The sequence below is a fragment of the Periplaneta americana genome, chromosome 12, assembly GCF_040183065.1.
Source record: "Periplaneta americana isolate PAMFEO1 chromosome 12, P.americana_PAMFEO1_priV1, whole genome shotgun sequence".
NCBI classification, from domain to species: domain Eukaryota; kingdom Metazoa; phylum Arthropoda; class Insecta; order Blattodea; family Blattidae; genus Periplaneta; species Periplaneta americana.
In genome coordinates, this window is record NC_091128.1 from 74561060 (window position 1) to 74633148 (window position 72089).

Consider the following 72089-nt stretch of genomic DNA (forward strand, 5'->3'; position numbering starts at 1 on the left):
TACCTAAAACTACTTGAATCATTTGAACATTTTGCTTATTTAAACATGATGACACAGATATTTACCACCTTGGATGCAACAAATACAAAAATACAAAGTGTAAACCTTGATTTCCATGAAGCAAATACTCTCATTCACAAATTTATAAAAACATTCCAAACTTTTCGTAATAACTGTGAAACATTATGGGACAAAATTACAAGAAGAGCAAATGAGCTGGATCTGTCAGAACAAAGGACCCCGAAGCAAAGGAAAGTGTCTCGCCGCCTAAACGATCGTCAACACACACAGCATGAATTTAGTAACGCGAAGGAATATTTTAGGGGTAAATTCTTTGAACTTGCAGACTGTGTCACAGCATCCCTTACAGGGCGTTTCCAGGAAAGCGAAATTTTAAGTACAGTGGAAAACTTTGTTATCGGAAAAGAAGACAATGTCCGGATTGTCAAGTGTGTTTTCGATGACGACATAAATGACCATGAGATCTTACGGTTGCAGAGAAATATGGCGTGTGGTAGTGCTGCAATGTTGTGTGTTGAATTAAAAAATTTTGGAGATGTAGTTAAATTTCTGAAATCACATGTTATTCGTGAAATAGTGCCTGAATTAATTAAATTTATAAGCCTGACTTGACTATGCCAGCCACAGCTACAGTCGAAATATCTTTCTCCGCGTTGAAAAGGCTAAAAAAGGTTCTGCGTTCAACAATGTCCCAGAAGCGACTTAATCACATTATACATCTTGGTTACACAACTTTTAACACTGTATCACTTCAGAATATGTATGATAAGAACTTTCTTGTGTTAAATATTATTAACGTACCTTGTTAACATGTTTCCACCTATTTTCGGTCATCTTCGGAACTGGTCGTTGTTGGTCTTGTTTCCTGTGTGGGTGCGTTCGTAGTGTAGAGCCAAACACTAAGAACGCACACACACAGGAAACAAGAGGCGCCAAGATCAACAACGACCAGTTCCGAAGATGACCGAAAATAGGTCGAAACATGTTAACAAGGTACGTTAATAATATTTAACACAAGAAAGTTCTTATCATACTTAATCACATTGCTATTTTAAACATACACAAGGATAGCGCTGAAAAGTTGGATTTAGAAGATGTTTGTGACGAGTTTATAGGAGGAAGTGCAGAGAGGAGAAACACATTTGCAACTCGTAGTGCTACATAGTGGTGAGCCCGTATATTGTTTTATATTATATTAGAAAGTCAAAACGTAAATTAAAAAAAGAAGTTGATTGTAAACTTAAATTTAATCACAATCTTGTTATTCACAGGGCTACACAACTCTTTTTACAGTTTAACTAAATTACTATCTGTATTGGGTTATTTTTATTGACCTATGAAAAAGATTGTCAGATCTCTAATTTTTCTGTCATTCTATTCTTATTTTATATCACTGTTATGAATAGACATATATCACGATTCATGTAAGGGAGAATTTGATATTTTATTGTAATTCAAAATTTTGAGTCCACCCACAATTTTTCAAAGGTTGGCGCCACTGCTAACACTTCTTTTTTTCCAATAAATTACCATCACTAAAGTCAAAATAGGCTACAGAACATAACTTTTGACTCAAGTATCACAAATAAAAACGACATAGGCCTAATAAGATCCACTTTTTACACCCCATTGTTATAAATTAACAGTTAAAACTTTATGCGATAAAATACCACAGTGAATATTCCTTGCATAATCATATAATATTGTTTCGTAAATCTAAACTTACCGCTTGAAACACAAAACTTTGTCCCTTTTGACAGACCTTATCCCGTATCCCAAATCTACTCTTAAACATCCAGTTCACCGTGAGCAACACTGCTATATTGATCATATGCATATTTTATGTGCAAGTCCCGTTACATAAATTGCATCAATAATTACACATTGTTTTCACTATAAAGAAACTTGATTATCGTAATTGTAATGTAGGCCTATGTACAATGCTAACAGTATTTCAAATGAAGATGGAGGGGATAAAAGAGGAGTATGGTATGGAAGGTGAAATTCCTCGGGTGAAGGAAGAGAAGCTAATTGAAATAAAACAGGAACCAGTACCATTCTGTGCAGTTACAGATACCAATAAGGTAAGCTCCTTTGTACAATCATTCACAAGAATACGATTTGCCTATTACAATTGCTATGCTAATCGACGACTCGTGGTTTATATATATAGGCGGCCGGGTAGCTCAGTTGGTAGAGCAGCTGGCTACGGACTGGACGGTCCTGGGTTCGATTCCAGGTGGTGACAGGATTTTTTCTCGTTGCCAAACTTTCAGAACGGCCCCGAGGTTCACTCAGCCTCCTATAAAATTGAGTACCGGGTCTTTCCCGGGGGTAAAAGGCGGTCAGAGCGTGGTGCCGACCACACCACCTCATTCTAGTGCCGAGGTCACGGAAAGCATGGGGCTCTACCTCCATGCCCCCCAAGTGCCTTCATGGCATGTTGCGGGGATACCTTTACCTTTTTATATATATATATATATATATATATATATATATATATATATATATATATATATATATATATATATAAGCCCGATCAATGGTGGTCGAATTCGGCCGGTATGAGCATGCCGGTCATTGTATAGACCAGGAGTCGTCAGCACAGAGCACGCTGGGGCTAGTCTCTTTTACCCGCGGAAAACGCAGTGCACTAGGGTGCACTCCGTAGCTGCTAGCGGGTATGCTCTCTATCTCTCCCTATTGCACGACAGTGCACACGGGTCAGCACCGCGTACCCTTTGCACATTTCAGCGAGTGCTGACGACCACTGGTATAGACTGTTGTGTACGACAGGAAAAAAAAGAAAAATCAATGAAGATTGGAAGGTGCTCTACCTAGGGACAGTTTTTACAAAAACAATTTTCATAGCCCCCCTTCCCAATATTTCAAAATAAATTAGCTACTGGCTCTTCTGAACAAACATAATTTAAACTGTAATTGAATATTTTTTCCACTTCATAATCTGTAATCTTTGTGGATCTAGATATGAATAAAATAAAGTAAGAAATTAGCCCTTAGGTACAACCATTAGGTAGGCGTACCTAAGAACTGGGATGGATGGACCAAGGGATACGAAAACCTTTTCTTTAATATGTTTCATTACAAACTTCAATATAATTTATTAACTTATACAGCCATTTATTAAAGAACATGGGCAGTGTCTCTGGGGAACATTTGAATTACCGTATTGTTATGTTACATAAGTCAATATTCTATAATAAGCTTAAAAATCTGCTGGAAACTGCAATTGTGACATTTTTCTTTTTGACGTCCCCCTTTCAATTTCAGGAGGTAATAATTTGCAAACAATATCTGCAGAAACAAGAATAAACAAATCTGAGTTCTCATCAATAACGAAACATTTTTCAGATTTTACCATCCTTTTAAGATATTTCACTTCAAACTGTTCTTTATTTTCACAAGAACTGAATAAACTTTGAACTTTTTTAACTTTAAGATCTTCCCTTCGCCTATGTTTTCACAATCAAATTGCTGTTGTAATTCACAAAGATATAGCAATTGTCCCTAGGTACACTGACGTTCAAAGGTATCTGACCCTACTAATCGATAGTGATCGATAATTTGTTGGTGTAAGTGTGGATTCTTTAGTTAATACACTGTAAAAATTGTAATTGTAACGTAAAATTTTTACTTGTTCCACATCTTAAAGCTTCATTGCTCATATAAGATCTATGGAATATAATAAATGAATGAATGAATGAATGAATGAATGAATAAATACACTAACGTTCAAAATATCTGAACTATGATTTTCTGATCGTGTAAGAGTACTTTCTAACCACGGGATAAGTCAGAACCAAAGATAAAAAAAAAAAAAAAAATGGACAAACTTTGAAACTATTCCGCTAGTGCTCCATAGGTGACACCATTATTGAGTGGTTAAAAAAGTGTCAGGGAAAATGATTATGTACATTAAGCATAAATTATTCTCGTAATTGACAATATCTGCGGTTTCCAGCTAAATCCACTGTTGTTTTACAATAAATAGAGTGGTATGAAAAATTTAATTCTAATTATGTGGGTATATTTATGTACGATTGGCAACATTGACTATTATCTTCGCCATCTATTCATAGAAGTAATAACTAAGAATCCACACTTACACCAACAAATTATCGATCACTATCGATTAGTAGAGTCATATCTTTGAACATCGGTGTACAACCTACCTTGGTAGAGCACCTTCCCCCATCCAAGAAAGTGTGCAACAATGTAGTTACATTTATTCTTCTTTCTAATCAAGGATTATTTTATTTTCCCATTCTGAAACAGACATGTTACTGCTTTGCGAGTAATTGGGTAATATATCAGGTTATTGGCCCTACATAGGGTAGTGTAATAGTGGTGGAGCTGCCTCCTTTTGGACCTTCATACATGTCCTCTCATGTATTATCCCCTGCGAGAAGGGTTGCCTTTTCTTTCCAATACTGGCACTAAGGACTTTGCTCGTCACAGCCCAGCATGGGCATCTATTGAAACCCGAACTAGGGCCTCCCAACTACATCTGTTCGCCAATCAGACTTGCCAAATGACTTGGGGATCACAAATACATCATCAACACGAATAGGATGGAATTGATATTTCACTTTGAGAACTATACTATGCATAAGCTTACATACCCTTTGAACTGGGACATTTATTTTTTTATTATGTCTTTTCTCTTTATTGTGCTTTCCAGCTCTAAACACATTAAAACTTATATTTAAATGAACAATAGTTCTGAGAATAAAGTCCATTCTGTATCATACATAAATGGCAATGTAGGCATTGTATTGCAAGATTATATACTGATTTCTAATTTAAATTTCGAAATATTTTTCATTTTAGATTCTTATTCTAATTGAGCAATATAAATGAAAATATAGTTTAATTAATGTATAGGTCTACTATTCGCTCTACGAATGCATTAAATTAGAGGTAAACACTAATAATTGAGGTATTCAATAATCGAGGTATAACAATTTTTTACGACGCTTTTTCAACTGCTATGGTTATATAGTGTCTGAATGAGATGAAGATGATAATGCTGCGAAATGAATCCAGGGTCCAATGCCGAAAGTTACCCAGAATTTCCTCCTATTGGTTGAAGGAAACCTCCAGAGAAAACCTCAACCAGGTAACTTGTTCCAACCAGGTTTTGAATCTGGACCCACTCGTTTCACAGTGAGGCATGCTAACCGTTACTTCACAGCGGTGGACTTTCCAGAATATATTGAATCCTTAATAACACATCTCCCTCCTGACGCAATGCTCTTATACCAGATATAAAATGTTTGATGCTCTGTATCTAAAACTCAAGATTTTGTAGTTAAGTTGTTGTTCCAGAGAACGCCTCAATTGGAATAGTTAGAATTCCCTTCCAATGCATCTCTCTGTGTCTTGACATTATGCGTGATTTATAATCTGTTCCTGGATTGTAACTCTGATTGGCCGGGAAATGGTAGGTAATAATTGTACCTGAGAGCTTCCATGTAAGGTACAAAGAGAAGAAAAACAGAGGAATAAGGAGGACAGATCGTCAGTTATTTATAAAAGAAAACATTCTTCACAATTGTGTAATTTCTACAAGTCATCAAAATTTCTCTCTTGTCCAGTAACTTTCCCTAACTGTAGGAAATTTCTTCAGAGATGGTTCGCTGCAGAACATGTAATGTAAGGGCTTGCACAAACAGAGTTAAATAGACTAGTTACTATTCCATTTCAGAATACATGCTTTTACCTTATACTTGCTGATTCCCTACCTGATGTGCTTTTCTTTGCCTCAGAAGGATTAATAAGTGAAATCAGTGGTGCCCGCTGATGGGTGGCCCTGAGAAATACTGAAAAGTCACATAGTTTTACTTTTTTCTATATTATGCAAATTAAAAAAAACATACAGTCTTTATGACTACTGTGTGAATATTTTCCATGTGCGTAGATTTCGTAAATAATACTCAGAGAGAGATAATTACCACAGAATATTACTCTTAAAAATTAACATCTTGAATATCGATTAAGTATTTTGCCCCCTCTTGAGATGAAAACTTGAGAGTGTCATGAGCGAAACATATAAAACCTACAAATTATTTCAAAATGTAACCACTGGTTAAGCGTCATAACAAATTATCATTAAAAATAACCTATGCCACTCTTAAAGAATTCCAACTATGTCAGTAGATTTAATTTTAAGTTTCTTATAATGTTAACCTTTATAATTTTAACTCTGCAGTTACGGAATGTCATTTTTATAGTACAAAAAGGTCTGCAAATAGGCGATATAGGCCTGCTTAAACCTTTTGTTAGTCCGGCAAATATTTATTTTGTTATACATGTATTTATTTTTTATTTATGTTTTTCATTTTTTTGGCTTAAGTGCATTATACCGGAATGGACGTATGTAACTTGGAGTACTTTTATATCTCGTAGCAGGAACGTATTTAAGATGGGGTTCAAGGGGTCTAGGCCTCCCCCAAATGTATTGGAATTTCAATTTTTCAATAAATACATAAAAATAAAAAGGGAACTAATTGCAGAAATACAGCGAAACAGCTTATTCAAGTTTCCCATATGGCAACCCTGCTCACATCAGTCATGCAGTTTCAAGGGCTGTGTGCGGAACAATGCAGTAATATAAGAGAAAGCTTCCACTCCTTCTGGCAGGCATCCTTCGTGTTAAAACTTTCTGACAATAACACCCCTACATTGCAATAAATACAACTTCTTTTCCTCAGCAGCTTCTAGTTCTAGCTTAAGAACGTGGTGCCACATGCCAGTAAGCAAATATTTCTCGTGTTGTGAAGTTGTTTTCGTGCTGTTTTAGTTAATGATAATTTTAAAAGTAGTTCTGAAAATATGAAGAGGAACACCAAAATTGATAGTTTCTTCAAACCTACAAATAAAGTGGCCAAGACTAGTGCTTTTAAGGATGCAGAATCTCTAGAAGTTAATTCTGTTGGTGATGAGTTCGAACATCACAGTGAAATGTGTCGTGATACAGTTAATGAGGAATTTAGTAATTCTCCACAGCATACTCGTACCAGTAGTGACATTGGCCTGTTGGTGCAAGAAACAAAGTGTATTTACATTTCTAGAAATGTTAGGTATGAAATGCTGACGTTTCATTTGAAGCCTGATAGCTCATATGTATTTCCTGTACGTTTGTATGAGTCTCAAAGATTTAAATTTCAAAATAAGTGGCTGAATAGGTGGGGGTGGTTAAAATACCTATTCAAAAGTGTAAGATGGTGCTTATTGCCATTATTGTGTTCTCTTCTGTAAGCAAGGCGTAGGTTAAGGTGGTCATCAGAACTTGGAATGTATGGTGACATAGCCATTTTGTAAATGGAAGGATGCTGGAGAAGTATTTAATAATCACCAGACAACTCTGCTTATCATAAGGACTGTGTCCAATCAGCTGAGCAATTTATGGCAATTGAGAATGGCAGAGAAGAGGAATAGTCAAAAGGCGAAAAGAAATTCAGGAAAATAGAGAAGTTCTTCTTCCAATAATAAAAACAATAATATTTTGTGGAGAACAAGAATTGCCTTTGAGAGGCAATGTGGATAGTGGTCCCTTAACATTTTCAAAATCTGAGAAGAAAGATGAAAAATTTCGGACTCTTTTAAATTTCCGTCCCAATGCTGGTGACAACCTTTACAAAATCATGTGGCTAATGCCAAAAATAAATGCCACTTACGTAAGTCCTGTAATTCAAAATGAAGTTCTAGGTATATGCAGGGAAATAATACGAAGAAATCTTACCAGTGATGTAAATGAAGCTAAATGTTTTAGCATCATTGCAGATGAAACTTTAGATATTTCAGGAACTGAGCAGCTCTCTGTTTGTGTATAATATTAACTCTAGGTATTTGTTGAGAGAAGATTTCTTGGGTTTCGTACCTATATGTGACCTCACTGGTAAAAACATTGCTAAGACAGTGATAGAAGAGTGCATCAGCTTAGGTCTAGATATGAGCAACCTGGTGGGGCAAGGGTATGATGGTGCGTTATCTATGGCTGGAAAATTCAATGGAGTTCAAGCTAAAGTAAAAGAATTATACCCGAAAGCTTTATTTGTTCATTATGCTAGTCACAGACTGAACTTAGCTCTGTTTTCTGCCATGAGTGTGACTCACATGCGTAATTGTTTAGGTGACATTTGTGATTTATTTCACAATCACACTTTGCCGGCATCACTCTGAAGAAGAATATTAATGATCTGTTGCCCTCCAGTAAGAAATCGAGACTGATTGGCGTTTGAAACACAAGATTTGTAGAGAGGCATGATTCTGTCATTGTTTTTGTGAGGCTTCTGGAGCCAATTGTTGCAAGTCTGCAATATCTGTCAGGAAGTGAAAAATTTGTTTCCAGTACTGCAGAACAATTACTGGCAGCCGTAGAGAAGAGTTCGTTTCTCATTTCAATGCGAGAAACTTCTGTCTTTCATTGTCCACCTCTCAACATACTTGCAAAACCCCGAGCACAATCTTAGTTCTGTTTTGGAATACACCAGTGATGTTATACAGCAGCTGGAAACCTTAACAAGGAATGCTGGTGAAGAATTTCACAAAATAATTGAGCGGTGTTCAAGCACAATGAAAAGCCTTTCTGATTCTGAAATCAAAATTCCAAGACTTGCAGGGAAGCAGACGAAGAGGAATAATCATCCAGCACGGACACCTGAAGAGTACTTCAGAAGATCTGTATTCATACCATGCACTGATGAATTGATTCCAAATCTCAAACAATGTTTTGAACAGAATAAAGATGTTTTCTTGCTTAGGAATGTCGAAGAAACTGCAGATGATAGATTAAATAAACTTTCTTTGTACTTGGGTGATATCAATGATACTGAAATAGAGGCAGAATACCGGATGTGGCATCAAAAATGGAAATCCACAGAAATAAAATTAAGACCAAATGATGCCCTTAATTCTTTAGCTGTATATCCTGTAGAATTATACCTATAATTCACTGTCTCCTCAAAATTTTAACTACCCTCCCTGTCTCAACCACCAGCGCCGAGAGATCATTTTCAACAATGAAACGACTGAAAACCTATCTGAGAAATAGAACCAGTGATGAGCGTTTGAATAATTTTGCTTTACTGTCTGTATATTGGGATCAAGACATCAATCGGGGGGAGATGTTAAACATAATGGACAGAAGAAGCAGGCGCATCAATTTAGTGCTGTAGAACTGCATACTGTAACAGTTTTGTGTAAATAGTGTAAATATTGCGAAATTTTGGCAGAATCACAAGGACAGTAATAACAGATTATGATCATCACTTCATTTTACATGCACAACATTTCCCAGGCATTTATGGTGAGTTTCCATATTAAGATTTTTTTTATTGTTACTAATTTTATTCTATGTTGTTTGTCTTGCATGCATAGGATATTGTATTCTGTGTATGTGTAGATGTTTTGGTGAAGTGTTGGACTACAATTACCTATCTTCATATTTTTGCAAACCAGTCAATACATCTATTAAAAAAATAGTGATGATAAGGAAAAATTCATACTAGCAAATAATATACTATTTTAGGTAGGTGTATTCTGGACTCCCCCCCCCTCTCCCCTGGAAACTAATTTCTAAATAAGTGTCTGTCTCGTAGTCATTACTGCTAACACTGATATGCATTATGTTAGTTTTTGACAGTTTAGACATAATATAGAAGGGTTTTGGGAAGATGTAACCGTGGGTTGCGCGGGGGCTAAGCCCCCACAGTATTGTATATTATAAAAAAACACCTTGCATGTTACACATAAAACTTACACTTTTTATTACCTCATTCCGTTGCCCGGATTTTTCTAATGACCATTCAACATACGCGTGTTTACGTAAAGAAAAAATAAACATTCAGATCATTGTAAGTTATAAGAATGTAAATAATTGATTTCTATACACCATGTTCCTTAACTATAAAGTAATTCGTGTAGACTTTACATTATAAATTGTTAGGCAAGTTGTTTACAGACGTTATTAATATTATATGTTACAGAAATATATGTGTCAAACGAAATTGGAACATGATGCAGAGGGGCAGATTGACCCATTGCAAGTATGCACAACATTCAGTGAAGACACATCTGAGAATGGAACGATTGTGAAACATGAAGAAGAGGTGATGTATCGTCTGTGTTATAGTTATACTATAGCAAGAGTGTGAAATCAGTGTCTGTAAAATGTGCTCACTCCAATCTCAATGTAAAATCTTGAAAAAGTACCATTTGAACACTTCAATTATCTCATCCACCAGCAACCTCACAAGTAGCGAGATTTAATGATGTGCTGTGAGAGTAATGGCAACGAAGTGGCCATTATTAATTTTATCATTGAAATTATAATAATCCCTTGTTTTTCAGTAACTTTTAAAATAACAAAGTGTAGTACACTGAGTCTGTTAGGTGATGGTGGACTGAGTTTAGAATGCAAATTATTGATTATTAAATTCTTATTAATGCGCTAATTGTGGAAGTTTTATCTTTTACTCACTCACTACAAAAAGTGTAAAAAGTAAAAAGGTAAAGGTATCCCCGTAACATGCCATGAAGGCACTTGGGGGGCATGGAGGTAGAGCCCCATGCTTTCTATGACCGCGGCACTAGAATAAGGTGGTGTAAAAGGTAATATTGCAAAATTTACGCAAACATTATGATGATAATTAAAATGAGTACAGGTTGTTGCAAAAGTCACATGACACTTGAAAACTGTTTAACTTTAACGAAAAATAGGGTGAAATTGATTACAAACAAATGCATAATCAGCTGACTATTCTTGAGGCAATACAGCCACCCTATTATGACAAAATTATCATTCCTTGGTGACACCATCTCAAAATACAAAATGAAATGGCTTACACTTCCGCATTGTCAAGTGGCTTTTACGTCACCCAGTATTTTAGTAATCAATACTTCAAAACAAAATGCTGCTAGTTTTAAGAAACTATGAATTTCAGAAAGTGCCAAGTATCAGTATAATGATGACTGTTCAATGAGTTGTCAAGTGAAGAGGAAACCAATTTCGGATAGACTCAAAGTCAGTAATATTGTAATAATAAGTACAAAGTAATAATTTGTGAATCTTATCCTGATACCTTTTAATTGCTAATTTCAGGACAGCATATACGATACACAAAGTAGCGAAGATGGTAGTAATCTTACATTCCAAGAGGATGACGAAGAAGGGTGAGTATAAGAATAAGTACAATACTTGTTTTAATACTGCAGTGTAGTACAATAGTTATTTATGACAAGTACAGTAAAATCTTCCTAAAACGAAATGCAATCATTCCAGAATTTTTTTTCCATTTTCACAGGTTTTCGTTTTACAAAGAGTTGAGTTTTGGCAAAACTAAGAATAGACTACTGCAATATGCTCACTGTAGGAAGAACACAATGAAGAAATAATTTGAAATAAAAGTTGCTACAGTATACTACATGCAAAGTGAATTTTATTTTTTATTTTCATAATTATTAACTTATGTAATTGCAGCCTCTCTGTCTCTCTCTCTCTCTACGCCCTAGTTTCTTGGACCCCACATTTCTTTTAAAGTGCATTGCTGCGACTTTTTTTTGAAGGGAACATTGTAGGATTTCCTTTGTGTCCTGCATCAATTCAGAGTGTGAATTGCGCCCTGATCCATCGGTTGTGTAACTGAAGTTGTGTTTGATGGAAAATAGATTAACATCACGTTAGACAAATTAATCCTTGCATAGCAGGTGGCATTGTCTAAAAACAGTATGACCTTACGACTTTGACGTTTCATTGCTCCATTAAAATTATGAAGCCACTCTTCTATGATAGAACTGGTCACCTAGGCTTTTTTATTAAATCGCACAGTTTTACTTTATTCACACTGTTCTTTAACACTGTATTGGCATATTAACACAGAACTCAGAATAAATAAACGGAAATGTGAAACTAAATTGACAGTACACGACAATTATTCACAGTTTTAGTCTACTCGCACTGTCCTTTTATCACTGTATTGGCTTGTTAGCACAAAACAGACTAAATGAAAGAAAATGCAAGAGTGTTAGAAGAAATAATGGTACAGGAGATTAGTAACCTGCCCGGGTCCTTGACAATAAGCACAGAATAGCGACATGGTTAGAGAAGCTTCACCCCCAATGTCTGACAAAGAATAGCGAAAGTCTTCCAGATCATTGCATGTACAGTCACATAAAAAAATTATGTCATGCTTCGTACAGTATTATCGCAAAATTAAAAATGGTTTGAAAGAATTTAGAAACAGTTATGCTTAAAATTATCCGTTTTAGTCACGTTTTTACCTAAATGGTGCCCGTTTTTGCGTTAGGCAGTTTTCTGTTTTAAAGTATTTTTACATAGGAAATCATTCCGTCCCCAAATTTATTTTTCGTTTGTGCAGGTTTCCTTTTTATAGAGAGTACGTTTTAGCAAGGTTTTACTGTATTAAAAATTTCAGTTTATATTGTGAATGGAAATGTTTGCAAAACGAGTCCACAGGCTAAGTAAAGCAAACCTACAAGTGAAAAAAAAAAAAAAAAAAAAAACATTTTTACATGTGTAGTCGTCCTGGGTGGCACAGTTGGTATAATAGTGACCTTCTGTGCCCGAGGTTCCGGGTTCGATCCCTTCCAGGTCGATGGAGGCTGATGTCAAATTTACTGGCATGTAGAAAATACTTCTGCAGGACAAAATTCCAGCACACCGGCAACGTTGATATAACCTCGGCAGTTGCGAGCGTCGTTAAATAAAACATAATTTAAAAATTACATGTGTATCATATGCCATTATTTAGATCAGTAATATGCAATCTTTTTTGCTAGCATACTTCCAAAACACATTTTGTTTTTACCTTGGCATCTTCAAACTGCATTATAATTATATGAGAAATAAAAAATAATGAAGATGTGTGAACTGCAATAATTTTATTATCAACAGATGTAATAAACATGTCAGCATTTTTACACACATCGTCAGTCAGTGGGATGCGTAACTCTTGATTCAAACCCACATACCCCCATACCATAGATTGAATACCACTGATTTAGATCACCATTTGCTCATGCTGTTTTTGAGAATTCTCGCGAATTCTCCACTGCGCTCATTGTGATAGTGTCGAGGGGTCCCCAGATGGAACCCTGGTTTCCCATCTTTTATATATATAAAATTGTATTCAATTGTTTCGTATAGTTACCAACATAATAGTTGTTGAATCAATTTTATTTTATTTGCGTATATTTCTTAATCAAAAATTCATTTTTAAAAGTAAGCCTCCTTATTGATTGGTTGAAATTGCTTCCATTTATCGTCTGGTGAGAAACAATTGACAGTCAGCCCAAATAGTTGAAACTCATATAATTTAGTCAATTTTTAATATGCTTGCCCAGTTTAAATGATGTAATTTAAAAAAACTGCTGTCTAAAAATTATCTAAAGAATGTTACTTACAGTTGCACTTTCTTCCACAGGAATGAAAATTCTATAAATCATACGTATTGCAGTAACTACCAGTATTGTATTGAGACTGCGGATAAAGAATATTTAAATTGTCCAAATAAACACGAGATCGATGAAGAAATAAATCCTATACAAGGATTGTCAAATTTCATACTTCGAAAGGATTCTATGAATGCAGAAAACGACTCTAGTTTTCAACAGAAAATTAGTGATGACAAACGGATTGTGAAGTTACCTCACAAGTGCGCTCAGTGTGATAAATTATTCCGAAGCAAAGGAGACTTAAATAAACACATCCGTGTCCACACAGGGGAGAAGCCGTACAAGTGTGTTGTGTGCTGTAAAACTTTCAATAGGAGTAGTACATTGAAAAGTCACGTACGTCGTCACGACGGAATTAAACCTTTCAAATGTGAAACATGCTATAAAGACTTCTATACTGCAATTGAATTAAAAGTACATTCTCACAGGCATTTAGGAGAGAAGCCCTATAACTGTACAGAATGCGGTAGGGAATTTTCTTCGAAAGAAGATCTAAAGCGCCATTCCAGCGTGCATACGGGTGTGAAACCATACAAGTGTGACAAATGTACGAAGGCTTTTCGGACAAGTAGCCGTTTGCGTATTCATTCTGTTACTCACAGTGGCGAAAAAGAATTCGGATGCGAAGTGTGTAAACACATGTTCACGACAAGAAATAGTCTTATTCGGCATATACGCATACATGAAGGCGTCAAACCATTTAGATGTGATGTTTGTAGCAAGACGTTTGCATCCACATATCATTTGAGAGTGCACTTTCGTACACATACGGGAGAAAAGCCCTTCAAGTGCTCTGTTTGTGATAAGACATTCATAACTAAGGATCATTTAAAGAGGCATAACCTTGTACATATTGCTAAATGACTGAAATGTTTCACGAAGCTGAATGGATTATGTATTTAGCTATTTGATTCCGTAAAAGATAATATATTAACATCAAGAAATGAATAAAAACTTACTTGATCAAACCTCAACCACTTTTGCCGTACTCCTTAGAGATTCTCGTAACATTGTGAACCAATTAGACATGTAAGACTAAATCGCGATCTAACAAGAAAGGTAAGCTCCAGATTCAGTTACTGAGATCTTAGATAAATTCTTTTCAGTTTGGTAAATGAATGTAAATATATACAGAGTCTTTCATAAGTAACTAGTCTATCGAAAAATCAACTATTTTGGATAATTTCTTGAAATGATGTTCATCCTCACGAGAAAGAACCCTTCCCGGTCCTGTACAGTCGATTTGGAAACAAACACCCTCTACCCCCGCCACGAAAGGAAGCTACTTATCCATGTGTAATGTGCATTTGATGCCAACTTAAAATGACCTGGAGCATGGCCTTCTATACGCCAAGGACTTAAAATGACCCAGAGCATGGCCTTCTATATGCCAAGAATAATGGCACATGGCCATGCTTGTACACATTATTGTTATAGACTGGACACAACCTCTTAACGTTATTGCAGAAGAGAACTGCTGCTGTTTTGAACTTGGCAACATTGTCGCTCAAATTAAGCGTTTATTCTGTAGGCGAAATGTTTCCAGGCAGGTGGATCGGTCGCACCGGTCCAATATATTGGCTTCCGTGACCACCTTATTTGACTCTCCTGGACTTCTCTTTCTGGGGATTCATCAAGGATCGTCTATGCGACTAAGCCACGCACTATTCCTGAATTAGTGGAACGAATTGAACAAACGACATAAATGGTTACGCCTGATCATCAGAGGCCATGAAGAGTTGATATGTCGCTTACATTTGTGCATTCAGCAGAACGAAAGACATTTTGAAAATTGTACACCATAATTTGTCAACAATTGAAACTATTTTTTCATTTGGGTATTTCAATAAAGGCTTAAAATACTATTCTTTCGTTTAACAGCTCTGGTGGGGAGGGAGTGTTTGTTTCCAAATCGATTACGGCTCCGCGAAGGGTTCTTCCTCGTGAGAATGAACATCATTTCAAAAAATTATGCAAAATAGTTAATTTTTCGATAGACTCGTTACTTATGAAAGACCCTGTGTAGTAATCTCTTCATATAAGCAGAATCTGTATTCGAAGTTTCAGTTATCTGCGGCTAACCTCGGCGATTTTTTGTTAAAGTAATACAATGTCTAACATAATTGTATTCATACACATAAACGACATTTGATCACATTTAAAGGAAAAGTACTAAACTATGAAAATATGCATATGATTTCCATTAGAAAACCATTTATTCTTTAAAATACGTAACATGGTGTCTATTACAAACAGTAAAAATCATTCCTAATGCTATATTCCTTGTATGGCTATTATGTATTTCATGTTTCCTGTATTAGTGTGTCAAGGCAATGTAACTATTTACATAGCTATATTGTAACGAGTAGTTTGTCAAGAAATTAAGTAACGTATCAAGACATACAATTGGAATAATGAAATAAAAATACATAATTGATTCACGTAATGTCTTGTTTTTTCATGTTGTAATTTTAATTCCCCAAAATGTTCAGACGTGAATTCTCTGGGAGAAATATTACCTCAGCCAATAAAGTAATTAATAAATCTCAGTCCGTTCTCGTCGCAAATGTCACATTTGAATGGTTTTTCACCAGTATGAATACGTTCGTGTTTAACGTAATTCGGACGTTATGCAAATCTTTTACCAGAAAATTTGCACCAGTATGGACTCCAGTACGGCTATGTAGGACTTGACGTCGCGAAAACCCCTTACCACCACAGACAGTGCAAACGAAAGGTCTCCCACTAGTAAATGTTCGTCAATGCGCATCTCTATATCCCTGGCCATCAAATATTTTTTCCACGGGTGCCACATTCGGAGATTTTCTTTATAGAGTGTATACTTGCATGTATAGGCCCTAATTAAATCTAAGAAATCCGTTACTTCGTTCACAAAAAATACACAATCCTGTAACTCATTGTTCCGCGTACACTGTTGCAGATTGTCAATTTTATCTCTCTCCCTCCTTCTGAAACAATGCGTTATTTGTCGTTAACTGTTATTGAAGCATTTAAACTTCTTTTGTAGAAACATATTCGAACTGCATCATAAGTAATTGGTCGTATAATGTCTAAAATGTCTTATTAAAGTATGCTCATATAACTATAAAGCATACATTTTATCTTTCCATGTTCACATGTGGGTAGCTGCGTTGTGGCAGTGGTTTACTGCTGCTTCCATTCTCCTTCCGCAAGCGTGGAAAGATAAAGGTAATTATTTACTTCAGCGATACCGTAATTGTCTCTTATTTATGGAAATAACTGAACAAGTGGTGGACGACAATATAAATAACGGCGTATGTGAACAGTCAGTGACAGTAACAGATATAACTGCAGCAAATATCCGCCAATAAAGTAGAGAAAGTGTTTGGAAGGTTTCAGAGCAAACATAACCTAAACCTACGCGAACACATAACCTAAACTAACCTAACTTCTGGAGAGCGAGGGATAGTCTAAAGCACAGATGGATTAAAATCACACAGAAAAAGTAGAAAAATTAGTGGATACGAACGGAATCGCTAAAGTAAATAATTATAAAAATAAAATATGTGCAGTATATGATTTATATGTATGAGTTTAAATCGCAACCTACGGCTTCAGTTTTTAACACGTTTCCTCTTCCTGTGCCTATAGTATTCTTTGCAAGGTATATAGAGAGTACTAATATCTTCTTTGTACCCAACCACATACGACTACCAGTCATAAGCAGAATAATATTGTAATCAGTTATTCACTAATGCTGTATCAAATGCGCAGTTACCGAACATAAGTGAAATTCGTGATAGGAGGTCGGTAGTGTCTTACATTTCGAAAAATGCACCAAACAACGGCAACTTGCCTATACTAGGCTATATCACGCTATATTCTGCTTTGAAATTTAGATTTCAGCCTACAGAGGTTTTATGACATATAGTACACATCTGTGTTTTAAGTCAAAGCATTACGCCAATCGTACAATTACAATGACAGCCTTCAGTTTTGTTACAGAAAAGCGTTAAGCATCACAATGTCAGTCAAATACATTCCTCAAATGTGTTGAAATAACTCACCTGCAATGTTTAGCAACAAGAACAATGCCGAACAAAAGAATGTACCTCCACCTAGTTTAACGTTTTTCGGAAGTTGTAACTTGTCACATTTGCTTTCAGCGCCTCCCTGATGCAGCACCTCTTCAATTACGTGATATTTATTTATTGTCGGTTGGCGGAATATATCCCGTAAAAGAGGAAATTTAGGTACATGGTTGGATGGTGTTTTTTTTTTTTTGCAACAATGCGATAAACGTTTAGGTTTTTTTTTAACAGTCAAATACCTTACTATAATAATACCGGACTGCTAGCAGTTCTGCGCGCGAACGGCGCTGGTGCTGCTACCTAGGCGGCAGGTGTGGCGATACTCACGAAACAAGCTGTAATCAACTGCAATATATAGGCCCTATTGTTGCTGGGCTAGTTAATAGTTTTATTAATTTGTGCTGTGTTAAAATGTCAGGGTGTCTTTGTGCTGTTTATAATTGCTACAAAATTACAGCATTACAAATTGCTCCAAATCGTACTTTCGATTTCCGTGGTATCATAAAACTGAGTCAACAACATTCCTTAGTAGGCCTAATTTCTCGTCTTTGTGTTGATAGAAAAATACAAATTAGCTTTTTTATTTAGACCTAATAAATGTATAGAAGTTAAAATGTATCGAACATTTTAAGGTTTTATCAAATTAAGTTTTATTGTTGTTCACATGCCTTTACTAATTATTACAAGCATCAGGTTACTATCAATTTTATCTTTGCAGTTGTCAGCAATGCGTAAATAAAGCATTATTGTAAATTCATTCCTAATATCATAATTGATTTTGTCTCACTACACCAAAGAAAAAATATATAATTACGGAAAGTAACATGAAGAATGCAATATTTCTCATAATATGCAGCTTTGATATAAGATAATAATTTTACATTAAATGCTATTCAACATTTCTTAAGTGTTTCATATATTACTCCACATTAGTAACTGACGTTTTAAACAATAGTCCGAATCCCGCTATGTTAATATTTGTATTTGTGGACGTAATTCCACGCCGCTCCGCTAGATGTCAGGACCGCGATATTTCGCACTCACGTCAATGCTACTAGTATACAGTTGTCCGGTATTATTGTAGTAAGGTATTTGTTACAATTGCCAATTACGATAATGCAGTATAAATCACTACTCCTAGAGCGATTCTGCATTGCAATCATAGGCGGAGATAGATTTTTTTTATCATAAGCATACGAATGCGCCCACACGCATAAAAAGACAAATGCATACTCTTTTTGTCGGAGGAGGCACCCGAAGGCTTGCACCGCAAACCGAGGCTTACTGTTCTTACCACTCTTGTTCTGAGTGATATTTGACGCCGAACGACCGCGCTCTTGTACAAATACAGCACGCTACACAGTGAACTTAACCCAGGTTATGGTAATGATGGCAATGCCATTTAAATAAATGATAGCGAAATGAATCCGAGGTTAAATGCCGAAAGTTGAGCAAAAATTCTGCTTCAGTGGACAGAAAATCTCGGAAGAACCGCAACCAGGTAATTTGTCCTAACCGAGATTTGAACCCGGGTCTGCTCGTTTCTCAGATATGCTAACCGTTACCTCACAGTAGTGGACAACACGTAGCTATACCCACCTGAACTGACCTGTCTCGTATAGATTCCATAACCGATAAAAGACAGGCGGGGAGACATTGAAGTCCTCGGCACCACGACGAAAAGTTCACCCTTCCTGCATCAAAGTGGCTGCTCTTGAGACTTGTGTTGTTAAGATGTCTCATTGTATAGTCAGATACTTTATAAGTCCCAGAAAGGAGGCAATGCACGTGATAAGAGGACGTGCGGCCTGGTTCACAAGAGAAGGACTAGTTGAGGTAATGAAATTAGTTTTGTTTGGTTTTATATCTGATTATATGTACTGCCTGCTGAAGTATCTGTGCGACAAAAATTTTTTCCTAAGACTGTACGTGTTAAATGGAATACGAACTCCACAAATGACAACTTCAATCTGTCTACCTCGCTACAACACATGGGTATTCACTTTGTTTTGAGGGGTCTCCTGACACTGCAATGCATGGCTAATACTCATAGCCTTGGTTTGACAAGGTTCTAACTGCTTTTTCCATACTTTCGAGATACAAAGATTCAAGGTTTCAATTTATTGTAATACGAACATTTAATTTCTTATAGCCTACATATGAAATGTTACGTATGACATCTTAAAGCATTGAACTTATAATTGCATACTTTCATAGCCTAATTTGACCACTTATTCATTTCATTTAGAATATTTAATTTTACAGTTAGAACTATGTCCTTCCATAATGAATTTTCAGAGTGAGACAAGGTTCTAAGTGCTGATAGAACTTTGTCAAACTATTTTTCTATTCATTACTTAAAACATTATTATTCGTTACATAAAACATTTAAACTATGAAAAAAATTGTTCTCTTTTAATTTATAATTGCATAACAATTGACATTAAGTAAATTACAGAAATTAAAATTATACTTTGTGAAAACAATCAGATCTTTGTTATATCACTCTTCATGGACGGCCACTCTCACTTGATGTTATATGAGGAGGATGTGTACTTCGAATATTGCGTCTGGCCGCGAAACCAGGTGCCCCGGGTTCGAATCCCGGTCGGGGCGATTTACCTGGTTGAGGTTTTCTCCAGGGTTTTCCCTCAATCCAATACGAGCAAATGCTGGGTAACTTTCGGTGCTGGAGCCCGGACTCATTTCACCGACAATATCACTTTCATTTCATTCAGACGCTAAATAACCTAGATTTTGATACAGCGTCGTAAAATAACCCAATAAAATAAAATCGAATATTGCATTTCCATGACTGCGGATTAGACTCTACTTTCTGTACCTTCTTTTTTGGTGTATTTTCTTCGTTATTTCTGAAATTAATAGTTACATAATATGAATTTTTTGTTGTTATTAGGCCTATTATAATTTAAATGTCGCTTGTATGATTTAAATGTATATATTTTATGTTGTTTATATTATATTTATAAATTAAAAAAAATAATTACACAATTAAAATTACTGGTTTAAGAAACAGTTTGTTGGAAGTGAAGGTAGTCATCAAATTTATTATTAAGAAATAAAAAATGTATGTTTTAAGTAATGGCGATGTGTAAGTGTTATGGACACCTGAAAAAAATGGCTAAGTGGAAAACAAAAGGATTTAATATAAAAATCATCTCACATATTGTTCGGCGCCTCTATATATGCGAAACTTTTTTCATTGTGTAAATCTTTGTCCATCGAAATGCTATGTGAAACAGTATGTCAGATCATTCCAACACAGCGTTTGAGGGCTAGGGCGCTCTGACCCTGCACTGTGTCTGCCCAGGGCGGACCCCCACTCCTCTTTGTCGCTGAGGTTGTGGCGGTGTGTGAATGCATGCGATCATCAATTATTCTCGTCTGTTCGATGATATTCTGCACGTATTGCTGGATTATGCGTTCCATCAGTCATTCATTCATCCATATGGTGTACTATCGTTTGTGGTTAACTGTTTTGAATAAGAATGAACAGAAGTGCGTCGACAGTCGACGATAACTCGCTGGTTAAAATTACGAATCAAACGCACCATTTTACCACAGTCTACTATATACAGTCGCGAAGCTCAATATGTAGTAAAAATGCAAACATGGGTAGTTGTCCACCACTAGGATCGCTACTATCGCATCATCGCAGATCTCTCTCCTAGTAGACGACAAAATATGTTACACTTTCGTTGTGTTCTTTTGGAAAAATTAACACCTTCCTTCCATTATTGAAATATTAAATGCATAAAGTTAATTTATTATTTTAATGAAGTATATTAAATTCCACCATAAACTCGAAGATACCTGCAAGAAATAGGTTAATATTATTTTTGTTTGTGCAAAACGAACTGAAATTTACTATAATAGCTTCACTCATTCAAGATTATAGCGATAATTAACTATGAAACCAATAAATATTAATTTGCATTTCTCTTTACAACAATAATAATGGGAATATGAATTAATGGAGTAACTTACGTGTACCGCTACTTGTAGTGTAGGCTTACGTAATTAACAAAGTGGGATGAGGTTAAGCAATAATAATCACACCAGAATTGGAAATAAAACGTGATCAATAAATTTTATTGTAACAGACTTTTTCTACGTCTCTAGTAAAGTAACAAATAAAAATAACAACAAAATTAACAGCTATAATTAAAAACATATCCTTTGAAAAAAAAAAGTAGGCCTAAACAATAATAATCCCACCAGAATCGAAAATAAAACGTGATCAATAAATTTCATTAAAACAAACTTAATTTTTCTACGTCTCTAGTAAAATATTATTATTCCAATTATTGTATTTTAGCCATTAACATTTTCATTACAACCAATAACGAACATTTCACAAGCATCAATGTGAAATACGCAACGAGCTATAGTATAGAATTCTTTAGTTGGCAGAGAAATTTAGACAGAGAAAGATATATTTCTTACCTCTCACTCACTCAGTGGCTGACCGGAACTCTGCGGGGGGATGGTGGCAAGAGACAGACACCCTCCATGAAACTGTTTGTATGTGCAGTGGCGGATTCTTCTACTTCTACTTCCATGTTGTCGTCACCGTCATCGTCGTCACTATCAGAGTCCAAACTTATTACGAAACGATCCACCGCCTTGTCAATCATTCCATCCCTTTCCCAATAAAAATCCTCTTCCTTTTTAATATGTTCACACGCATTTTTCCAATTCTCTGGCGTAACCTTGGACAACGCTTCTTCAAATAATTTTATAACTTCACTGGATTTGAAAGATACATTGCGTTTAGCGACATCATTTTTCACTTGAGCCCAGATGAACTCAATGGCACTAAAATTGCAGTGGTATGGTGGCAGTCGTACTACGGTATCCCGGTGTGGTTCACTTTGAGCTAATGTATCCAGTTCGTACCTTACCATTTTTTCCTTTTTCAATTTTATTATGTCGTACAGTACGATTTTTGTCGCCTTTGGGTCGTACTCTATGTTGTTCTGACGTAACCAAGACTGCATGTCTGATTTAGAAGATGCAGAAGTGGGAGCTTTATTTAACTGTACAGAATGGTAAGAGGCGTTATCCATTACTATAATGCTGTTTTGTGGAATGTTCGGAAGGAGTTTGTTTTCGAACCAATGTTTGAAATTAACGGCGTTCATTTCCTCATGAGGATCGTTGGTAGATTTGGACTTAAAACTGTGATAGGCTCCTGGTATAAATCCAGAAGAAGATCCAGCATGCACAATAATAAATCGTCCTCCTTTTCCTAGGGGCACGTTCAGAGGGATGTCACCATCTTCACAAATCCAAATTTTGCTCTTCGTGTGATTGATGTTTATCTATGTTTCGTCTAGGTAAACGATAGGGCGGCCGGTTATTCTTAAGTCGCGCATCCTCCTTAAGAAATGGAATCGCTTAGCAATTATGTCGGGTTTCTCTAGCAGAAGCTTCCGTCCGAAGTTATTCTTAGCGTAACGGAAATTAAGTTTTTTTAATAATTCCCGGACCGACCATTTACTGCCAGAAAATAAGCCAGACTTATCGAGAGCATCACGAATATCTTCCACACTCGAAATGAAATCAGCCTTATACAAAGAATAAATCTGCCTCTTGATGGCGGCAGCAGTGAATGAGTCTATATTGGTTTTCGTGGGCGTTCTTTGCGGCCGCTTTTTGCCCGGAGTTGAAACTCTTCTTCCTGATTCATCTGCTTCTTCTTTTCATTTAGGATACGGTAAACAGTGCGTTCAGATACTCCACACGCAACAGCAGTTCGCTTTGCTACTTCGACTACGCTTATTGTAGGATTTCCGACTTTCAAGGCATCGTACTCCTCTACGAAAAACTTATGTACATTGCACACTATTTCCCTGGCGTCAGACTGCAGTGGCTTTCCTCTTGTTCCTACACCAAGAATCACAAACACTAGGACAAGTAGGCCTAATATAAAGCACAATACTTCTAACATTTTAATTATAAAATGATTATAGGCACCTTCTCAAACTACACTGAAAAATGTTAACACACAGTTGTAATAACATCCACCACTGACAACGTCTCCAGATGGACTGGTTTGGTGAGGGAGAGGGAGGAAAGAAAGAGGAAATACTATTATACAAGTGTCTGTGTCCCAGGATTAGTTCAACTCACCCTCCCTGACCCTTCCCAAGGCATCAGGTAGCTCTGCCAACATAGACCTTCCCAAGTATAGCACTCGATAGAAATACGACACAGTCCAAAGTCGACCGTGGACAGTCTATTGTTTCTAGTTGCTAACCGCTTGGAGCGCTTTATCACGAGATTTGCAAAAAATCACCTCTAGCTTCGCGACTGTATATAGTAGACTGTGATTTTACTCTCAATTGAAAACAATGCTAATGCTGTCAGTCCAGAGTCCGTGGATACCCAGAGTAGCGCAATCGGCCGCCATTGTTATTCCTTTTCAACACGCTTGGGATACGAACATTTAAAGTAAAACTCAATTTAGGCCAGTGTTCATGCCCCTTAAAATTAAAAGTATTTGATTCTGATATAAGCTACATAAGCTACATTCATTCTCTATACAACTATATAGTCAAACAGCGCGCGCTGGAATAACAATGGCTGATTTCCGGCGCAAAGGATTGCGGTACTCTGGATATCCACGGACTCAGTGTCAGTCAAAGAGTTTGTAATATATAAGTATTACAAACTCTTTGGTGTCAGTCTTTCTTGGCGCGAACTCTGCTGTCGAAATCTAATTGAAGAGTCCACTGCAAGAATGATGGATGTCACTTTCTTGTCGAAAATGAACCAAGACTGTCAATGCATAGCTTAAGACATACAGAATGTACATACAAAGTTATATGGCATTAACATCCATATACCTTGGGCATTAACACTGAGAGTCATTGTCCAGTAATGATCGGAAAATCACAGTTAAGCTTTGAGCGCTAAGAATTTCAAACGTTCAATTGCTTTTCCTGCAAAATGTATCCCAAACGACATCCATCATTCTTGCAGTGGACTCTTCAATTGTCTTCGAATTAGTTCACTAACTTTATTCATATTGAAATTAACAAATACACAAGCACACAACGAACACTAATGTAACTAACTTCACGCTTAAAATAGAAATGAAGAGAATTATTAATAACACTCAGAATTTTAGTATTGCCGCTACGAATACAAACGCGTGAATCGATAACGTGTATTTCGTACGGTTGTCAATGTTGCCAGCACTCTTAATAAAAAAAGTAGCCTACCATAATTTTGAATATAGCTAAACTTCTATATCAACAATGTTAAACGGTTTAATTTTAATAGCTAAATTAATCGGAAAACATAGTAAAGCATTACCTCTTATATAAAATATAGCAATTATAGTAACTAATCTAAAAAAAAAAAAATAGATCTAGCTACAGAATAGCTAAGCGGGCAACTCAATTGGTTCTTCGGGCCATGACAGTGTTACCATCATACTTCTATACGTAACCCCTTCCTCATCGCGTTCTACGTTTTAAAACCATTTGCGCATGTGCACAGGATGACCACGCGAATGATTGAGCCCTGGCCGACGCTTCCCCTCTCATCTTCTCGACCACGCATCCATCACCTCACACCGTTCTTCTTGCATTTGAAACTCAGAGTTGCATGTGCAAAGGATGGGCACTAGAACTACGGTGCCCGAGCTATAATGTTTCTGCGATTTAACTCGCTCGACGTAGCTGAAAGCATTCACATTTCACAGTAGGTTTATAACTGAATGGAAGCTCTTACATCATGAATTTTGCGCCGATAATTTTAAGCAAAAATTGCTTTATTTTTCTGTGGGAAAATAAAACGAATGGGAGGGGACGTGCCCATGTGCCCCTTAATGCGAGCCGCCACTGTTTATTAGAACATTTGCACTCACCTTTACGTGACGGAACTGAGGAGATATTGATGCATTTATACCACATTGAGGTTTGCCTACACTAGGAACATTTGAACTTGCAATTAAGTTACAAAGTTGAGGGGGAGAGTTTAAGCAGTGGCGGCTCGTGACCAAATTATTTGGTAGGGTACAACTTAATACACTAATATTGCATTAATTGAACCCATAGGTTCCTCACTACACGAACATAGGCTTGCCATACTGAATAATTGCTGAAAATTTCAATAGCAAAATGTAAATATAGAGAATGCATTATACACTAATCCTTCTATTTATAGATGGAGTCCATTCTTCGATCCTTAGCTCGGACAAATACTTCGATAACTCGCTTGTTGAAGTTAGAAATCGAACGCACCATTTTACTCTCAATTGAAAGCATTGCTAATGCTGTCAGTATTTCTTGGCTCATTATATTCCTGAGGAAGGCTTTTATTCGATTTAAAGTAGAGAAGCACCTTTCACTTTCCACAGTTGACATAGATATTGTAACAATGATGCTTAGTAATCGAACACACTCGTGAAATGTTTCTTGCATATTGTTGCGCAAAAAGAGTTGCAAAAGTGCTGCAGCTCCTTCGGCCGCACGCAAGTCTAACCTGGAATATAGTACTTCAAGCTCGGTTCTGAGCCTAGATTTGTTCATTTTAGAATCTTTCTCTGGGAACTGATTACAATATTCTTGAAAACTAGATACGCGGAAAAGTTTGGCAGCCGCCAAGAGGCCTGTGAAACAAAATCGTTCTTCTGCTTGCGACACAATATCATCACACGTTTCCAATGCACTGACTCGTTTTTGTTGATCGACATTTCGATGTCGTTTAGTAGGGACCGGATTGTTATCATCATCATCATCATCATCATCATCATCATCATCATCATCGTGTTCTTCTAAATCGGAACGAATCCTTCTGATGTTGCGAACAAAGTTCAATAAAAATGCGGAGACTTGAACAGGATCAATATTCCGCTTCTGAATTTAGGAGAACAGTATGTCCACATGAAGCATCACTTCATGGAAGAAGTTCAGCCAATACAGAATCTCTAAGTAACCTAATGAAACCAGAAGCTAGCATTAGTGTGTTCTAATCTTGTTCTGTTTCACATATGGTTTGGAAACATTCAATTAGCGCGTCTTTGTTTTCAAATACTGTATTGACAATGCGGATCAGAAAATTCCAACGCGTCGGAGCTGCTTCAGGTAAACGCCACATTATAATTGTATCCCATACCTCAGTGCGCTTATTAGAGTGGCTGAAAAAGGAGGAAATGCCCTGGATATTACTAAAAAAACATTTTCACTGATGTTACATTCGATGTGGCATTTTGCATGATAAGATTTTCTGTGGGACTGCAGCATTAGTGGGAGTGAGTGAAGTTCTGTTGTCTCGCATTTCACGTAAGCAGCGAAGAACAGTCTTCATAAGTAAAATAATGTATACAGTAGCTGCGAAAGCTAAAGAGAGTGTATTGAATAAATTAGCTGATGGAACTTACATTCTACTAGAGAAACCTGGTGTAAGTCGGTATAGCAGTAGCCGGGAGAACTTCTGAGTAAGCACTTTATGAATCCTTGGTGCTTAAATTGTAGCATAGAAATTACGGAAATTAAGTCGAAATAATATTCCTCTTGTAATCATGAGATTTTATATTATTTTGAATGCTAAAAGCCATGGAGATACTTCACTTAAAGAATACATTGTAATTTATATATACTTTTTTTTAATTTCAGTTGGTAGTTCAAAAGGACACAAAGACTCCTGTTGGCTATGTTCAATGCCAACGAGAGGGTTGCACCAAATTGCTTATTTATAACAGTAGCACTTAGGGAATGTTGAGACATACATGTAAAGAAAACAGGCATTCATCAAGGAACGAAGTTTCCAAGGCTGATAGGATGGTGGTTAGAGACAAATGTGTGTGTATGTGTGCAGCAGATCTCCATCCCTTCAATATTGTCAGCGGTGAGGGGTTCATTAATCTGTCACAAGAATTAATTAATACAGGTGCCAAATTGGACAGGTCAGTGCTAAAGATGTTTTGCCTTCCCTGAGGACTGTCTCTCAACATATCCAAGATCTGGCAGACCAAATCAGAGATGCAATGATTCTTAAAGTAAAGGAAGCTATTAATAGAGGTCAGTGTGCAATGACATGCGATCTCTGGACTGACAATTATCTGAACACATCGTCCTATGTACAGGAGTGTGAGGATAAATGGAAGTTAAGGAACAATGTGGTCCTCACGAAAAAATTCCCAAAGGTCACTAAAACTGGTGCAAACATTCGCAAGGAAATATACGAGCAAATGGCGGAGCTAGGTATTACTCCCACATAGTTACAAAACGTTACCTTTGTGACAGACCAGCTCTGGAAGACCTGGAAAATCACAAAAGATGTCCCTGTATTATACATGCATTAATACAGCATTAAGACACACACTGAATGAGAAGTTCTTAAGTGATGAGGTTCTTGAATGTTATGTTTTATTTAACGACGCTCGCAACTGCAGAGGTTATATCAGCATTGCTGGATGTGCCGGAATTTTGTCCCGCAGGAGTTCTTTTAAATGTCAGTAAATCTACTGACATGAGCCTGTCGCATTTAAGCACACTTAAATACCATCGACCTGGCCTGGGTGGGTTCCTGATGTTTCATTCCATCTAGACTGCACGTAAAATCGTTGGCTTTACGAAATGCTCTGGTTTAGTCACTAGACTTGAAAAATAATCATTGCTTCCTGACATCGAGACCAGGTGGAATAGTGTGTATATGATAGATTCGTTCCATAAGCAGAGGGATCAGATAAAGAATATTCTGAAGGATGCAATGAAGGAGGAAAAGATTACTTTTTACCACGGGCAAATAATGGAAAAAATAATTAATTTCTTAAGATTTTCAAAGAAGCCACAGATGACTTGGAAGACGCAAAACTATGGACCTTGCCATTTGTTGTGCCATGGGTTTTTAAATTGTAAGATTCCTGCGAAATAGCTGCTGATGATGAGATCATGAGGAAATTAAAGAAACGGACAGAAAAGTTCATAAATGAAAAACTTCTGAATGAACTGCATGATATACATTACGTCGTCACTTTCCTTCACACTTCTTTCAAGGATCTTTTAGTTCTGAGTGAAGGTACAAGAGAGGAAATTCACCAAAATCTTCCAAAGATCTTAAATAAAGTAAAAGAAGTGGAAGTGAATGAGGATCCTTCGCCCTCTCCCTCAAAGAAATTCCGAAAATGGTGCTGTATCACATCAAATCGCAGAGACGAACTGAAAAGTACATGAGCATGAATACTACAGATGATGATTGCAAAAATCTTCTGTCTTTGTAGAAGTTTTCTGCATTCCCACAAGTAGTGCTGCAAGTGAAAGGAATTTTAGCAGGGCAGGACTGGTTGTATCGGAGAACGAAGTTCTATTGATCCTGATATTGTAAATGATACGTAATTATATTAATTATACATAATAATAAAAGAGTCAACTGAATGGATTTGAACAGTGTTTCAAAGTCTGATTAAGAAGATTATGCTGTAGGGGTAAGTACAAAAGTAAGGAAAGGATACATTTATTTATTTTTAATTTGTATACCCATATGTACAATAATATTAATACCAGTATTACTATCTAATAATATGTATTGAATATATACATTTCCTTTGCTAATTTGCATTGCATTGAATAAACGTTTTTGTTCTTACTGCACTGAAAGTGTATGAAGAATTAGTATTAATGTATGTGTGAAATTTGTTTCAATTGCCGTGACTTTCTATTTATGGATACCAGTACCTGTAATAATAACATTATTAATATTCATCATAGCTTGTGTATCCATACAACTGTGTGAATGTGATATTGTGCCTTATGCTTTGAATATAAGCCTATATATTACATGCAGGGTGCGAATTAAGATTTCTGATGAGGGGAGGGATAGAATGCTAAATAGAGAATACCATTGATCAAATTATTATTATTCTCATTTGATACAGTTCAACACTGGGTCACACCGAGTTGCTTGTCTTGCATCTTGATCATAATAATTATATCCATGAACAGGCTTAAGATAAGATGTGTAATTCCTAAGTTATTTATTGTTGTCAGCTTGCTGGTGATGATAATACATCAATATAATTTACTTTGGTTACTTTATACTTTGTAAAGTACCGAATACTCACATTAAAACAATAAAATTATATTTTGTGAGGGGGGATAGAAGTTATCCTTGGCAGGGATGTTAATAGGAATTTATGAGAGGGAGATAACTTTCCAACAGGGGGAAATCTCCCCATCCCCGCTGTTAATTCGGACCCTGATTACATGTAAAAAATTAATTAATTATGTAGTACTGTAAATAAAATGTTGTATTCCGACAGCACTAAACGTGTGTTTAGAAATTACAGCAATTTATTTCTTTCAATGTTTTATAGATTTATATTTCAGTAATAATAATAATAATAATAATAATAATAATAATAATAATAATAATAATAATAATAATAATAATAATATTAGTAAAAGAAGAAATATACATTCACTATTGAGAAATGTATGGCTTCGTACATACAGTAAAGCCTTTCTTGTCACCATATGCTTCAACTTTTCCTAAGTGGCACAAGCATTGCATAACTTCGTCCTCCATACACACTGTGAGAATGCCAGGACTTCTCATTGTCGAGCTCTTGTTACAGGTACATGAGTGTCTCGTGGCCAGCACTCCCCTTTCAGTCGCTCTCACATGAGCGAGAGGGAGTAAGACAGTGTTTGACCACCTTTACTTATCAGTATTGCAGGTATCCATTATACGAGGGTCATTTCATAAATAATGCACAGGTTGTTAGAACTGTGAAGTGGATGACACGACATCAATGAAAATTACGTCGGTTGCAGTTAAAGGCTTAAGGGACATAGACATGTGTTCGTTTCGTCCATAGCATACTCTGTGTTTAGGTAACGAGAGCTAGAAATGGAGTCTACATGTGTCTCGGGTACTGTGACGATTGATGATCAAAGATCGAATCTTTACATGGAAAGAATGCCACAGAAATTCACAGTGCTTTGAGTGGAGTTTGTGATGAATTATGGTGGATCGCAGTATAGTTTCTCATTGGGCTACTCGTTTTCGAGATGGTCGTGTCAGCATATACCAGGAATGCCAAAAACACCAACAAATGAACAAAATGTGAAACTTGTGATGGATGCTTTTGAGGGATGTGTGAGGAACTTTCAGAAGCTATGGGGATTCCACCAACTTCAGCATTCAGTATTTTGACAAATGATTTGAAGAAGAGACAAATTTCTGTTTGACTGCTGGACAGAAACATCTGAACATTGCAAACTTGCAGAAACAAAGAATCGACGTTGAAGGTCAGTTTTTTTTTTTTATTGTTGCCATTCATGAAACGTGGATTAGACATTTCGAATTTAAAATCACAATCAAACGAGTTTTTACCATGTAAATATTCGATCTTAACGTACGATCTTTGATCTTCAATCATCACAGTATCCTGACACGTATAGGCTCCATTTCTAGCTCTTGTTACCTAAACACAAAGTAAGCTATGGATGAAACGAACACACGTCCTTCTTCCTTAAGCCAACTGACGTAATTCTGTTGTGTTTGGTCCAAAAATGAGCTTTTTTTTTTAGCAGAAAGCGCAGCCCTATATAAAAATGTCCTCTTTCGTTTGGTATAGCTGTGATATCTCCATCTAATCTTATGTTATTTTCATTCACATTTGTATGTAAATTAGAATTATGATTGTTATAGGAAATAAAAATGCTTCTATTTCAAAACAGGTTTTCTGGAGTTGTCATGTTTTGACCAAATACCGTACCACAGAATGTTTGTTGGTATTGAGTCATCCACTTCACAGTTCTACCAACCTGTGCATTATTTATGAAATGACTCTCATACTAACAATATTATTGTTAATATTTTTCATATTAACTTCCCAAAGGCAGAGCGCGTAATAATTTAACAGTTTAAATGAAATGTTTAACCACAATATGCATACCTTAATATAGTATTATAATTATGGTTTTTGGTATAACAATATATGAATATAATGGTAGAACATTAAACTAAAAATCATTGACACATTCCATCTGTTCAAATCAATGACCTTTGTCTTTAATATTCAAACATAACAGGATCGCCAACATCTAATCATTGACCAGCTGAACAGAAGTGGCTAATATAGCTACTTTGTCTCCGACTAAAATTCTACGCATATGCAAAAAGACGATTTTATACTTCAAGAATAGCGGCAGTGGCAGTAGCAGTAGCAGTAGTAGTAGTAGTAATAGTAGTATCAATGTTATAAAACTAGAAAATTCTGTTAATAATGGGTATTCATAATATCAGTTTAAAATTGACACATTAATAATGCTTATAACCAGTTTTTTTCTGATCATTCCCAAAGGAACACAGTTAGCAACCTCCGAGCATAATGTGGTAAACTGACGAACTTGCATCATGAGTTAAATCAGTGGCGGTTCCTCGGGGGAGGGAAGGGAGGAACGTCCTCCTCACATTTTTCTTCTTTTGAAAGTAAATACCAAATAAAATATGTGCGTTGAAATTCGAGGAAGATTCGATAATTTTTAAGTTCTCAGCTATAAGAAAACCTTGGTTGATCGAGTTTTAAACGACTTGGGCTCATGTGATGCTAGAAAACTGTGAGAAAGATGCGAGATTGTTTGTGTAGAGGAAAGTCAATCCTTTCCTCCTTTACTGCAGTTAACACACATAGACAACAGCGTACTAGCGGCCAGAGAAAGAAGTAGAATTTTAAAGCAAGTGAATGAACGGTTAGGGAGGAGATCCTCCTCTGAAGCAGCGCATGGGCGGGAAATAGAAACCGACTGGTCGTGCAGCAAGCTCGATACCGCTGCCATCTAATGATGTAGCATTCAACCAGACTATAATACATCTAGGAGGAGCAGAATAAAAACAGTTTCAACACAAAGCTATGAAAGACACCATATAAACTTTTTTTTTATTATAAATCACAAATATTATTCATTGCACTTTAGATAGCCTGCTGTTCATGGTTTGAAACTTTTAAGGATATTTGAAAGTTAAAGTTGGGTTTGTATAAAGTTCTAGGTTAGTATAGCAGATCTTTTTGGTCCCTGAAATTCACTTCCATTCATTGTCTACTAGATAGGGCAACAGCCAAGTTGTCAGTTTCGTACAAATATACGGTATTTGAAATTGAAAGTAGGTACTCCAAACTGCATTATTTTTAATTTAAAAAATTAATCGGCCACCGCTTTGAACAATAATGGTAGTATGACTTTACAAGAACTGACATTCTTCAAAAGCATGTGATACTGAACTTGTATGATGTATATGTGGCAACACAGACCACGTGGGTGGGTGCAGTGTTCTTGCTTTCCTCAGATTATTTCCCATTTCGTAAAACGGTTCCGGTTACGTGCTAGTAGCTGGTCTCTTCCAACACAAGTGGTGCTGTAGTGTGCTCGAAAAATGCTGCGAGGTTGTAAATTTCCTTGTAATTGTTAATTTGTGCAATTATTCAACAATTAATGGAAGTGAAAACATATTATATTTTGGAAAATTTAGGAAACTCAGTTTACAAGAATAGATTACTGCTATACAGAAGGGAAGACCAACCCCAACGCTACCTGGTCTTACATGTATACATGTAGGCTAATTTGTAGCATGTTTCATTCAAGAAGGTGTCATTTCGTGCTGTTAGCTTTTTCCTCCTCTTAAGAAATACGCAGGAGCCGCCACTGAGATAAACCCCCTCCCAATTCTGCCCATACTTTAACTGACATTTCATGAGAAAATTCTGTATTTAAGTGATAAAAGGGTAGCCTACATAAAATAGAAGGAATTGTCCAGCACTATTGCTTATAGAAATATATGAAGGGCGCCCTGCTACATCTCTTCCACATCACAAATCCTCTATTACTTATCACATGGCAAAGCGTAAAAACAAATTATTGACTTTGTTTAAAGGAGTGCATTTGATTATTGTATACTGTGAAATACAGTATAATGTGACATGTATAACAAAGTCTTATTTTCTTTTTTTTAATGGCAGTTTAATTTATATGAAAACTGTTTCTATCCTTTCTTTGGCAACTAATGCCAAGATTATAATAATTCACATTAACAATACATGTTTATAAATACACTATTAAAAAATGTTTCCTTGCAAACCCATGTTGAAGTGGTGTAAGATAGTCATAATTTATATTATTTAGATGCGAAGTCAGCCTGTATCTTTTTCCTCTTTTGTGATTCCATGGCCTTTGCGGCTTAGCATTAACCTCGTCTTGTGGACCATTCAACTCTGTTAAGCACTTCTAGTCTCCATCGTATTATCTCCAGAATTCCGAGATGTTTCCACGCCATTAAGCCATCTTAAGTTCTATGAGTTTTTAGCTTTCACGGTGACTGTGATTAGAATTAGGCTTTTGAGTAATTCATCATGTCCTGGAACTTAATATTTCCAATGTTTTGAAACTACATACAGGTTTCATCATCAAGGTAAGAAGAGAGAGGTCACCTACTCTGTTGGGCTCTTGCACCAGACTAATCAAGACAACATTGTCTACCATCATGGAGTTTTGAATTTAGGACTAACTTTGGTACCTATATGGTTCCCTTTCATCCAAATAACATGTCCCAGCCACTCCACTCTTCGAGCTTTGACTTCTGCTGCAATATCTAATGATTTATATTGAGCCTTTAAATCAATGGCTGCCTAGAATAACGCTGTAAGTCAGTTTTTACAGTTTGTCAGGAAATTGAAAATATGTTTATTCCATACTAACATTGTTAAATATTACAAAATATGACAGTGTGAGGTCTGTATTAATACTTCAGTAAGTATTTACACCATTTATATATATATATATATATATATATATGTATTGCCTTCATCTCCCAAATAACACAACTTTTCGAATATTTACAGTAGAAAAACGTTGTATGTCAGTCCAGAAGAACAATGTTATAAAGCAAAGAAACTTAAATACTGTCCATATTTCCTGGTAAATTGTTTTTGGTTGTTACATTTGAACACGTTAAATAATAATAATAATAATAATAATAATAATAATAATAATAATATAATAATAATAATAATAATAATGACAATTTATATCATAAGAACTTGAAACAGATTACACAACTTAGATTATATGTTTAAGCATACAATATCAATATTACACACACAAGAATCCTTTTTTTCTTTATTCTGTTATTCGGCCATGGTAGAATTCAGAGTAACCATGAACAAAAGAAAGAGAACTTGACATTTCAATCAGAACTTCCTCCCCCCCTTTTGTGATTGGAACAGGGCCATGATAAAGACGAGGTAAGTTATCTTGTGAAATATGATTTACAATCTTATTTTTTGTACGCTAGCTTTTTTTTTTACAGAATACACTGTCCATGGTAACAATATATTATGGAATTTCCGCATTTTCAGAGACATAGGATCGTCAGAACTGAACTGAAACCAGGCAGCTGTTGTTATCTTGAAGTCTGGATCCTTCTTTATGTTTGCTCTGCTAGCCCTATATTCCTGAAGTATTTCTCTTGCATATGAACCACTTCAAATGGTTTGCTTGGCCTTGCATTGGCAATAACCTCTACCCCCATGTGACATGCTACAAGTATGATTGTCCGCCATTTTATTTGCGTTACAATGTTATTCAGCTCAGCAACACAATCATAATACTACAGCTCTCGAAGTAATGTGAATATCAGCAAGATGATGACAGTACATGATGCAAGATGTGCGACACAACATTTTTCAGCCGAAAACTCAGTTTGGTCAAAAACGGACTCACAACGTTATTCTAGGCAACCATTCAATTCAAGGTTATATCTGATTCTCCATTTACAGTTGTATCAATATTTCATACTGAGCATCCAAATATAAGAAACCCGATTTCATCCTTCAGTAAGTTATGGTTATAGATGTAACTCTGCAACTATAATAATTACATTACCGATCTGAACTTAAATACATGTTTACAAAAAACCGTGAAATGTTCATTTGCAAACATATATTAAAGTAACATAACATTCATATTTTCTATTATTTAGACACGAAGTCGGCAAGTATCTCTGATTAAAAAAAAAAAAAAGGACAACCAAAGACAAGGTTTCTAATGGATTGATTTTCTTGTCCACACTTATTATTTCAATTATCAGTAATGTTAAGAAGTCTTAAGATATTCACTAAATTTCACATATCCTGTTAAATACTGTGGTAGTGTATAATCTAAATTATACATATATTTGCAAGAGATTCTTGTCTTATTATAAGAAAAAATGTATTTCACTTCAATTATAAAAGTAATTTAACATCACTATTATTTATGCTTTTTCAGTGTTCGTTTCAGTTAAAAACAGAATATAAATACATAATAGGAAAACGACTAGGGACAAGAGTAATTCAATGCTTTATAATTTAATACATTTTCTAAATAAGTATAAATTAATGAAAACTTTCAATTGCAAACATACATAACATTAAAAAAAATTAATTTCTAGTATGGAGAGAAATTATTCGATATTCTTTTTATTCTTTGAATTCATTCATTAGATTTCCATAAAGACTTATTCCTCTAATAAAACAAACATAACTTTCTCTTAATAACATGGTATTAAATTCTATATTCCATGTTTTTCTTGTAGATTAAAGGCAGATGATACAGTTCTGTGGAATATACTAAGTTTCAATAATTGTTGTATTACATCAACTAATTACAAAGTTAAAAGAACTGGTCTTAAATAAAATTCCAAACTGTATACAAAGAATTAGAAATCACCAACCACACGAAGGATACATATTATAGTTACAGAATGATCCAACCAATGACCTCTCAAGGACATTATGAAAGGTTGCCATTTCTGAACAAAGAGATAGAAATGTATATACTACGCACATAAAGGAATTCAGTTCACAAAACATAGTTTTCGCGAATGCAGACTAGCATCTGAGAAAAGAAGCTTCCAGGAAATAAATTCCTGAGTATAAATATTTGTAGGCAGGAGGTGAAGTTTTCGGTGATGTCAGATTCATTCCGAAGTTTCCTTTTTGTCCTCAACCACAAATTCTGAATGTTACGTATATGAGTTTCAGGATGTGCAGGGTCCACATGAGTGGCAGCAGAATGTAGATACACACCACCTTGTATGTCGCCAATGTTATTGTATGCCTCCCATCCGTCTGATACAATTAGTGTGCCAGGCTGTATATGTTTTTCTATGAGTGGTGTTAATGTAGTTTCTGATCTGTCAGACACCTCCACCATAAAAAACTTTCCGGAATCGCGCTCCATGCCACCAAAGACCCAGTGACCTTTCTGACATTTTCTGCGAAAAAACTCGGTTTCGTCGATTTCTACAATTATTGGTCTACCACTGTCGTCAAAACCTCCAATGCTGATGGGGTGTCTATTCATATAGGATACACATTCTTCTCGAAGGATGTTATACCAGCCAACAACAGTGTCTAGGTCAATGCATGCCTCACGAGCAGTGTCCTCTTGTGTCCAACAATCAGTGGTCCAACAGTAAATTATTACGACAATAGTGTTTAAGGGCAGATGACTTTTGCTAAAGATACTTCCGACCCTGATGCTTTTTATTCTATTGCAGTGCGAGCAGCACCATCTCAATCCATCCAGACTTTCTTGACAGGAAATGGCAGAACAGGCCTCTTTACACATTGGACATTGATATGAGTTTTTCAGCAGTCCTCTCTTCACTAGCCATTGTGCTGCCATTTCTGGAGTCCATAAGACTAAGCATACATCACGTAAGGTAAGTTTCTCGGCCAACATGTCCTCTACTTGCAAAATTTCCTCGACGATCACAAGTTGTTTTGGACCAGTAGGTCCTTCTGCCATCCTAAAACACAATAAATTCAAATTCTTTCATTTTTCATTCTGTGATCTGCAGTATAACCAGTACTAACGACCATAGTTCAGGGTGACAACCAAACAGAATTATCCGGCAGCAAGAAAAAAAGTGCAATGGATGCATAAAAAGTACTGTACTAACTTCAGGAAGAAAAATGCTAACTGTGGATAAAAGTAGCATACTGGATACTTTTCTTTCTATTTTTACTATAATTAGACTATTTTATGACATTATAGTATAACTAACCACAGTATTTACATCTTTAAACTAATATAAAGCTATTCTATGAATACAATGTGCAATAACATGCAAATTTCATATGAAAACATAACAAGCCAAAAGTAGCATTCTATCCAGTCAATGAATATAAATCTAGAAGATGTGCTAGTTTACACGGTCTATATCATTTTTAGTCTCTTAAGTAATCGTAAATAAAATAAATATTTGTGCTGACATCGCATTCTTAGTCTGGAAGCATGTCTGTAAGACGTCCATTGTTGTGGGTTAAGAAATTAATGAAAAAAAAAAAAAAAAAAGGTTATATGATAAGTACTCCCAGTTATACCATGTGTAAACAGACAGAAAGCGGGAGGAAGATGAAGACATTAAGGTTCAACATCTTGCAATTTAAATTTTTGTGTTCTTGAAATTAGTACCGGTACTGGCTCTTGAGAGAAAGAAGAGCAATTCTATGAAAATGCCATACCGAGGTGAAATTTTTAAATGAATGTGGGAATCTTTCTGTTGAAGAAATATGTTTTTTTTTTTTATAGTTTAAGTTGCCTTATTCCATTAAATAATGCTTCAAATACTCTTTGTTTTAGTCAGTAACTTGCTGGAGATCTTGTAATATTCCAAACACTTTTAAAAAACACGTAAAGAAACGTATATTTCGTATCACAATTGAAGGATACACGGGAATAACGATCGAGGTCCATTTTAGAAAGTTTCGAGAAAAACGAATTTTAAAGTTTAAGCACTTAATACTTTGTTATGTGTGTACTTAATAGAAATTGACGTAGTGGAATGTCAAGAACGATGATTTCTTATCACTGGCTAGGCCACATGATAGTACTTCTTTTCCACTATAAGATAGCATTATTAAGTCAATTTCGATTTTTTATGGACCTTGATCGTTTTTCCCGTGTACCCTTCAATTTGGACATATAAATTTGTTTTATTTCAAGCGTTCTTTTTTTTTGTATACCATATTTCGGTCTTTTCTTCAAGTAAATATAAAATAGTTCGAATTTCCTAAGGTTCTAAATAACTTAAAAACACTGATTATTTGTACTATAAGTTAAGGTCAGTCAATCACGATAAACATACAAAAACTCTTCCATACAGCATAGTAACTGGCAGATTAAAATTTCCTTTGAGATTCTACGTTATCACTATATCGCTAACAAAAAAGGATTACGAAATTTTTTTCTAAACTGATTTCATTTTTTGCTGCAGCATCTTGACTGACTGACATGTCGCGCTCTCGATTATACTGTTCATTCTCACCATGTACACAGTTGGTAGGGAGACCTTAGTAAACTTACACGTGAACTGTGGTAAGTGGAGGAATATATGGGGAAATCCACGGCAAAAAGACAACGTGAATATAAACTCCATCTGAAGAAGCAAGGACAGTATAAAGAATGGCAAGAAAAAGGGCCAGGTTGAAAAGAGTTCAGGGAGGAGAACAGGCAGTTATTGTGAATGTATGTTAACAGTCATGGGCATTAAGGGAAATATAAACTGTGACCTGTGTCACTGTATCGTAATCGCTAAGGTGATCAGTGGCGGATTGTTAGGAACGCGCCTGGATAATGTAATATTCTCGAAGCTTTGAACAGATTAATTTGGCAGCTTTAGTCATACATCTTTTTATTGTTTCTCCATCACAGAACTGTTTTAGATCACGGGCGAGTTCCGAAGAAATTGCATAACTAGTAAATAATATGAATATGGTTTACTGTCACCCAACAACATTTGGTCCTGCTGGTTCTTCACATTCTTGTATTCAAGCCAGCATTCCCATTAATTTTTTAGTTAGTTATTTAACGTCGCTGTATCAACTACTAGGTTATTTAACGTCGATGGTATTGGTGATAGATTACCTGACATTTACCTTACGGTTGGGGAAACCACGGAAAAAACCCAACCAGGTAATCAGCCCAAGAGGAAATTGAACCTGAGCCCGCACACAACTCCGGATTGGTAGACTAGTGCCTTAGCCGACTGAACTACAGCGGTGGTTTCCCATTCTTACACTACTTACATCATTCATACAATAAGTGACCAATGCATATTCTCTTTCTTTATTCATCAATGTGTCCATTCTTTTCCCTTGCCACTTCCTTAACTGTGCCAGTGAAAATAAAACATTCTATTCTATATTTCTTAATTTATCTACCACTAACTATCGTACTACTTCTATCTTATTTTACTTCCCCTTATCCCAAATAAATTCATTTACTATTTAATTCAGTCTCTATTTTCTCTCCAATTCCTATTCATTTACCGTTGCTCTTTGTTTTACTCTTAAGACCTATATTAACTTATTTTCATGTTTCCTATTCCGCATAATACTTCCCTTCTTTCTTTATTATTTCCTAGTCCCTACTGACATATACTGTATATTGAAAAATCTCTACTCCTATCTCACTTTACTCTTTAATTCATTATATTACACACTATTCTTTACCTTCTTATTAAATATAAACAACATGATGACCTACAAATTACTCAATTCCTACTCTCTGTCCTTCCTCTGTATAGATTCCTCTGATATATTTTTCCCTCACTGACGTACCATTTTCTTAAATTATATAGTGTGTCCGCAGAAACATTCCGGGGTTATAAACTGCTATAGCGTCACTGTCAGTTGCTGGATTTATACGAAACTGGTATCATTAGAAAGAGAAACTCAGAAATTTTTGTACCTATCTTAAAGACCTCGATGTGTGCTCCACGTGTCATGCTGCAGACATCAAAGTGATATTTCCACTCATGCCACACACATTCCAACATATCTATAGGGATGGACTTGATGGTGGCAGTGATACAAAGTTGGAGCTCTTGCAGGTAGTGGAGGTATATAAACAAGATTCTTTATGTGACTCCATAAGAAGAAGTCACAGACGGTCAAGTCAGGGGACCACGGAGGCCAGCTGCAGAAGACAATATCTTGGTTCCCAGCATGCCTAATCCATCTTCCTGCAAGTTGTTGATTTAGAACATTCCATACATCAATATACCAGTGAGGTGTTCCATCTTGTCGGAAAAGAAATTCGTTGCCTTCTTCTTCCAATTGTGTAAACAGCCATTCAGTAAGGATATCAAGATAACTCATACCAGTGACAGTGTTCTCTTGGAAGAAAAATAGGTCATACATTTTCCGTTTCGAAATGGCACAAAATACATTTAGCTTAGGGGAGTCACGTTCAACCTCCAAAATGAAATGTGGATTCGTGCTCCCCCAAATCCTAACATTGTGCTTGTTTACTTTTCCATTGATGTGGAACGTTGCCTTGACATTAAAAATTAATTTGGCTGAAAGATCTTCATCATCCTAAATAACCCTCTAAATGCTGCAGAATTCACACAGACTTGAAAATTTAACATTCAGATCATTTAATACAATTTGCTATATCCAACAATGCCTTAATGACAAGCGAAATAGTGGAAACGGCGTTTTTTCTTTCTTGTGCTGCCATCTGTTGTTTCAGTCAACAATTATCAATTACGCATTTCCTGAAATTCTTTGAGCTGTTCTTTCTAATGACACTGGTATGAATTTCGTAAAACCCATAGTGACAGAATTAAAACAGTTTATAACTCCGGAATGTTTCTGTGGACACACTGTATATTGGCTTTTCTTTGTTACTACCCATTTGTTTGTCACTATCTGATCGATTCACCTTCTCTTTATTTCCCCTTCTTGTCACTACCCCTCTTTTATTCCCTTATCTTCTTTTCTGGACTCATCTTTCTTCTGTTGTGAGTTAATTTCGATAATTGCAAAATAGTAATAAAATTATTGTTAATTATTTAATATGAGGTCATCATTAAATGTGTATGACGGAAACTTACGTGCTGGTTGAACGCTTCATAGTGGATGCATGGCGAGAAGCAGCTCAACTGGAAGTCACAACAAGTTTACAATCTGCGTGTGGCCTTACGTGAAAAGAGTGGGTGGTGTGGGGTGAACACTAGATGATGGTGGGGGTGTATTGAGAGAACACGAGTTATGGAGGTTTATGTTTATAATTGATAAGTTTAAATAAATTAAATACAGGGTTGTGTCTGTTAGAAGTTATTCGTTAAGTAATGAGGTTCCTGAAATTAATTCCTTAGCCATGTAATATTCTTCTGTGGTTTCAATTTCAGAACAGTTATTTAATGATTTGATGACGGATAAAGAATCATTAATATTTGTTAATTCATGACCTGTTTCTGTGAGATGTTGAGCACATTTGATTTGTTACGGTTGAATTTAAAATCACACAACAGGCTTTCACAATAATAACTTTCGTTTGACTTGCAGTTCATAAGGCTTCACTGAAACACACAACATATAACGTACTTCCCAAGAAAGAGTTTGTATTGCTTCACATTACCAAATCAGCAGTTTATACAACAGACTTGCATTCAATTGTGGTGTTTCATTGCTTTATATAGTTTAAACTTATGTCATATGTTAAACGAACAATCTTATACCGCTTGTTTCAACTTCAATGCCATATACCATATGAACAAGTAGTCGCTCAATTTTAACTTATTTATTTTAATTATCATATGGCAATTGTTTATAACTATGGTATTTTATTCATAATAATTGTAAAGTGTTCATATCTTGTTATTAATGGTTCTTACAATCTGATGATGGTATATCATGTCGAAAATGTTCATTTGTTATTGCTTTCTATGTGTTGTGATGTATGTGAATAAATAAATCATATGTAATTTTGATAAACTAAATAAGACGGCAAACATAATCTTAACATATCTAACTTTTAACAATTCAGCTTGTCGGAAATCCTACAAACATGACTATAAAGACCAGTTAAGTCTAGAGTGTTTAAAAAACTTTGCGAGTCTATGGGGGCCGAGCATACCAATTTATTGTTGCACATTGAAACCCATTGGCTTTCTAGGGGTAAATCAATGATGCGAGTGGTAGAACTTCAAGACGAGCTTTTTTTTTTCCTTTTTCTTTTTTTTTTTTTTTCTTTTTTTTTTTTTCTTTTTTGAAGACGAAAAGTCATAGTATGCTAATTGGAAGATAATTTTTGGTATGTCAAACTAGCATATCTTGCCGAAATTTTCGAGAGATTGAAGAAAACAAAAACTATTACTTAAGCCACAAACAAAATTAAAGAGCCTTAAAAACCATCAACCAAGTTTTCACAACCACGAAAACCCAAAAACATACCAGGTTAAAAGCATATAAAGTTCTAGCAAGACCTGTCCTCAGGTATGGTAGTGAGGCCTGGACTGTCCGAAACTCAGATGTTCAATGCCTTACAACTGCGGAAATGAGATTTCTAAGGAGGACAGCTTGCTTGACCACAAAAGGAATGAACTAATTACAAAAGAATTGAAAATTACATCTATTTATGAACATCTCATCTATTATAGACAAAAATGGCTTAACCATGTCAATAGGATGGATTGTTCCAGACTCCCAAGACAAATTCTCCGCTATATACCATATGGAAGATGATCTTTGGGACATCTCCTGAAAAGATGGACGGAGACTGTAACAAGCCACTAGGCCTAATACCTGCAAGGACGATGATGATGATGATGATGATGACAAAATTAAAGCATTTTATGAAAAACTGAAGTGGGGCATTTCTTTTTTCTGGTACTGCACATATTTTTAGCCTATGTAACACCTTTATTTACATCCTATAAGCTATTATACTGTATTTGAGGATTTCTCTCTTGTTTAGCATACCGTACTTGGACTTTAACATTAACCTAATCCAAGATAGGCTACTTCCGCCACATTCTTCCTGTATGAATGTAAAACATGCTTTAGAGGCTGTTAAAAGAGGCATATCTTTATGCTAGCCATTTGTTGTTACATTTCGAAAAAAATTTTAAAATAAAATTATTTGATCACTTCACAATAAAGTATTATGTTGCTGTAGTTTTGGTGTCAAAACATCTTCTGATAAAGTCACTTAGTTTCCTTGCATTCCAATACTTTCAGGAATAATACTGTGCTCTGCACATAAACATAAACCTGGTAAAGCATAGACAGAATTACTTTTTGCCTGTTTTCTGAAATGCATGTTGTGAAGCCATATGCAGGATAGCCAACATTATATTGATAAATTGTACTATGCCAGTACAGGAAAACACAAAAAAAAAAAAATTACAATGAGAAAATTAAGCTGAATGCTGGTACAAAATGAAATACATAAAATTTAACTAATTTCATGTTGTGTCTGACTTGATAACAATACAAATAGTGAATTATGCTCATTCATACACGTTTTATCCCACAACAACCTAGATATCACATTTTTATTTACACTTTAAAAGTGATGTTTTGAAATCACATCTTTACTTGCTTTACTTTTCACTTTCACAGATGGAACATAAAGATTATAGATGTTAGGCACTGTAAGGAACATTTGTGCTCTTCCACACAGAATAATAATCTTCCATTTCTTGTGTTTAGCGATATATTATGTCACTTCTGAATGAATCGAAATTTACTTTTATTTTACAGAGTGGAATGAAGGACTTGGGTTATAATTATGTAAAATTCTGGTAACTACTTTTTTTGCTAAGAAATCTGCTGTTTCGTTATCTCTTATACCAAATGAAAAAGGATACACTCTAGGGCAGGCATCAGCAACCTTTTTGTAATGTAGAATTCTGGTAACTATCACCTGTATGGCTGCATATGAATCTGAGAAGATTACAGAATTTTCTCCACCAAAATTAGTTGTGTTCCGACCCGCTGAGTAATAAAAGGAGAAAAGAGTGTTTGTTCCATCAGCTCCTCTATGATTTGATAAAATACGAGGCGTGTTCTTAAAGTAAGTTCCAAAAGGGTGTAGTAAGTAAACGGGAAGATATTTACAAATCATTTTTGTTGCATTGTATTCCCCACACTTCAATTACTTCTCAACATAATCTCCACCATTATTGAGGCATTTATCGAGTCGTGGAACAAGTCTTTCTATCCCCTCATTGTAGAATTCGCCCGCCTGCGATGCAAACAACTCCCGCACTGCTGTTTTCACTTCATCGTCGCCATCAAAACGTTGACCACTGAGGAACTTCTTGAGGTGCAGGAAGAGATGAAAGTCACTCGGAGCCAAATCTGGGCTGTAGAGGGGATGGTCAATTTGTTCCTGTCCTCATGAATTTTTTCATCGACAGCACGCACTAAATCGTCATTGATCAAAGATGGCCGACCGGTATGCTGCTCCTCATGCACAGAGACGCGGCCCTCGTTGAACTTCCTAACCCATCTCCTGCCCATTCCATCACTAATAGCATCATCACCATACACCTCAAAAAGTTGATGATGAATGTCAGCTGGTTTGATGTTTCTCGCATTCAAGAAACGGATAACAGACCGCATCTCACAGTCGGTGGGGTGCTCGATCACTTTAAACATTTCAACTGATCACAACTAACCACACACACGGACTGAAGCTCTGAAACTGCATGCACAGCTTGCCTGAGGACTGAAGAAGAAAACACGCATGTGCAAAATAACGATTGCAGCAATGTGACGGCTATAATTGAAAACGGAACTTACTTTAAGAACATGCCTCGTAAATCCACCCATTTACATTTGCATCCAGTCTTTGTGTGCAAAATGTAAGGTAACTGAAGTTTTTAATGTTAAAGTTTTCATAATTACTTTGTCATGTCGTATTTTCTGGATTTTTAAAGCTATTGGTAAGCATAAATAAAATTACGTCTATTGGAGGGAAGTGTAAGGGGTTTATATTTTAATATTAAATTTGCTTTCATATGGGGGAACATTAAATTCTTCTTTTGTATTTCGTACTATACATGTCAAATTGTTCTGTGTTTTCAGTCTATTCACTGGTTTTAAATTTTCCCACTGATTAACTTGGCATTACTAGTTTTTCATATTACTTGTTTTTTTAATTCCTCATATACAGAGTGGAAGTGATATAACCCTGCACATTAAAAGGAGGGATAAATCACATGAAAATAAACAAAAATCTATTATAAGTTTTGCGATTAAATGTATGGTTAATTAAATAATTGCATCAAAAGTTTAAACTAGCTGGCAACATCACAATGTCCAAGATTCCACACAGACACATTGAACTCATCACATGTCAGATGTAAACAAAGTGTTACATATTGCACAATTGACTACTTCAGCCCAGTTTTTCTCGACCAAATTTAAACCCTCCCCTTCCCTGTCAACAATTTCTTCAAGTCGTCAACTCTACTGCGTAATGTTGGAATTACGCTGTCCATGTCATGGACCAGCTAGCAGACAGTGATGAATATCTCTGCAGTAAGTACTATCCTACCAGAAATCTTTCTGCATATAAGCATTGAGCGAGTTGCATTTCGTCTCTCTGTAAATTAAAATCATGTCCAGACATTCCGAATTAGAAAATCTTGGCATTGTGATACACTAAGCTGATTGCAATACAAGCTTCACTTAAGATTGAAAAACTCAAACACCTGCTTTCACTCGATATTCATGTAACACTGAGGCAAGATGACCTGACTACCAATTATGTCCTACCCCTATTCAAAGAAAGTTGAGAGCAGCTGATCAGTGCTGCCATGTCTAGCCATGTTAGTCAGTCAACAAATTTGCAATGTATTTTATTCAATTTACACGAAAACCGTTCATTATATGGAAATATTTATTATTTATTTATTCAACAGGGTCAAAAGAACACTATAGAGCTCTCATCGAGCTAATACAAGAAAAAAAGAAGAAAGAAAAACAGAGATAGCAATGATGTTAGTGATAACTAATAATAATAATAATAATAATAATAATAATAATAATAATAATAATAATAAATACATTACATATTAACTGTCAATTTTACAACAGCATAGTTACAATATTTACTATGTCATGGGTTCGTTTTCAACATTTGTCTTCATATCACGAAATAGATACTCGCTCACAACACCATATCACACTCTCCATTCCTAAACACAGAACATCCTTCTACTCTTCATCTTTCACCGTCTCTGCAGCTCATCTCTGGAACTCTCTACCACAACATGTCAGAGACTGTCGGACATTGTCTAGTTTCAAAAATAAATTAAAATGGCACTTTTTGAAATAGATTCCTTTCAGTTATAAGCCCTTTTCTCTGCCATAGTTTTGTAAAAATATAGGCTATATATTTCTTTTTTCCTTCCTTTCCCCTTTTTTGTTCTCTTTATCAGCCGATGAATTTATTATCATAGCCTTTTTATCGTGAATTTTATTTAATTTTCGTATTTCTTTTCTTTTTTATTATTATTTTATTACATTCCATTTTGATATATTCTTCCTTACGTTTTTCCATATTAACCATTTGTACTAAGTGAGTTGCTTTCACTATATTCCAATGTATTTTACTTTATTTTTTTTTTCTATTATGGTATTATTTTCATGTTGTTTAATGACGATTTTATTATGCTATTATTATTATTATTATTATTATTATTATTATTATTATTATTATTATTATTTTTGTGACATGTTAGTATTCTGTTCTTTAACTTTTTGTTAAATTTTAACTGCTTGTATACTTTGTGACCTGGTAGAGTGTAAGAGAAGGCCCTATGGCCTTAACTCTGCCAGTATAAATAATAATAATAATAATAATAATAATAATAATAATAATAATAATTATTATTATTATTATTATTAATATTAAAGTTGCGCAACCTGACAGGTGTTCAACAAGCAATTCCATGAACTAGAATGTGATTTTTTTTATTTAAATTTGAATTTTGATATTGTTCGACAGTCTCTGACATGGTCAGGGAGAGAATTCCAGAGGCGTGGAATCAATATGCTGAAAGATGATGAGTAGAAGGATGTTCTGTGCAGAGGAATAGAGAGAAGGTACATGTTCTGGGTTCGAGGTAGTGAAAGGTAAACAAAACGAGATTCTAGATAAGAGGGTGTGGAGGATTTTAAATAGTAATAAGAGGCAGTTGAAGAATCTTCTTTCTTTAAGAGGATTCCAAGACAACAATTCTAGTGACGGTGTTACATGATCGAATTTTCTAAGGTTACAAACGAAACGAATGCAGATATTGTGAACATGCTGTAGTCTATGGGCAAGATCAGTATTTAGATTCGTGAATAGAGAATCACAATACGACAAAGGAAAAAAAAAAAATTCTTTATTACATTCTCTATAAACATTGACTGAAATCAGGATCCTAGCCAATGTAAATTATCCACGATGACAACATTAAACTTTTCGGAAAAAAACATTTTTTTTTTTCGAAAACTATGGCATTAGACTATTCTGTTATACTCTAAATGAACAATTTGTTCTGCCAATCTGCAGGGTTATTTCACTTTCACCCTCTATACCCTTTATCTCCTGGCTTATTGTCTCATGTGTTGTCTTATTGGTGACACTTAAGAGATTCCAACCAGTCTTTAGACTGTTGACTAAATATACATACAACGTACAGCTGTCAAAAAAAAAAAAAAAAGTGGCTGCACTCGTGAACAGTGAATATTTTCCAAATCCACTTCGGATCACGGTGATGTTACATGATGCTCGCACTTGTAGAAGCAGTTTCGGAACTATGGAGTCATTCGATATCTACGTCTCCTAGAGTAGGGGTAGATTGCTCGCTTAATGAGTCGAAGGTTGTGAGTTCGAGCCTTGTTCAAGTTATCACTTAATTTTGTTACCATTCTTAAGCAGTATAAATAATATTCAAGTTATCATTTATATTGTTATCATTCTTTAGTGATATAAATAATATTCAAGTTATCATTTATATTGTTATAGTTCTTTAGTGTTATAAATAATATTCAAGTTACCATTTATATTCTGTTATCATTCTTTAGCGACATAAATAATATACAAGATATCATTTATACTGTTATAGTTTGCTAGCATTGTAAATAATATTCAAGTTATCATTTGACTGCCTCTGTGGTCTCGTCAGCATGCTGGCTTTCCAGATCTGGAGGTCCCGGGTTCGAATCCCGGGCTCGGCTCTCGGTGAATTTTTCTTGAAGAAAAATTATCTGGGTGTCTAGAGTCTGGAAATTTGTGTGAATGTGAGTGTGCCAGTTTAATATAGCCAATTAAAAAATAAATAAATAAATAAATAAAATGCATCAGGACTGTCGCTGGGCAGTAACCTGAACACACGTTTCAGCATCACATTGTTGACATGTAACTCCATCTGTTAGCACAACCATAAATCACTAATAGATGCTATAGAGTTACCAACAACGAAAAAAAAAAAAGTTATCATTTGTATTCTGTTATCGTTCTTTAGCATTATAAATATTCAAGTTATAATTTATTATCATTTAGGCCTATATTCTGTTATAGTTCTTTAGAGTTATAAATAATATTCAAGTTATCATTTATATTGTTATAATTCCTTAGCATTATAAATAATATTCAAGTTATCATTTATATTCTGTTATAGTTCTTTAGCGTTATAAACAGGCAGAGGGGTTTTAGTAAGTATGCCATCAAGTTAGAAATGCATGGATGCACAGTGGCGGGGAAGGTGGACGCGCCCCGCCTGTGACCTTGCAGTGTTCTCTGTACACGAATACCTACGATATGATGTACAGATGAAAGCAGTACACCCTGCTTCGAAAGCAGGTAGACCAAAATTAAGGAGTTTTGGAAGAAAGAAAGCAATGTATGTGTAACTTTCTTTTACATCTTGAGTACAGGTATTACACAATAATGTACATCCTAAGTGTATGAAATGTAAATTGCATGCGATTAGCACTTAGACAGTTTTCATATTTTGAAAAACTACATTCCACTTCACTCGACGTAATAGGAGCAAATAAAAAAAAAAAAATGAAATATCAGAGTTGCTTGAGATTCCCTAACTGAGTAACATGTCCCTCGTTTTACACATTTCTACATACCCAGTATTCTTCTCTAGAATACTTTTAAGTTTATTGGTCACCCTTTCTTTAACAGTTCGTGGTTGTACTTGATTCAGTGTTTCTGAAATCTGTTTTATTGCCTCAAGAGCTTCTGGTATTTTGAGTGTAGATGATTGTAAATATGTTAGTTGGAATATTACTGAAATGATTCTGAATATATGAAAGATCAATAAAAAAAAAAAAGGTGGTGAAATTTTCTTCCCTGCATGTATAGCAGCATTTTTCTCCTCGTTAACGACATTAATTATGTTAACAATTTTGTCGTAATATTGAGCATAGTATATTGCAGCCTATAGCCATATCCCCCACCAAGTTAGAATTGGTTGTGGAATTCCAGGGCCATCTCCATAAATAGTTTGATTCTTGAGGGTGCCTTGTGAAATTTCTTCACATTGGCTATCAAAGTATCAATGTCCAGAAAACAGGTTCTAATTTCTTCCGCAATTCGATGAAGACCATGTGCCAGACAGGTTAAATGTGGATATAGCACACATAATATAATGTAATTAGTCCAAATGGGAATCGAACCCACACCCCAGCGCAATTGCTCTTTTGCAGTCACTCATATAAAACTTACAAAATACATTTTCAGAGACTTACAAGCTTTACCTCATTGTTACTACAATAATTTAATTTTCCCTCGTAGTAGTCTTCATAATTATTATTTAAATTTAGTGTCAGATCTTTTCAAAATGAGTTTCATTTCCAGTATTTTTTAAATATTTGTCTTAAATTATTGGAAAGTAAAGGTATGTAAGAAAAGGAAAACATTTAAACAGTAATCTTTTTTATCATTCATATACCATTGTGAATACCTAATTTAGTAACTCACGAGCCGCCACTGTTTCCTGCTAAACAACTATGTCTTGTTTTCTGGTACTGACGTTTGAAAGTAATTTTAGTGTTTTATTTGATTGGTTCTCGTATTTTCACGTCTCTTACATGTAAAATATATTACAATTTGTATTACTTTATATTTTTTCAATATTGCCATTACTGTATTACATTATTTATAATACAGTAGTTATTTATGATACAAGTGTTAAGAATTACATTTTAGTTTGCAAGCAGGAATGTTTGTAAAATGAAGCTGTAAGCCGAGTGAAGCAAGTCTATGAACAAAATAAAATCATTTTTAACATGTGTACCATATAACATATTTTAAAAGTCATTTGTGCTAGTATAGAGACAATTATTATGACTTCTCCACTGCACTCGCTGTAATAGTGAACGTTAACACACTACAACTAAGTGGTGTTGTAGCTCAGTGGTATGGCATTGGACTGCAGATCGAGAGGTCTCTGGTTCAAAACCAGTTGCCCCTTAATTTATAAAATCAAATTTCATTCTTAATAGTTTTTGAAGCACTTGATTGATCAGCTGCGATTGTTCCCATGTGACATCTGATGGGGAAACAATTGACAATAGTTGCAAAACATTGAAAGTCAAGTGTTAAAAGCACTTTTTGCACGCTACTGTACAGGGTGTTTCCGGGCTGGTGTTAGTAACTTTCAGGGATGATGGGGAAGGGCACATGTATCAATTTGAGATAAGGAATCCTGATCCGGAAATGACTGAGTCGAAAGTTATAAGCAAAAATAGTTGTGTGAAAATGGAATTGTAATTTGGCACCACGTACCCTCCTTCCCTTAACCTTTGGAACAGTCGTGGAAAGATGGTACGGGCCGGATGTCTCCTACGTGGGTACTTGAGCCGATACAATCTGTGAGCTTGTCTACTGTTCCCATTGGCTCATCTGTATTCGAAAATCATGTCTGCATATTCCACTCTCGTGTACTCCTACATTTCACCAGGACTCATCGACTGAACACTGCAACTTGTACACATACACTGCTGTCTACAGACGTGCATATCAGGACTGACCATGTCCGTTACACATTATGTCATCTGCATTGCTTTAGTGTAATTTTCTGCCCCCACCCCTCAGATAGCACACTGAATGGAATACTGTAGGTAGACAATGTAAACAATGTCAGATGAATACAGTATGTGTAAAATGTACAGATAAATACACATAAATAAGATGTACAGAGGAATAAAATTATTTCATTTCCACACAACTATTTCTGCCTATAACTTTCGACTCAAGTCATTTCCAGACCAGGGTTCCTTATCTCAAATTGATACATGTGCCCTTCCCCATCATCCCTGATAATAACACCAGCCTGGAAACACCCTGTATAAGTCTATTTTTAACACACTAGCATAGCATTAAAAACTGTAAATTTAAGAAGGGTGTCTAAAAACATATTTTATATTTGGCCAGCATAAAGCAACAACTCAATAAATAGGTACTTTTTCCTACATATAATTTTTTTGCATATTTTTTCAAATAAATGTCAAATTCCATATAAAAATCTTTGTGTTTTTATTGATTTTAATATAAAACAAAATACAATATCAAAATTAATTTTTTTTATTGTTTATAAACATGGTAACTATAATCATTATCAACATTACTGACACTGTTACAAAAATGTCAATTACCGGTATCTCTAAATATTAACACAGAACTTCTACAAAAGAACTCCGAAATTAAAAAAGCATCATAACAAATATGAATAAGTGGGATGAATGTATTCCGTTATTTTAAGTGTGTTTAATAACTCAAAAAAGTTTTGTTTATACATGAATGCGTAATCAGTTGCCACTCCTGTTGAGAACAGACAGCATCATGGTCACAGAAAGCACTGTCTGTGGTTTGATTTATTGAAACTAGATTGTAACAGCTCAACTAAACTTTCTGCTGCGAATATGGTGCTGACACAGCAATAGATAAGACTATTCATCAGCAGGTACAACATTTTAAAGAAGAAAAATAAAGAATTCAAGCTTCCAGTATTCGAAATTAAAGAAGTCATTAAAATCACGCAGCTTAGAGTTGACAATCCCTATAAGTACATTGTATGTATAAGTAGCACATAAAAGACTTTGATTACATGTATACAGGATCAAAATTGTCCAAGAAATCAAAAACAATGAGAAGCCTACGAGAATTGAGTTTACACAGTCCATTTTTTTTTAAATTTTATTTGGTTATTTTACGACGCTTTATCAACATCTAGGTTATTTAGCGTCTGAATGATATGAAGGTGATAATGCCGGTGAAATGAGTCCGGGGTCCGGCACCGAAAGTTACCCAGCATTTGCTCGTATTGGGTTAAGGGAAAACCCCGGAAAAAACCTCAACCAGGTAACTTGCCCCGACCGGGATTCGAACCCGGGCCACCTGGTTTCGCAGCCAGACGCGCTGACCGTTACTCCACAGGTGTGGACTACACAGTCCATTTTAAGCAAGATTGAGAAGAATGAAGTTTTCTTGAAAAGAGTAATTTTTACTGATAAGGCAATCTTACATATTAATGGTTCAGTTGATCATAATAACTGCCGAATTTGGGGGTCACAACAACTGTGTGAGATCACTCAACAAAAGCATGACTCCAAAAGTGAATTTGGTGTGGACTGGAGCACGACTGTGTAGTGAAATCATTCCTTTTTTGTTGAAAGAAACGTTAGTGCTTGTTTATTGTGACATACTAGAACAATTAAAATTTTGTGTTTTCCACAGTTGCATGACATTGAGGCACAAGCAGCAATGATTTTTTCTAACAAGATGCTGCTCTATTCTACTACAGTGTTCATTCTCGAGCAGCATTAAGACTTATGAGTTCCTAACAGATGGTTTGGAAAAGGAAGTCCAATCCCATGGCCATCACTAAGTCCAGACATTACACCCCTGATCTTTTATGTGGAGATATGTTAAGAACTTGGTGCAAGCTGAAAAGAGACCATAAATAACTTCCGACATTCTAGCATGGATGTGGGAAGAGAATATTATTTGGATGTATGTGAAGCTACGAATGGGGTGCACACTGAAATGTATTAAACTACAAAAAACTTAAATGTATGTTTTTCCATGTTGTCTATAAATGTAAGATGACGTTGCTATTTATCAGTGTATTAAATTTCGCGTAAATCCCCAGAGTTCTTTTGTAGAAACCTTGTACAACATGCCTCGATACAATTTTTGAAATACCACCAATATATACTTCTCAATATTACCTTCCTTTCATTAGTATAATCCGAGCATCACATTAATTCCCAGGCTTTGTGTTGGATATGTATTTTTTTGTAAGAGTCAGTAATTGTAATCTCAAGCAGTGTTGTCACATTTTTGTTCCAAAGATAATTCCTGGTTACAATAAATTATTTTTACACCAACATCAATACATTGATTTCCACCACCACCATTCACAGTAAATAAATTTTAAGCTATAGGATTACTTTTTTTTTTAGTTGGTTATTTAACGATACTGTGTCAACTACTTAGCATCGATGAGATTGGTGATAGTGAGATGGTATTTAGCAAGATGAGGCCAAGAATTCACCATAAATTACCTGGCATTTGCCTTATAGTTGGGGAAAACCTCGAAAAAAAAAAAAAAACCTAACAAGGTAATCAGCCCAAGCGTAATCGAACGCATACCTGAGCGCAACTCTGGATTGGCAGGCAAGTGCCTCAGCTGACTGAGCTACATCAGTGGTAAGATTACTTTTAATTAAAACTGTAATTTAAATTACTAACTTTTTTGTCGTCATCAATCAACTCCAGATATGACAATATTGGTTTTTACTCCACGTGGAGTAGATATAAGAATATCAATTACAATTGCTAAAGCATCATTGGTGGACATATGTTACCAGTTCTTGCTACTGCAGTGGCATCTGGAACGTCTTATTAATAAATGAACTCCTATCTTAACAATTCAAAAGAAAGTGCCCTCTTTGACATTGCCTGGGTATTAATTGGATGTTCGGATTATACGAAAATCTGTATATCTCTGTACTAGATGCAAGAAGGAGTAATACTATTAATAGTTTTGTGGAACAGTAAAATGAAAATGCCACTTGTAACAAGTATGGAGTAATAAAGTATAAAGTGTACACTTTTTTTATTTATACAGTTATGTTCTTACAAGTAAATTCACCTGTAAAGTATTAATTTATACCTTTGTGGCATAGGCCCCAATATAAATGTAATTCAAGCCGATTGTTAAAGTATTTTAACAATATTACACTAAACTATGCTTTATCAACAAACAAACAAAAGTCTAAATGCACCAAAATAGCCACGAACGAAAGTGAATCAATTCTTAAAAATGTCATTTTTTAACAAATACAAATATTTTGTCTCATAATATCGGTTTTGGCATTTTGTAAGTTTATAACACTTTTTGTAACATTGTAATGGAATTACACAGACGACTGTATTTATTATTGGGTATTGTGAGCATATGGGAATTGTAAACTATTACTTTAAACAAAATAAAATAGAGGTAACAAAGTTCGATATTAAAGTCTTTCTTAAGCACTATTAAGCTCCAAAATCTGTGAAGCAGAATACAAAGGCATCATGAATGAGTTTGTAACATAATAATGAAGACCTATCACATCCTGGAAGGACTCAGATATGGAACACTGAGAACATATGCAGAGATATGGAAGGAAATCCATTAACAAGCACTCGTACGCTGTCAGAACTACTTCGTGCATCAAAAGATACAGTACACTGCCATATGATGATTCTTAGAAAACCATGCAGATGTTGCAGATCTGTACTTCAGGATTTGACGCCAGAACAAGCTCAGTATAAAGTAGATACTGTCTTCAACTTATTACTAACTCTATGGACGATACATCGAGAGAATATATGCAATGAAAAATTACATATTATTGCAATCGTGACACCTCAAAACAGTGGCTAACTTCCTGTCCCCTGCTAGGTGAGGTAGTTCCAAAATGCTCAACAGCTCCGATCAGTTTGTGCAGTTTTGACTTGACATCCTGCACTAGTGAATCAAAAGTGAGTTGTCTTGCAACAGAACAAAGTGAAACCTCGCACTGCTCAAACCATTAGGAGAAAAAAATCAGAAAATGGTTGGAATTTAACTCCTACCACACCTGGCATATAGTCTTATTCTTCTTACTCCTATGAATTAACATATTTTTTATTCATGCATGGTCCACTTCTTTCGAGAAATAAATTTGCAAAAAAATTATTATTTGCATTAAAAGCAAGAATATGAGAACAAGGCACCAACTGAAAGTTGGCTCAAAACCACAGAATATAAATCTTTACTTTGAAGATAAAATACATTCCATATCAGAACATATCCTGAGTAAAACTTTGTTTAAAAAGCTACATTACTTAAGAAACAATATCTTTATGTATGAAGTTGTAACTACTTTCATAAATACCAGAGGTTCTTAACCTTTCCATAAAAAAAAGTTCAACAGTGCTGACTGTTAGTACTGGATAAGTAAATAATGTAGAAATTTTATTATCATTATAGCTATTTTTATGTGGAGACCGACATTATTGTGTTTTCATTACTTTTATGAAGAGGTTTAAATCTTAAATGAATTAATTTAACATCTTTTTAGTATAATTATTTTTTGGGAAGCTATGGCAACCCATCCCAAAAGCCATGACAACCAATGTTTGGTTTGGAACCCATAGTTTAAGAACCCCTGATGGATTTTAGGTGTTTTCATCACAATCAGATTCGCCACAAGTATGTTTCATCACAGGTTTTGTAACAACATCATGTTTTGTCACAGATTATGTGTGGTCACACAGTTTTTAGTAACAGAACACGTTCCAACAGAGCCTACTGAAACAAATCATAGGCAGAAGCTTGTAAATTTGCCAAAACTGTCGCTGCATAGTGGGTTATGCCTGAAGTATCAGAATATGCCAATAAACTTTACAAGAAGTGCCCAGGCAAACTGTGACCAATGATTTGCAGATATGTAAAACGTTATCTTTGGTTTTCTACTGTTGATATCTTTCCACGATTCGATCAATTCTGGTATTGAAATCAGTTTATTTCTTCTTTTATGTGATAGTGATTGACCACAATCCATCTTTTCCATGTCCTCATGAATTTTAGCAGTTTCATTCTGCAGCCACTGGAGAATGTGATATAGTGAAGGATGATGTTTTCCAATTAAGGTGTTAAGACATGTGTGCCATGTCTCACAGGTGTTTGTTGTTCCCTGCGGGTTTTCTAATGTCCGAGTGTAAGAATTCCAGGTGAATGTATGAAGATGGGAATGGGTACCTGTCTTCCTGTGCCATACCTCCATCCCTTTAAGTAGTTATTTTCGACGTGGTGAAAACCAGTAATGAAATCATCTGTGATTATGTCCTGAAGCAGTTCAAAAGTGGTGACATCTTTCTCAGGAATGAAAGCTAATTCAACTGACAAGTGGAACATGCCTCAGAAGTTTACACTGTCTTCCTGGCAGTATTCGTCAGACAGTTTCTCAGACTGGCATCATCTCCAAAATGAGTGTCCAAGATGAAACAAAAAAACTGCCAGCTTCATTTGTGAAAATATATTTGAAACTACCATCATGAAAATTATTTCATACACATGCCTTGTTTCCCTCTTTGTAAGTGCAACAGAAGTTGGAAGCCACTGTCTACGGATATGAATGGTGTGTAACTTGTGGAATATTCATGAAGCAGACTTAAATGTTCCGTCCATAATCCAGTAAATATCTTTCTGTAATTGCTTGATTTGCGAATATAACATTTGTTCAAGTGCATCATCAAAATGTAGATGCCATCTCACACTGTTTATTGTTTCCTTATATCTCTCTGCAATATCTTGCAGGCCATCTTGCTGTTTGGCTCATGTGGTAAATTTGCCCTGTTCATTGTTTTCAGTAACTGGTAATATGTTCCATGAAAAAAATAAAACAACTAAATGTGTATCAAAATCTAATTTGCCCATGATGAATGTGTATTCTGTGACAAAATGTATTGTGCCGAAAGTGTAAAGTATGACGAAACATACCTATGATGAAAAATGTGACAAAAACACCACATCTCCCAGGCAAAGAGGGATAATTCAAGGCATATGAAACCAGTCATTTTAATAAATCGCTCTTTTTTTTTTTTCGTTCATGCATATTAATGCTTGTTGTCGTCGCACTAGTACAAAATTTAAATGCTTGCTGTCCGCAAGGGTTAAAGCACAACAACTCACCTTAAATGAAATTTTAAATTGTATACAAAGTCCAGATGAAAAGAGCTGCACACAGCCATACAGAGGCTACATATTACAATCTTACTAGTGAGTAGACTTCGGATTTTAGGCTAAATGTCTATTTTATCTATAGAGATAAACTAAAACTAATTAAATATCTTAATGCTTTATAAAGTATGGACGTTTGCAAGGAGTTTTATAATGCCTAAAATGCCAATTTCTATTTTGTTAATATATGTTTTTAATTCTTTCATTCAGCAATGAAACAAAGTTTTCAATATCATGGAGTGTATTTGGTTCAAAGAACTTGTAGTAGTTTGGTTGTAGGTACAAAGAAATTTCTGGAAAGTGACTGGTTTTGTTAAGTACTTCAACAGGCAGCAGCAATGTGATGATTGGGGAGGAAGTATTTCTCCCTAAAGAAATCAACATGAAAAATGTTTCTGGATTTAAATGTGCACCCATTTCTTTGGTATCATTGGAATTATCTTTTTCCACTTATAAAAGGTTCTGTCTAAAGGTTCACTGATCAGCATCGCACATGTTGCAACATCTGCAAAAATCGCAATATATATCTGAACTGTGTTCACTGATCAGCATCAGCATCAGTAACACCCGCATATCTAGTATTGTTGAAATTAAATTTAAAATGTATGCAATTTCAATTTAAAATTTCAATATCTAAAGCTGACACTTCAATATCATTGCAAAAATACACTACAATGCCATCACATTTATTATAATTACTGGTACAAGATTTAATAAATTTATTATAATTTTGTATGTAAAAACCTATATCATAATGAAGCCACGTTTCAGTGAGTGCTATTATGTCAAAATTGAAAGAAAAGTATTGTAAGAAGGCAAAAAATTCAGAGAAATTCTTTTTTATACTAGGAATGTTTAAATGAATCAGTTTTAAATTAAAATGTTTACAGTGAGCAATACAATTATCAAAGTTAAGTATGTTATTAAATAATTTTGTTGAGTTACACTTGATATAATAATTACCTACATTGTTATATAGCTTGCTGTTGTTATTGTTGTCAATGATGATGGTTAAATATAATATAATGAAAATAATCAAGAGGTGTAATTGTCTAACAATGACAATTTTTCAACATCATAGTAATCACTCTAGTCACTTGAGAATTTTCATTTTTCCTAACAAAAATTTTGCAGTCTTTAACCCAAGAGAATTTGTAACCTTTTTCTCTAGCAGTATGCTTTGTCTAACGCAGAACTGCATGCTTTGTATTTTTCATCTGTTATAGGAACATTAAATCCAGAAGTTTGAGATGGGCAGGGCATGTGGTTATAGAGTTAGTTGGGAGGCTGGAGGAAGAAAGACGTTTGGGGAGGCTGAGACATGAATGGAGGATAATATTAAAATGGATTTGAGGGAGGTGGATATGATGATAGAGACTGGATCAATCTTGCACAGGATAGGGATGAATGGCAGGCTTATATGAGGGTGGCAATGAACCTCTGGGTTCCTTCAAAGTAAGTACTGTCTTGTTGAACAGATTTTTCATGAACGGCATTAGATGATCCGAAGCTGTGACCAAACCAGGTTGCAATTGTTGAGAAATTTTTTGAGTTGGTAGGCCGAATCCTTCTTTGTTATTTTTAGCCTCTTTTCGGAAATGGCGTAGCCATAGATCGCGACTTGAACCTTTAGCTACCGCACAACAATTGGTTTCCTAAGGTGTGTCGGCAGTCTGTGTGTAAGACATCTTCAAAACAACTATCTGCACCAATAATTGTAAAAAAAGGTCTTTACAATAAACACATACATACATAATTATAAAATTGTTGACAACAATAATCTGTGAAAATAATTATAATCATAATTAAGATTATAATAATCAAATAAATTTAAACATGTCTTGTAGGGCTAATCATAATCAATTCTGTATGTAACAAACAATGTACGTCCTCTCCTACAAACCTCGACTTGGTGAGGTCTAGAATAAAACATTTGATAACTGTTGTAATCAGGGGTTTAAAGATTAAATAATTTTTCATAATTTTGAACAACTGTGATAAGAGTGTCGTCATCCTTTGCACCTGCCAGCTTGCCAGTGAGAAATACTGTACTTGAAAAAATGCGGATGCACTATTCTTGTGATATCATTCACTACCAGAATACGGCTGTGACATTATCTACATGCGCTGAAATAGTATTCTACAGAGGAATCATCCGCATTTTCCAAGAGGTGATTCTTGCAGTGCGGATAAGTGAACAGATGTCAAATTAAAATAATGCAATGAATAAAAAATGCGATTTGTGCAGCTCTTGTGGTGCAGATCAGTGAATGCTTACCTTACGAAAATGCAAAATTTCACAACGAAAACTTATAGGGAAAACCTGGTTTTGTATTGCAGTTCCAATTATGGATGTGTTAATTGTAAATTAATTCATTTAACTGAAATATTAATACTTACATACAGGAGCAATGAGGCTGATGTATTCATTAATAACTATTTGTAATTTAAGACATAACAAAAATGAAGTTTCTAATCACAATAATTTGATACTATTTTTATCACTATATAAACTAATGCTTAATACTCACTAATTAATTGTATTCTTTTAGGTATTGTAGTTTGAGTGGATAAGAACACATTTTAGGTACATATGTTGATAATTTTTAAGTCAATAGGTGGCTGGAAGTTAATTTTTAAGGACCTAAAAATCCGAGGTTTACTAATCAGTCACCATGAACATTATGAAAAGTTCACTAAAGATAGTTTTCGCGAATGCAGACCAGCATCCGCGAAAAAAAGTCCTCACCAGGAAATAAATTCCTGAGCATAAATTCGTGTAGGCAGGAGGTAGAGTTTGAAGCCATGCCATGATGACTACGAACTCTCCTTCTCGCCCTCAACCATAATTTGTGGACGTTATGCATATTAATTTCAGGCTCTGTTGGGTCCACATGTGTGATGACAGAGTGGAGATACACACCACCTTGAATGGCACTGATGTTCTTGTATGCCTGCCATCCATCTGATATAATTAGTGTACCAGGCAGTACATGGTGTTCTATGAGTGGTGTTAGTGTGGCTTCTGATCTGTCCGGCACCTCCACAATAAAACATCTTTTGGATTCACGCTCCACTCCACCGAACATCCAGTGAGTATCTTTCTTCCATTCTTCTTTCTTGTACTTAGCGTGTAAATCATTGGTTTCATCGATTTCAACAATTTTTGGTCTACCATTGTCATCAAAACCTCCAAGGCTCACAGGGTGTCTACTCATATAAGAAACACATTCTTCTTGGAGAATGTTACACCACTCACTCCCTGAGGTTTGGGTAACTCGTGCCTCACGACTAATATTCACTAAAGGAATGTCAGTTGTCCAACAATAAATTATTATGACAATAATCTTCATGGAAAGATGACTTCTATTGAAAATGCTTCTGTATTTGATGGTTTTGAATGTTCTGCATCGCCTGCAGGACCAAAAACCTCTCTCTAATGTACCATTTCGAGGGTGCATGGTGCAGCTCACTTTACACTCTGGACATTGATATGAGTTTTTAAGCAGTCCCCTTTTCGCTAGCCATTTTATTGTGTCTTGTGGAGTTGATAAGATTGCGATTAAGTCTTGTAAGTTAAGTCTCTCATCCAATATGTCCTCCACTTGCATAATTTCCTCATCCTTCACTATTTGACGTGGGTTAAGGGGTGATATTCCTGCCATCCTGCCCTGCAATGAAATATATTAAGCTGATTTCCCTTTACACTCTACAACTTATAACATGATCAGTATTACCACAGCCTTCTTAACACACAAGATTCTGAAACCAAATCAAATGAAAATATGAGAGGGGAAGCAATTATTAAAAGGTACTTGAGCATCCATACTTTCAAGGAAATCTGGAGCTGTAGGAAGAATTTATGAGCTCCAAGCCAGTTGATCACTTGTCTCAATCAGTTTTTCGTCATTCTATTCAAGGAATCTATGGATATTTTGCAGGGAAAAGCTGAATATGGATATGTGATATATATTTGATGTCAACATTTACATCCATGTAATGTGGATCTCACAATTTGTATCCGGTGCCACAATTATATTCATTTAGAGTTATACCTTTCGTAGGCGCTCTTGTAATTTAATTTTCGACCCCATTTAGATCATTCAAAATTGACACTTTTACGACTCTGTTCTTGATTTTCAGTACACTTATATCGAACACACACTGTTTCTAATAATACTTGTTAATAAAACATACTACACCATTGTCCAATATGTTCGTTACTAGGTCTGTTTCTTGTGTACATTTCATTTTCAGATCTCACTAATTTTCTACACATTATACTTCACTATCCTAGCTAGCCTCCCCCGCCATACTCCTCACCTATTTTCATTATCTCTATCGTTTTACTCAACTTCCTATGACACTCCTCTTAATTCATTCAAAATTGACACTTTTATCACTCCATTCTTGATTATCAGTTCACTTAGTGTATATTGAACACACACTGTTTCTAATAATACTTGTTACTAAACCAAACTACATCACTGTCCAATATGATCATTATTATGTATGTTTCTTGTGTACATTTCATTTTCAAATCTCACTAATTTTCTACATATTATACTTCGCTATCCTAGCTAGCTTCCTTCACCATACTCCTTACCTATTTTCATTACCTCTATCATCTTTTCTAACTTCCTATTACATTCCTCTAATTCATATTTAAATTTATTTACTAAGTCCTTCGTCGTCTCTTCTTCAGCCATCCACTTCACCATTTTCTGTTATAAACTCGTCATTCGAATTAGAATCTGGCTGGGTGGAAGAGAAGGCCTACTGGCCTTAGCTCTGCCAGATTAAATAAATAAATAATTATTATTATTGTTCTTTTTCTTCACTTCGCTTCTCGCCATTTCAGCTCTTGCACTCACAGAAACAATTTTCCTTCTCCACTTGGCACTGACCTTCCTTCCCACTAATCTGGTTAAATCACTTCCCAAATTACTTGAATTTTTACTCGTGTCAATAAACTTCATTGCATTTGTGGTACTTAAGCTGCTCTTATCTGATTTCTTCACATATGTTTTCTTCTTCTGGATTCTTGATCTCAGCATTTCCTGGTTCTGTCTCATTTCCTCCGGAGCAATCTGCAATTCAGCTAATTCCTTGTCGTCTACACGTACCTGGTCAATGATCTTGTTATGATAGTTACTTTCCACCACAATTGCTGATTGAGCAGACTGTCCATCATATGTCACGTATATTTTGTCCCAGTTCGAATTCTGATCTTCGTTTAACATCTGTTTAGTTGGACTGGTTGATATTAATCCATGCCAATGATTTTCTTCAATTTCCCTACTTTCCAGTTTGTGTGATAACTGTGGTTGCTTCATTTTATTTTTCTCTTGACCATTCTTCTTCCTCACAATTGTAATTCCATCAGTTTGCCCATTCGTACCTTCAGATCTATTCTGCTCTTTTGCATATTGATATTCTCGCTTCTTCATATTTAATCCAAATATTGGATAATCTTCATTTGCCTTACAGAATTCTAAGTCATAGAATTTGCCATTGATTTTTAATTTGTCTTCATATAATTTTGCAAAGTGGCCATTCGCTCTTGCCGCCTTCATCAAAGGGAGTTGTAGCTTCCTTTTATATCTGATCTCTAGCTCAGGTCTTTTTCAACTCTCATTCCAGTTCCTCGCACTCTGTGTAAGTTCCTTAATATTTTTTCTTTGGTTACTATATTTGAGAATCTTATCACAATAGGCCTTTTACACCCTAATCCGATTCTATAAGTCTCCTCGATGTCTTCTGCTCTTACCTCCAGTTTGAAGATCTCGTAGCATACTCTGTGTACTGCTTCCCCGGTTTCTATTGTGAATTCATGTCCCGTTTCCTCTACTCTGAAGAATAACAATGTCCTTTGTCTTTGACTTATTTCATATCGCTTAATTTTCCTCTTCATTTCTATTTCTTGTCTCAGCAATTCAATCTTCTCACTGTTTATCTTAACCCTTTCAATCTCCTGTCTGTAGTCACTTGATTCATTATTATTTGTTCTTTCTTCATTATTTAGATCTCCTATATTCCGATCTACTAATTCTTTCGCGTGTGCTAATATTTCCTGTTGTACACAACTATGCATTTTCAAATTCTTGGATTGAATCTCTTTCCGTAGCATTTCCTGAGGGCAATGCCTCTCTACTTGCAATGTCAGAGCCACGCTCAACTTGCGTCTGTTCAATGGATATAACCTAAAGGGAGATATGTTGCAGAGCACCTTCCATAACATGGCTTAACAGCAGCAGGGCAGAGTCGCCCAGGACAGTAAGTGGAACAAAATGCTATCCTGACTAAACAAAAAGTCCTTGGAGTGAAGTACAGTAAGCTCGCCTAAAAATAGCAAAGCCAAGACACCAATTTGTGAATGCATTAATTTGGAAAATATCGAAACTTGTGACAGGAAATATGAAGCTCCAGGGGCCACTTCTTTCAGGGTTCATCCTGATATTTATCTTAGCACCTTAGAAAAACCACAGAAAACCATAAGCAGATGGATTGTCTCAATTTAGGAGACTTAGCCAATTGATTCTAGTAAAATACGGCCTAATCAATCCTGAAGGCATAATGTGGGAAGAATGGGCATTCTAACTAAAGGTATGTGTGGTTCTGACATAGAGAGTAGTTGGTGTGGACCATGTGTGATATCTTCAATGTGAATGCAAATGAATCAGTTGCTGATGGCAATATCTGTCATAATGGATGCTGGGCTACTCTATCCTGAAATTTGGGAATGACTAGTAGGATCCTTGGTGTGTAATTAATAGCCTGAAATATAGTTTACTTTAAAATACGAGATCAGGCCAATTCTGGCATAAGATGTCTGGAAATGAGGCCTCACAAGAAACTTGAACAGGTAATATAGTTGCATGCTACTTCTGAAGTCATTCCCAATGGTGTATTCCAGGTTGCAAGAGACCAAGTTCAGCTTCATCAGCTCAAACAGGATTAGAGAGAGAGAGAAATGGCTTAAGAATAGTTGGTGGTGGGTCAAGTTCAGGAGCCTCAGACATGCAGTAGTGTGTGCCACTGCCCTTGCCATTTCCGATGCTGTATTCCCAGTTGCTAATGCCGAGTTCAGCTTTATCACCTCAAATCAGACGTGTGGGAATTAAGGGAGAGTGATTCTGCTTTAAGACGGGGTTGTGTAGTATCTGATCAAGAGACTCAAAAAGCAATGATTGCTTATCACTTCTCAAATCATTCTAGATGCTGTATTCCAGGTCATAGCAAAAATTAGCTCTAATTGCCTTAGGTTTAAAGGGAGAGTTTGAGATCTGGTTTAAGAAGATGGGTCAGATTCAGAAGCTTCATATGGTTCACTGTCCTTGCTGTTCCTGATACTATACTCTGGGCTGTCAGAGCTGAGTTCGGTCTCTTCAACTCAAATTGGATAGAGGAGGAATTAGGATTGGCTTCCTATAATCTTGCATGAAAGATGTTTGGGTGAATCTTCGATCCCGTCACACATAACATAGGGAGAAAACAGATACTTCAGTCATTGAAAATAACTTACAAATTGTAGCACATCATTCTAAAGCTGATATCATTTGGAAAGCTTTAAAACTACCCAATCCAACCGTTATGCTTCGTTTTTTATGAACCTGACCAATGATTTTCTCAGATACATTCACACAAAATCATCGCCTAACTCAGTGGTGTCAACGCGGAAAAACACTCCTATTTGGTTCATGGTATCTATTTACCAAAAAAGCGTAAAATATGCAAGGCATAACTGAAGCATGAACAAACAGACCTAACCTGTCACCAATCTTAGACCTTACAAAAACAAGCTTATTTATTTCTCACTTTCATTTCATTATCAAATAAAATAAAGCAACACCAATCACATGTTAGTCCCATGTGTAGTGAGATCGAAGATCCAATGATGTTTGTTGTATTAATGTAACTTTTGAATCAAGACGTATTGACGGTGTTGCTTTACAGTGTATGACATCGCAATCAGGGCCAGCCCAAGGGGTGGGCCATGGCTTAGAGTGGCGAATTAAGGGGTTATCAAAATAATGAAAAATCATATTTGTGTTGTGTACTCCTTAATAAAACATTGATATTTTTTTAAAGCAAAAATTAATTCCAGTAGATGAGACTCTTTATTAAGTTATTTCACACTACTAAATTAAGTACTTACTTACTGGCTTTTAAGGAACCCGGAGATTCATTGCCACCCTCACATAAGTCCGCCATTGGTCCCTATCCTGAGCAAGATTAATCCAGTCTCTATCATCATATCCCACCTCCCTCAAATCCATTTTAATATTATCTTCCCATCTACGTCTCTGCCTCCCCATAGGTCTTTTTCCCCTCAGACCTCCCAACTAATACCCCATATGCATTTCTGGATTCGCCCATACATGCTACATGCCCTGCCCATCTCAAACATCTGGATTTAATGTTCCTAATTATGTCAGGTAAAGAATACAATGCGTGCAGTTCTGTGTTATGTAACTTTCTCCATTCTCCTGTAACTTCATCCCTCTTAGTCCCAAATATTTTTCTAAAGTATTAAATTAAGTACCGTAATTAATTTATTGTATTATACATTTGCAGTTGCACCTTCTGCATTTAACATTTCTTCATTACACAGATCGAACTTATGTTCCATCCATTGCCTATGTGTCCAACAATGAATACTCTATAAATTCTTCTTATAGACGACTGCTGTAATGTTTATTATCGCCTGACACGTATTTTTAAATTTGAACTAAGTTGGTACATAATTTGAAAGAGAATTTACAAAAAAAAAAAAAAAAAAGTTACAATTAATTACTACAATATGTTTTAATAGGATACCTTTAGTGTCAATCTGCCAATATGAGCATTTTTCAAAATAATGAAATTCCAATGTACAGTATGTTCAGCATTCTAAGAGTAACAGTTTAAATAATCACATAACAATGTGCAAGTACCCAATGCGATTTTACAGTTATTGTGAGACTGGAACTCAATTCGCTATATTCAGTGTACCAATGAGGGTGCTTCAAATGATATTGTGGTTTGTAGCGATAGTTTTGTTTTAATTTGTCTTAATATCCGAGTAGAAAATGACTTATAAATCATATGACACACAAAACAGAAAGCGAAAAGAGAAAGCTTTAGCTGAAATGAGAGCTAGTGCTTAACTCTGGTCTAGTTATTTATTAGGCCTACATTATGATAGTAACTGTGAACATAATAAACAAATCGAGCCATTTAATTACAATGATTACACGAAAACATCTCAGTGAACAAGAATATATTGGTAAGCCTACTGCAACGGAAAACACGTAACACCTGTTTCATTAGTAGATGATTTTCAAGCAGATTATTTAAATGATTTAGTTTATGGCCCAGCTTCACACCTCAAATTCGAAACCGAGATCATCGCATATAGACTACAAATAAATAGTTGGTCTGATTCATGGTTTCCATTCGATGCTCAAAAATAAATCAACAAATCACAGCTGCAGATTTTCTGTATCATTGCACAAGGAAACTAGCCAATGGCTTCAATATTCTGAAATAAAAATAGGGTTTATTATTTTTGCTGCAAATTGTTTGGAAATTCTCGATCACAAATTGCCGAAGATGGACTTGAGAAGTGGAAACACATCGGTGAGTATTTAAAATAAAATGAAACTGCAAGTGAATGTTTTGTATGCCAGGGCAAACAGCATGATGCAGAAAAGTATATTCGTAATCATAAAGGCAGGCCTATTGATGATCAGCTTCGAAATCAAATACAGAAAGAGTCAGAATATTTTAGAGGACTTTTAGAAGTTTGATTGAAATAACTATTTTTTTTATCTCAGCATTATGTGGCATTCAGGAATAGCAATGACAATCTATTCCCCCCCCCCCCAAAAAAAAAACAATGGCAACTCTTTAGGCCCTGTGCAACAATTTGGAAAATATGATGTAACGATGGCAGAGCACATAAGAAGGCTCCAGTAAAAAGAAATTCACAACCAATATCTGGGTAAAATTGTCCAAAATGAGCTTATACAACTTCTTGTAACCCAAGTAAAGAATGAAATCATCAACAAGACTAAGAAAACTATCTATATATGGTCTACTGATACATCTGATGTTAGCCACCAAGAACAGCTGTCATTCACTTTAAGGTTAGAAGATATTAAGAAACATTTTCTTCCTTTCTGTCCTGCATTTGATTCAAAAGGAATAGGGTTAGCTACTTCGTTTCAAGAGGAGATCGAAAACTGTGGACTTAATATGAACTGTAGAGGACAAGGTTATGATAATGGTGGCAACATGGTTGGAAAGAAGAAAGGAGTGCAAAATAAAATTCTACATAAGTGCCGCAGGGCATTCTTGGGCATCACTCACTTAATTCAATTACTGGTGATATTAACAGCCAAGAGCTCTATGATGAATTGATACATTTAGAAGCAGTAGTGAATGACATCATAGAAGTCTCCATTCAATCTTTGAATTTAATTTTCAAACACAACATAGTGCACTGTTTTTCCAACATTCTGATATGTCTTAGGACTTTGTTATCTACGCCCATCTTAATGGCAAGTCGAGACCATATCTTCAATAACTAAGTTTAAATTAATAAAAACATATTTGCGCTCTACAATGAGCATAAGTTTTAGAAAGCTGTAGATATGGAAAAAATATTCTATTCATTGAAATGCCACTTTCTTGTTTTTTTTTATTGGGTTATTTTACGACACTGTACCAACATCTAGGTTATTTACCATCTGAATGAAATGAAGGTGATAATGCCGGTGAAATGAGTCCGGGGTCCAGCACCGAAAGTTACCCAGCATTTGCTCGTATTGGGTTGAGGGAAAACCCTGGAAAAAACCTCAACCAGGTAACTTGCTCCGACCGGGATTTGAACCCGGCCCACCTGGTTTCACGGCCAGACGCGCTGACTGCCACTTTCTTGCTCTTGTAATAATTATATTATAAACATTAATATTTTATGAGTGTGGCACTGTATGGGGCAGAAACATGAACATTACGACGAAGTGAAAAGAAGCAAATAGAAGCATTTGAAATGTGGCTATGGAGAAGAATGGAATGTGTGAAGTGGAGAGACAGAATAAGAAATGAAGCTCTGTTGGAAGAGTGGGTGAAGAAAGAAAGATGCTGAAACTGATCAGGAAGAGGAAAAGGAATTGGTTGGGTCACTGGCTGAGAAGAAACTGCCTACTGAAGGATGCACTGGAAGGAATGGTGAATGGGGCAGGAGGAGGTATCATATGATAGACGACATTAAGATATATGGATCATATGAGGAGATAAAGAGAAAGGCAGAAAATAGGAAAGATAGAAGAAAGCTGGGTTTGCAGTGCAAGACTTGTCCTTGGGCAGAACAATGAATGAATGGACATACAAATCCAGTCTTTGTAAAGACAAAGTATTGATAACAAAATAAGAATTTTGGTTTTATTTGAAGTGGAAAAATTTCCTAGAATTAAAGCAATACATACCATTTTTAATGTGTCACACTCATCACAAAAAAATGTCACACCTGTTACACGCATTAATTTTTTTTTTTTTTACCTTTTACTCCTAATGATTTATCATTTCTCTATTTTGAGAGTCTTTACGAACAGCTTGGCTGTATTGCAAATTATTTTCATTTGTTAAAGTTCTAACAAATCACAGACTGTTACAAATGAAGTGAATCAAATGTTGTATCCATATGCTGTGACACTCATTACAGCATTTTAAGGAAATATATTTATGTTATCAATCAATTTTTTTAATTTATTTTCTTTCGAATGCAGCTTGAGACTTAATCCTGTACTATTTTCATTACGTTTTCTTCAGCTTTTAACTTCCATGTGAGTTGTAAATTTCACTTCTTTGTGTGCAAATGTCACACGTGTTACAATGGATTGACCCTACACATACTTACATAGTAAACTACCAAGAAAATCATATGTCAATATACATATATATATGTATGTATGTATGTTAAGGTTACCAGATATTTTACCTCAAATTCGGGGACACCTGTCACTCCACAGGATGATCAGTACATTACTGTACCATTGTTGTTGTTTTATTCCTGCTGCTATTGTTCTTTTACTATTGTCATTAGGCCCTATTATTATATTATTATTACTAAATTATTATCGTCCCACTCACTTTATCACTTGCCGTTGTGCCTCAATAATGTATAAGTTAAATGAATGATTATTGTTTGGGACCATAAGACTTCTCATGCAGTAATTTCGGTGTTGCAATATCTATGCAGTACTCTATTGTCGTTTCTTCAAGAGATAACATACTGTTATCCTACATAAATGTACAGAACCTGCGTTAGGTTATATAATTCGGCATATTACAAGTAAAATGAATGAAAGAAGTGTTGGTGTGTTCATCATACAAGTAAATTATATTTATATTATTTATATTTGATTTGTATTAATACATTAGGGGAGAGTTGGGTAGTATCGGATATTGGGATATATTGGACAGTGATTTTTCTTTCATCTACCACCAGATGGTAGTACCTGAGTGACATGGTTATGTTTCTGTATGCGACATCTGAACACTACTTTCAGTTGGAATCATTCGCTCGATGCCATTTTGTGTTTGTGTGGTTTAGATTGGTATATTAGTTACAAAGAAAATTATTATATAGTTTAAATTTGTGTGCCAATATAATGACAGTGTAATTCGGGTAGTATCAGACAGAATGTTATTGTCTATTATTGGACAATTTTTAAAATACATATTGGGTCTTCCTTTTCATACAATGCATAGGCTTCAACCATTAGACAGAAGAGTTATGAAGCCCTTCAAGGACGCCTATAATGAAGCTTGCTCTGGATGGATGCCCAGAAATCCTTTCTCCAGAATTATGGACTATGAAGTCGCAGAACTGGTCAACTTTGGATTTTCATGGGTATGCCACACAGATTAGCAAAGAAAGTGTTTGAATGTACTGGAATTCATCAGTCGGAACATTTTCACCAGACTACTTGCCATCTGAAGGGTCTCAATATCCATCATAAGTTTTTTGAAGAGTCTAGGAATGGTGGCTCTAAAGGTCCTGAGACAACTGTAGAGGACATATCTCAGCTTCCAGAAGTACAATAAGCTTCAGCATCTAAGTCAGTACCTACATTGTGCACTGCCAAGCCGTCCACTTCTTCCCAGCTGTTCCCAATCTCAAGCTCAAAACAATCATCTTTTAGATCCATAACACCTGCTTCATGCTTGAAACCACCCAATCAGCATCTTGATCCAGCATCAATTTCAACGTCAAAATCTCACTCAAACACATCACCTTTAACTCCCTATTTTAGTCACATCATTAAACTGATTTCACCAATTGCAGAAGCTGCTCAATGAGGGCTTAATTGTGAGAAGGAGATGAGCTGCCAGAAGAGAGATACTCAAGCTCCTAACAAAACTCAGCTGGAAGAGAGGCAGGCTTTGAAGAATGGGAAAGAGAAGAAAAGGTTAATACAAGACAGCACAAATGAAAGAGCTAACAAGTCGAAACAAGAACTAAAACCAAGGACGGAAAAAATGTTGAAGGGGAAACAGAATGTATCATTTGTGGTGAAACCTTCCAGGAAAGCTGGATCAAGTGTGACTTCTGCCAGGGTTTGGCACATGAAAACTGAGCTAACACCAAATTAACTAGAGAATTTTACAAATGTATTGGTATGAACTAAAAGAAAAAACACAAAAGTGAACTTGTTTGACTGTTCTAACCAGAGACAATAAAAAATAACAATGTTTAGGGTGTGTCCAGTACTAGCAGACACTCTTCTCGATTTTACTATTTTAGAACATTACTCTGAATTTAAATTTCATATGTTAAAGTTACCACTGCATAGCTTTGTTTAGTAAAAATAAGTCTATTATTTTTATTATATTAATTATTCAAATTCAAAATTAATTGTAGGCCCTGAATCCAATCAATCCTTAACTATTTGATACTACCCAACTCTCTCCTACGTTTCAACTACTGTAAGTACTATTGCATATTAAAATAATTTAGAAAGCATATGCAGTATTCAGGACATCTAAAATATTCCTCCTGATTATCTCGAAAATGACTAGTTTGCAACACAGGTAATAACACACGTGACTTTTTAACCAGTGCAGATTTCAAGGTTATTTCAATATCAACTTGATATATATTTTTTATTGGAACACAAAATTTTAATTATATCAAGGGTTTAATAAGAAACATGTTTCAGATGAAAGTTTTATTTTTCCGCATAAAATCAGAAATAACGAATAAAGTTAAGGTTCTAAAACAATTATTATGTAGCTTGTAGTCTAGTCCTATATAGTCAGAAGCACCTGAACAATTTAATATTTCGAATGAAAGTTATTTAGCGAAATTAAATTTATAATGATATAATAATAAAACTATAATAGGCCTAA

General features: G+C 35.4%; 2 protein-coding genes across 4 annotated transcripts in view; one reads left to right on the top strand and one right to left on the bottom strand.

The window, feature by feature from the left end:
- The first annotated feature begins 1840 nt into the window (after nt 1-1840).
- Nucleotides 1841-42371, top strand: LOC138710562 (zinc finger protein 501-like). 3 transcript variants are annotated; one of them, XM_069841544.1, is made up of 5 exons: nt 1842-2105; nt 10032-10154; nt 11147-11217; nt 37167-37331; nt 38889-42371. In XM_069841544.1, exons 1-5 carry the CDS (start codon nt 1962-1964, stop codon nt 38902-38904), a joined length of 519 nt encoding a protein of 172 aa, XP_069697645.1. In that variant the 5' UTR covers nt 1842-1961; the 3' UTR covers nt 38905-42371. The 3 variants fall into 3 exon arrangements, with proteins under 3 accessions (XP_069697644.1, XP_069697645.1, XP_069697646.1); XM_069841545.1 differs by lacking the exons at nt 37167-37331; nt 38889-42371 and adding exons at nt 11349-11476; nt 13488-15959 and having other exon boundaries at nt 1844-2105; XM_069841543.1 differs by lacking the exons at nt 37167-37331; nt 38889-42371 and adding an exon at nt 13488-15959 and having other exon boundaries at nt 1841-2105.
- A 9618-nt stretch (nt 42372-51989) lies between these two features.
- Nucleotides 51990-72089, bottom strand: part of LOC138710564 (gastrula zinc finger protein XlCGF57.1-like) — a 63410-nt gene continuing 43310 nt past the window's right edge. Inside the window, exon 5 of the mRNA XM_069841547.1 lies at nt 51990-61363. Coding sequence (XP_069697648.1) covers nt 61321-61363 — 43 coding nt within the window. The 3' untranslated portion in view covers nt 51990-61320. The remainder of the gene's footprint in view (nt 61364-72089) is intronic.

Bases quoted from the DNA above. Each gene is read 5' to 3' on its own strand.
- LOC138710562 (XM_069841543.1), top strand. From the start codon at position 1,962: ATGCTAACAGTATTTCAAATGAAGATGGAGGGGATAAAAGAGGAGTAT. The intron at 2,106-10,031 runs GTAAGCTCCTTT...TATATGTTACAG, and splicing joins CAGTTACAGATACCAATAAG to AAATATATGTGTCAAACGAA. The intron at 11,218-13,487 runs GTGAGTATAAGA...TTTCTTCCACAG, and splicing joins CAAGAGGATGACGAAGAAGG to GAATGAAAATTCTATAAATC.